Raw genomic sequence first — 58893 nt, 5'->3', positions numbered from 1 at the left:
GCTGGTAGGCAGCAGCAGGTCAGTGCTACTTATACCACAGCCTGGTCCGAACACTTCAGGGAACATCTGTGGCTGGAAGAGCTCCTGAAGGGAAGGGGCAGTCTCAGCGGCCAGGTCCACAGGGAAGACAGTTGGCGGTTGGCTTGGAGAGCCAGGCTCAGGGGTGTTGGTCTCCAGGAGCATGGTGTTGGTCACAGCAGGCTGAGGCTCCTCCGTGGTTGAACATGTTGCCCCAGAGTTCTCCAGGCCTAGATCCCCTAACTCTTTGAAAAAATAGTTTTTTAGAGAGACAGGGTCTTCATTAAGGAAGTCACTGCTCAGAGCTGGACCATCAAAGCAGCCTTTCAGTTGACCCTTCAGTTCTCTGCAGAAGTCAGAGTTGGTGCGCATGAGCCTGGGTGTCCCTGGTTCCTGGCTTTGTGTTGAGAAGGACAGGCCTCCAAACATCCCTCGGTTCATCAAGGGATACCTCTGGCAGTCTGGCTGGCCATCGAATAATACCGCCTCTTAGAAAGGCAGTGAAGGCCCAGTCAGATTTTTCTCTGGGGGTTGGTCCCCCTTGCTGTTCTCCATGTCTGCTGATCAAACTATGGAGACATTTGAAAATTCCTAGGCTTTATTAAGGGTGGTCGTGATCAGAACGCAACATTATTACCCATAACATTGTTACATCAACGTTGTGATCCACACTAAAACAAGGTAGTCATCATAACTGTGAACCGCGAAACACGTAATAATGTGTTTCACGGTTCTAAGACTTTTACCGTCATGGCGGGAATGGAGAACAGGAAAATAATGAATTATGTTTTCACCGCTGCAGAACACACACAACATAGCCTACCTGTTACCCAAATTGCCAGAATATATGTTAATATGGTAGTCTAGGCTATTTTCGTAGCTTCACATTATAATAGCATATAGTTGCACAACTAAATGCTACTTTGGAACAGGCCCATAGAAAGGTGGTTTTAGGCAAAATGCGGAGCTTTGGGTCTCTATTTATATGTAACCAAATTTACACCACATATTTTTTGTACAGTAAGTTTACACACAAAATGGATGGATCTTCCTACCTTTTCAAATTCACTAGTCGCTCGCACAATGACCACAGGCCCACCTGGAATGATGGGTAGTTTATATTTGAACCTAGGTTGTTTATATTTGAACTGTGCATAATAAAGATTTCAGTACATTGAGTTAAGAATACTGCAATATTATTTTAGTCTTTCTAACTTTAGATATTAGCCTATGTTGAACATTAGAAACGCCGTGGAACTAATTTACCAACATCAGTGAGTCAGCGCGCGGATTAATTGTATCGTTGTTGGACATCGGATATTATTCCTGCTGGAACCAGTCGAAAACCTAGACCCCAACTATTGTGAGCGGGGGCTGAAAAAGCCCACGTCCTTTCTGGAGATGAAAAGCGAGGACCAGAGTAGACAGACCAAGCATAATGTCCAGAATAAGTTCAAGAGGTGAGTTATGAAATATACATATACATTTATGTTTAGCTTATCCTTTTTTATGCATTGTAAACCTGTTAGCTCCAATTTGCATGCGACTCGGCTCGGACCAAGCATGCCCAGAACTGATTAAATAAAAGAGCAACACTTCCATTTCAGTTAAAGGTTGGGTATGAAATTAGAATTTAGAAAATGCCGAGTTTGTAGGAAATTGCAACCAACATTCATGTTTTAAGCACATCTGCTATTTAAGAAGACGTTTGGACACAGGCGCTCTGGATCCTCTGACGATATCTCATCAAACAGTGGATGCCTTGACACTAAAGAGTTTCTGTTTTAACTAAATTAGTTACGATTAAAGACCTTCACATTTAGGTATACTCTACACATGTATCTAAATCTATTTACTTTGTTTTAGTCCAAAAGTCACCAGACGACTGAAAAGGTGTCTTTGGCTTTTCCCACCTCTTGACCTGTGAGTAAATGTGAATTAATAGGCTACACGTGCCTGTACTGTACTGTTTTCTATATAAAAGGTAGACTCAGCGAAATGACGTTGCCACAAGCAGCACCACAGATATTGAGATGAGCCAGATGCAAGACTTTCCTCCCCATAGACATTAAAACCATTAGATCGCACCGACGTCATCCTCGTATCCCTATGGAAAAATCCCGATGGCTCATGAAGTCGGAAATATTTGAATTTGAAACGCCCCATATTGCTGAATGGGTCAAGACAAGATGGTATCCAGCTTTTGTCAAATTAACATCAAAAGTTGAATCTTTTTGGATTTTAGATAACTCTAACCATTTTCCTAACCTTACTTTAACCATATTATCCTAACCAGATATTAATTATCCTAACCTGCTTTGTAATTTTTCCTAACCTGCTACGAAGTCAAATCTGATGTTAATTTGTCAGAAGCTGGATCCCTTCTAGTCATGACCTGCCTATATGTAACCTTTATTTAACTAGGCAAGTCAGTTATGAACAAATTCTTATTTACAATGACGGCCTACCAGGGAACAGTGGGTTAACTGCCTTGTTCAGGGGCAGAAGGACATATTTTTACCTTGTCAACTCAGGGATTCAATCCAGCAACCTTTCAGTTACTGGCCCAACACTCTAACCACTAGGCTACCTGCCGCCCCATTGGGCTGAATGGCACCAACATTGCTAAGGATCATCGAGAAAGTGGCCAAAATCAGCAAAGGATAATGTTCGATGTAGTCATTTTCATCCTGCCTGAGAGACACGTGCAAAGAGCGTGCATGAGGGCGCACGCCTCTTCGTAGCCTGCCGGCCTGTGATTAGTCTGTGTCAGTGCATTGGTCTGGTCTGTGTCGGGCTCCCGATTGGTTCAGCGGTCTAATGCACTGCATTTCAGTGCTAGAGGCGTCACTACAGACACCCTGGTTTGAATCCAGGCTGTGTCACAACCGGCCGTGATTGGGAGTCCCATAGGGTGGCGCACAATTGGCACAGCGTTGTCCAGGTTTGGCTGGGGTAGGCCGTCATTGTAAATAAGAATTTGTTCTTTACTGACTTGCCTAGTTAAATATTGTTTATTTATTTAAACATGGTCATGTGTGAGGACTAGTAGTCAAAATGGATCCGTATTTAATTTCATATATCGATTTGTAGCGAATTTTAAAATAATTCACTGTGGGATCGAACTTGATCATAGTAAACACATTTTAGAGGCAAAACCAGCTGTTTAAAAAAAAAAAAAAAATGTTTGGCCATTCTAGCTATCATACTTTATATAGACTTTCTAAGTCAGACCAGGGGATTTGGCACCGCTAGGTTGCTATGCAGTAGCTGACCAGCAGAGCACTTGGCTTCACGCTCTCACACAGTCACACACAGTATCTGCACATGTGCACAGGTTTGCTTCACACTGTTACAGCGTGGTAGCCAGGGGGCCAAAACAGCAGAAGAAGTTGAGCCTTGCACTTCAACGCTTAGTTGTTGTAGAAATTGACGTACTATGCTGTTTACTTTCTGTATCTACATCATATCGCTGAGTCTACCTTTAACTCAGTTCTTGTAATACATGTCCTCTCTCAGGGAAGAGGACGCAGCTCCGGTCCCTGTGTCTGACTCCACCAGAGAACCACCAGAGACCAGGATGTCAAAGAAGAAGACGACTTTCCCCAGACCACCTGTCACACAGGATGCAGAGAAGTTTCATGATGGCCCAACTGACACCAGTAGGCAAGTCTCAAACATTCTAAATGCTCAGTTCTCATTTTTTGTTATAAAAAATCGAATTAACACACCTGACATGCATCTAAACCCATTTCCATTGTTTTAGCCCCAATACCATCCCAAAGAGAAGGTGCCTTTTCCCAACCCTGTGAGTAACAGAGTTACACGATTCAATTAAATGAACAATTCATGATTTGTGAGTGTGACTGCGCATTTGACCACCTCCTTCAGGATGTCTGAGCCAGACCCAGACCCTCTCTCTGAGCCAGAGCCAATCCCTCTCTCTGAGCCAGGCCCAGTACCTCTCTCTGAGCCAGCAGAGACCAGCGAGCCCCAGCAGAAGGCAGGAATCTTCAACCCACCTGCCACAACGCGACTGAAGAGGACCAGGTCAGGTTACACTTTAGTCATAGTTATTTCATACTATATTCACACCATTAGTTAGTTGAATCCCAATTTCTAATTCCACATTGTCAATATTGTTTTCTGTTCTAAGATTTTCTTTTGTGTCACTTCTACCTCAGAAAGTTGGAGCCAGCCCCAGGCCTCTCTGAGCCAGCCCCAGGCCTTCTCTCTGAGCCACCAGAGAGCATGAAGTCAGCGGAAATGGAGATCCCAGGTCCACCTGCCACAAAGAGACTGAAGAGGACCAGGTCACTCTCTAGTTCTCATATTATAGTCACACTATTATGTAGTCAGTTGAATCTCCATTTCTTATTTTCAGATTCTATTGTCCACATTGTTTTCTGTTCTAAGATTTCTGTTTAATTTGTGTCTGTTCTATCATGTTCTACTTCAGGAAGTTGGAGCCAGCCCCTCTCTCTGAACCTCCAGACACCAGGAAGTCAAAGAAGAAGAAAATAATCCCTGGCCCACCTGCCACTCAGCAAGTGAAGAGATCCAGATGTCCTCCCAGCCCCTGGACCCCTAACCTAGTGGAGATTAGACGTAGGCCACCTACAGCCACACCCCCTACCTGTGAGATAGGTGTAACTACATTTACCTTGAGATCTAAGGTAGCGACAAGCCCTACCTTGAAGTCAGGTGTAGCCACATCCCCATCTAGTGGTGAAGCCTTTTCCACATCCCCTGAGAGGAAGAAGATGAGGAAGAAGAACAGGAAGAGGGCCAGGTGCAGTGGTGCGGCCGTTCCCACCCCCCCTGAGAGGAAGATGAAGAAGAGGGCGAGGTGCTGCCCTGTCCCGCTGAACAACCCCTTGTCTGTCTGTCGGTCGCAGAGGGCCACCCAGGGCAGGAAGGCCTGTGTGTGGTGTAAACAGGAGAACGAGTGGATGAAGACCATCTGGCAGTGTGAGGCCTGTCAGGTGGCCCTCTGTCTCATACCCGGCAGAAACTGCTTCAGGGCCTGGCACAAGACTCACAAGTGGAACGATGAAGTCATGTTCAGTCTGTTTTCTTAAATGTTGTCAAATATGTGGGTCTGGAGCCTCAGCATGAGATGTTAGTGGTTTGTGGTCAAAAAATCCCACTTTCAGTTCCTAGTTCATATGGTTTTAGTAGAATTCAGGCATACATGCATTAAATAAGAAATATTTCCTTTCTGGGTGTTTTTGCAAAAAAAGGAAGTTGAAAGTTTGCTACATTTTCTTCAAAGCCCTTTTCATGTTGTTTAAGTTGACATATTAAATACATTGTTAAAAAGCAAATATGCCTCTTTCAAATGTGTGCACTTTGTACATTACTTTACAGTTCTTGTTCTTACAACTAACAGTGGTCCAAACAGTATCTTTCAATGCTACTTACAAAGACAGATGAACCAAAAAAACAACCATGCACAGTGCCTTAAGTATTCATACTCCTTGACTTATTCCACATTTTGTTGTTACAGCCTGAATTCAAAACGTATTAAATACATTTTTCTCACCCATCTACACACAATGCCTCATAATGAGGAAGTGAAAATGTTGTTCTTAACTGACTTGCCTGGTTAAATAAATGTATATAAGTATTCACACCCCTGAGTCAATACATGTTAGAATCACCTTTGGCAGTGATTACAGCTGTGAGACTTTCATGGTAAGTCTAAGAGCTTTGCACATGTGGATTGTACAATATTTGCACATTATTCTTTAAAAAGTTCTTCAAGCTCTGTTAGGTTGATTGTTGATCATTGCTAGACAGCCATTTCAATCTTGCCATAGATGTTCAAGCTGATTTAAGTTAAAACTAACTAGGCCACTCGGGATCATTCAATGTCGTCTTGGTAAGCAACTCCAGTGTATATTTGGCCTTGTGTTTAAAGTTATTGTCCTGCTGAAAGGTGAATTTGTCTCCCAGTGTCTGTTGGAAAGCAGACCGAACCAGGTTTTCCTCTATCATTTTGCATGTGCTTCGCTCTATTCAGTTTATTTTTATAAGTAAAAACTTGCTAGTTCTTCCTGATAAAAAGCATACCCATAACATGATGCAGCCACCACCATGCTTGAAAATATGATAAGTGGTACTCTGTGATGTGTTGGATTTTCCCCAAACATAAAGCTTTGTATTCAGGACAAAGTTAATTTTGTTGCCATTTTTACTTTAGTGCCTTATTGCAAACAGGATGCATGTTTTGGAATATTAGTATTCTGTACAGGCTTCCTTCTTTACACTCTGTAATTTAGGTTAGTATTGTGGAGTAACTACAATGTTGTTGATCAATCCCCAGTTCTCCTATCACAACAATTAAACTATGTAACTGTTTTAATGTCACCATTGGCCTCATGGTGAAATGCCTGAGCAGTTTCTTTCCTCTCTGGCAACTGAGTTAGGAAGGACACGTATCTTTGTAGTTACTGGGTGTATTGATACACCGTCCAAAGTGAAATTAATAACTTCATCATGCTCAAAGGGATATTCAATGTCTGCTTTTTTTTTTTTTTTTTACCCATCTACCTATTGGAAAACCTCCCTGGTCTTTGTGGTTGAATCTCTGCTCGACTGAGGGACCTTACAGATAATGAATTGTATGTGTGTGGTGCAGAGATGAGCTAGTCATTCAAAGGTCATGTTAAATTGCATAATTCTTTTTTATTGTTTAACTCCTGAACTTATTTAGGTCTGCCATAATAAAGGGGTTGAATACTTTTGGACATTTCCGCTTTTAATTTGTAATACATTTGTAAAAACATTATCCCACTTGGACATTATGGGATATTGTGTGTAGGCCAGTGACACATCTCAATTTAATATATTTAAAATTCAGGCTGTAACAACAAAATATGGAAAAAGTCAAGGGGTGTGAATATGTTCTGAAGACACGGTTACATCATAGATGCAATAAACCTTTGATAAATCATTTATTTTTATTTGAAATAATTCCAACTTTCCACTAATATATTAAACTAATATACAGCACTTTTGCAGTGCCTAAATAAAATATCCAGCTACTTAAACAAAAGTTCACCCTAAGTTAATGAACTAGAACACACAGTATTTTTGTTATTTTCTCTTATGAACAATACAAAGCTACACTAACGAATCCATATCCCAAAACACAGAAAAAGCAAAACACTACTAAGGTTTTCCTGAGTGCCTCCATCCCTGGTCACATAGGGCTGTGTGAACCAGACACAGTGCTGTAGCAGACCAGGCAGCCTGGTTGCATCAGGAGACTTATCCTGCAGAGGATGAGGCGGCTGTCCAGGAGCTGAAAGGCGGGATGGAGGTGGGGATCCTTCCCCCCTCTCCCTCTTCCCCCTTCTCCTACCTCTCCTCTCTTTCCCCTTACTCCTTCTCCTCCCATGGTGGCGGTGGAGAGACAGAAGGGGTTATTGATCCCACTCAGAGGAGTTCAGGCATTAGTTCCACCAGGGTGACTAGACTAGAGACAGACAGCGCTCTGTGAGCCACTAGTGGGGCCTACAAGGCAGGGCTGAGTGGAACTAGGATGTATCCTTCTGATTTTGATCTCCTCCACATCAGTTTTATTGACTGAAGCACTGTCCTGTGCTCCAGTTCCAATGGGAAAGGCAGTGGCCTTGCTGGAAGCCGGGGTGAGMACAGCCTAGTGTGTGTTATCCCAGCTGCTGTTCAACAACTTGTGGTGATGTGATGAGTTCTCCATGGTTGGCTGAGGTTGAGAGGTAATCACTCCCATCATCTCCTGGCATCTGAGATGAGATGGCCACTGACCACAGCTATCAGGCCCTGGGTTAGCATGGCACAGTGATGGGACTACCAGTGGCTTGTGATCATGGTGTGTGTGTGTGTGTGTGTGTGTGTGTGTGTGTGTGTGTGTGTGTGTGTGTGGACTGGAGTTCTCGAAGGACCAGCGATTTGTCCACTACACTGTCCTCAGGTAGTCTTCACTTCGACATCTATTTCTAATTCTCTCCCAAAAGGTCAAAACATAATCTCATTTCCCCATCATCTCTCCCTCAGTGTCTGAGAGCTGCAGTCTCGCTCATCTTTTCAAAATCATACATTTCAATGGAAACGCAAACTAATATTTAGATGGGTGAATTTCGCCTTGCAGGGCATCTCACACGCTCCTCAAACATAACCAGAAATTCTCAGCATTAGCGCACAGTCTAGTTGGTATCTGGGCTGTCACTGTTAGCAAGAAATGTCTCTAGGCTTCAATGAGTCTTACAGGCAGCGCTGATGGTTCATCATGTGGATGATTTTACAGAGCGTGTATGTTTGATACAGTGGTAGTTTGTGTGTGTGTTACAGTGGAAGTTTAGTTTGTCTCTGTGTATGTATGTATGTATGTGTGTGTGTGTGTAACAAAGGCAGTCTCTTCCTCAGTGCCCTGAGGGCATCTAGGCTCAGCGCAACTTGTGTTATCAATTCCAAACAGAACAGCGTGTCAAGTCTTTTAGTCCAGTTTGCCTTCACTTCAAGTTTGGCTGTTTTCCCTGGGGACTATTCCCCTGACCTAGGAGTGGCTGTATTCTCTGTTCTCAGCATGAGAGACTTAAAAAGGAGAAAAAAAATAAAAATGTTCCTTTTCATATTTTATTCTCCTTTTCATTCCTCTATCCTTGGGCTCATGACCTGCAGAGGGAACATAGTGGAGGACGGTGGTTAGAATTACAACTATTATTCATTGTCTCTGAGGATTCTAGAACTGTTGTGTGAACTGTCGTGAGCCGAAAATTATTAACACAACCTCGCACAGCTGTCTGTCTGTCTGTCTGTCAGAGCCGAACGTCCATAACCAGCTTTCTCAGGTTGGGTCTAGGAAGTATGACAACGTGAGACCAGGTAGTGTATATGGCTCTGATGCCTGTGGGCAAAGTTTGCCATCTAGTGGTTATTGGTGGCAGTACATAGCTATTCCAATTCATGACCACCAGTCAAGTCCATATCTATGACCCCCCCACCCCCTGTAGTGGTCAGCATGGCCCCAGTACATACCACATAACAGATAAGTACTTTAAGAAACCAGCTTACTAACACAGTATAACAGAACCAGAATGGAGAGAGCAATGAGGCTCACCTGTTTCGTCCCCAGCAGCCGGCCTGTTGTTCCTGTGCATCCAGCAGCAGTCTGCGACCCTCCTCGTAGTCATCCTGGTCCACACTGATCAGCAGCCGAACCCCCTCTCTCCCCGCCGCCCTCCGCAGAGAGTCTGTGATGAACACCCCCTTCAGGGCCTCTAGCAGCGCTCCACTCAGATAGTCCCCCCAGAAGGCCTCCAGGTTGTCCAGCTCTGAGAACTTGATGTCGCAGATGATGGAGCCCAGGTCGCGGGCGCGCAGCACGGAGGTGGCACGACTGAACAGCTCAAACTGCCGCTCCAGGGGCTGCTGCTTGTCCGAGGAGACGCCGCCGCGCAGAGCCGACTCATGCTCCCAGTATTCTGCTCGCACACGCAGACGAATGTCTGTAGGGAGGGGGAGGGTGAGGGTGAGGAGATGGATGGAGGTAGGGGAAGAGTGAAGGGAGGAAAGGGGACAGAGAGAGAGAAGAGGAATGGGTAGAAGAGGGAGGGAGAGTGGTGGAGGGGAAGGTGTAGGGGAGGAGAGAAGAGGGGTAGATGTAGAGGAGGGACAGGAGAGGTGATTTTAGGGTGCAAAGAGGTGAAACATATTCAAAAAGGGACAGAGGGAAATTGTAGAAGCAGGAGATTGAGCGGGGTGAGATATATCAAGTACACGTGAGAGTGAAAATCAAATATGAGAAGGAGGGTGGGATCATTGAGTCAGAACAAAGGGAAGAGAGAGATAGAGACAAAAACACAAAATAAAATGATAAGACAACTTTTCAAATAAAGCCGTAATCACAGAATATTATCCCAAAAATTGTCAAGAACAGGCTATGGGAGGGTTGATAGACAAGTGCCAAAGTAAAGAATATTTAAGGGGAGCATACTACATTCAACAGGACTGTATCTGACATTAAACTAGTGATTAGTGTAGGATAACACATAGAAATACTTACTGGTATTAGATTTTCTTAACTCTTCTTGAACTGCACTGTTGGTTACGGTTTTGTTAGTAAGCATTTCACGGTAAAGTCTACACTTGTTGTATTTGGTACATGTGACAAATAAACTTGGATTTGATTTGGTGTAGGACACTGCTGTGTCATTAACTACAGTTGATAACAAAAGTCTGTCTTTAAGAGTGATACAGGCAAGGCAGAACTGAAGACAGCTGTGGAGCACAGAGGTGAATGTAATACCAACCAGGCCGTCTACCATCACTAACCTGACAGTGGGAAGAAATATGACCTGGTCGGGTCAAGAAGAGCATCACTGAGGATTTACTGTATGACTAACCAGATCTATTTTTCACAACACCCACTACCAAGAGCTGTTGTTGTAGTAGTAGAGTGAAATCAGAGGATGGATAACAAGCATATTCATCAGGGAAAAACACCACCACACCACTCTGTGCAGTTCTAATAGTCCACCCCCCATCATTATTCGCCCAGGAGATTTCAGCCAGGCACTGTAATCTACACAAAACCTCTACGCACTGAAAGCTAGACCTATAACTATGTAAACCATTTCTCTGAGTAATTACAAAGCTTGTTACACTGTACTTACAGTAATAATGAGTTATAGGTGGCACAAAACAGGCATAAATAAAATGCTACTTGTTGTGAGGGTTGTAGGATTTTGTTAGGTCACTCTYTAACACTGTAAACAGCCCTTGGGATGGATAGCAACCTTTCAGTGACATGTKTTTGTTCTGTTTCAGAAACAGGAGAATTAGCGGTCATGCAGCAACAGCACAGTKAGAWGGGTCAGGAGATACATACTGTACTGAGCAAAGGCAAGCAGACCTCTGTCTCATCCTCCTCTACTGCCATTATTCACCAAGCGCCCAGCAGAACCAGCGGCCTTCCGACTTYGCTGCAACAAAAAATCCAAACCTTYCCAGTCCCACACTACCCCACCCCACCAGAGATGTGCATAGATTGGCAAACTTTGTTTGAGATACATTAGTTTCACGGCAACATGTTAGCACCAAGCTTTACAAGAAAAAATATTCAAATTAGAATATTCTTGTCAAAGAATGTTTGTYGCCAACATGGAGGATMRTTTGTCAAACTGTGTATCTGGATTTACCCCACCCACCTTGCCCTCCCCAACTTCATGTAACARAAAATGGAGGAACGATAAAGAGTAGAACTGGATTTTTTTTTAAGTGTGAGAGACAAGGAATATGGAACGGAAAGGGCAGAAAGGAAAGGATGGGGGGGGGGGGTAGTAGTACCATACACAAGGAACTGGGTACCTAAACATACCTTGGTCTCTGAAGACACTGAGCCAGGTTTGGGTAAAGGAGAAACTGACAAATAGTTGCTTCCTCTAACGAGGACACTAGAAATAGAATCAATTTAAACTGGAATGTTGTACCAAATGAACCAGGGACATGACTGTGCCTTAGAATATGTGATTAATTTGAGTTCTTTGTCTCCATCCACATTATTGTTCAGGGCCATGGGGGACAGCCTCTGGAGGGGGCAGCTTTGGAAAATGCCAACATTAGAAATGCAAATGTTGAATTGATTATGAATTTCTTAACATTTGTAAGAGAGAAAACCAAACACTGGATCCTTCTTTCTTTGCTTTATAAGGTTGTAATGAGGAGGCTATACAAACACATACGTGGACCATCGGGGAGGTTAGACGGCAGGTAGCCTAGTGGTTAGAGCGTTGGACTAGTTAACTGGAAGGTTGCAAGATTAAATCTCCGAGCTGACAAGGTAAAAATCTGTTGTTCTGCCCCTGAACAAGGCAGTTAACCCACTGTTCCTAGGCCGTCAATGGAAATAAGAATTTGTTCTTAACTGACTTGCCTAAAATTAAAAAGACATCCTCAGGTTAGACAGATCTCCTACATTTACTGCCAACATTGAAAGCATGCTCTGATGTACAACACAGTGTAACAAAAATGTATCTGAACTGCAAGTAGATTTGTAGATAGCTAAAATATGTCACATTAGGCCAAATATGATAATCATGATCATATTCCATGAAGTTCAACTGTTAGTTTGCACACAAAGAAATCGGATACAGAAGGTGTTTGGAATTTTTTTCTTTTTCTTCCAGGAGGCAAAGTTATGGTACAAGGAACATTTCTGTCTCTATTGATACAGCAGCTCTTAGGACATTTGTCAATGAGGTTGATAGAGAACAGTAAGACGCATACAGTYCCGAAAATAAGACTAAATGCACACAGCCCTATAATCTGACATGTTGTGAAAAATAGTTGACGGTTTGCCTTCCCTCATCACTACTCCAATGTCTCACCAACATCTCCCCATTGTTACTCTGGGGAGATGGTTCTGCATGTAAAATCATGGACCCTTTCAGGAAATACATTGTCAATTTGAGGGCATTTCGTATCAGAAAATACATGGTTTGTTCCTAAGGCAGTATTTCCAAACTCGATCCAGGGGACCCTAAGGGGTGCACGTTTTGGTTTTTGACCAAGCACTATACAGCTGATACAAATAATCAAAACTTGATGATTAGTTGATTATTTGAATCAGCTGTGTAGTGCTAGGGCAGATACCTAAATGTGCACCCAGGGGGGGCCCCAGGACCCAGTTTGGGAAGCCCTGCTTTAGGGGATACATTTATCTCTCCCTGCCAGCAGGGTGTCAAATCAGCTAAAACAGGATGTGCAGCTGACAAGGCACAGTACTGCTCTGAGAGGAAACTGAAAGTCAGCTTCAAACTAATAACATCTGAAAGTTACCAGGACTGCATAAWACCCCTGTCAATTGTCGATATGGTAAAACATKTCAGATAAATAATAAACTGAGTAAAAMTGTAACAATTGTGCACTTTTGCAATGTACAAGTCTAGCGACATGGGTCACATACTGTGTGGGAACTGTGACATCAACACCTACTACACAATGTCCCCATACTTCTAAATGACTGCTCCTTCCTACCTACTTGTGAAAAATGGACTTGCTGAGAGCACCAGGAAAGGAAGGCCCTTAAAAACAATGGGWACATARTGATTTTGTTAAGGTTACAGARTACTTTACGCTTCATCAGAGACAGATAGATCCATTTAGACAGAACATTAGGAGGSACAACTTTCATTTTCTCCCTTTAAAACAAGGAGTTGGTTAGATTCTCCATTCACCCCACAGAAAAGTACCCATTTACGAGGAGTCACTTGGTGCGAAGAGCTTCAACTCTTTATCGATCCGTTTTTCTGCTGAACGACAGACCAAGAGAGGGAGGGAGGGAGAGAGGTYGGGATAGAGAGAGACAGGTAGATAGACCTCTCTCTATTCCCCTTTGACCAAAGCTCTCTTTCTTTTTTTGGTTTGTGTGGTTTGAGCGTTTAGTGTTCGTTCTCTCCCTCTCAGTGTGTGTGAGAGGATGTTTTTTCCTGACACACGAGTCGGTCTGTTTTGAACTGCGAACATAGAGAAAGGAGAGAAAGAGAGAGAAAGAGACAAGCACAGTTGGATTGGATATCTGTCAATTTGGTTGTTTCTCAAGATCAAGCAGGCAAGCTTAACACTGGTTCAAAGGCAATCACTTGGAGTTTGAATTGTTTTTGATGCCTCCAAGTCCACTGTTTAACATTACGGCTTACGTGGACAGTTTTACGTCGCTTCTAATCGTAGGTTACAGTTTGGCATAAGAAATTGTAACCACAAATAAGTGAAATACTGTAACTGAAACGCTTGAACTGAGAAAAGGAACTGATTATGTGAAAACAAACTGACTGGTAAGATAGTAGAGGTAGTAATGGGTTTGGTCTGAATGCTGTGAGGCAGCATTGGACTGGACTGTCCCATCTATCTCTGCTCCCCACACTGGGAGCTCATTCAGGGGTCAGAGATGAGATACAGCATGCGGTTACACAGCCCTTAACACAACACTGTTGGGTCATTTTCCTCAGAACTGCTCGAGCAAAGGTTCCAGAGAAGCTGTCGGCGGCCATTTTATGTTCATATAAAAGGATAGAATTCGAGTTCAGACTGACAAGAGGACTGAGATCAATGGATCTCTGAGACCAGTTTGACATTTTTTAATTGAGATTCCAGAATGGGTTTGGTCTCTTTTTGTTTTAGTAAACCAGAAATCAATTGTTGTTTGAATTCTGAGAAACGTATTTGTGATCACTGACCAGAGGTATCTACTGAAGTTGATGCCACAAGAACCATTGGGACTCAGTTAAAAGGCTCCATTTTGATRGCTGCTTTAGAAGAGTAGTTTACCCAAAACTAAAGTTAATCAGATGTTTTCGTTATGCATGTAGTGGGATATACACCAGACTAGACAGTGTGGAATATGCACTCAGTTATCACTTTTGAGGAAAACATCTGTCAAACTTTGGCTTTGAAGTGAACTACCCCTTTAAGAAAAAATGTTCAGGTCAGTTTGAGCTTTGAGTTATTTGGAGAGTCAGAGCATGGTATTCAGAAGAGGGGTCAGGTTCAAGGTTGCATTACGGTGATTAAGAAACTTCTGGAATATTCTACGCATATTTCCGAGGACACTTTGGTCAGTTCTGTGAAACACTGAGGCCAACACCCCTCTTTAGAGTAATAGACACAAAAAAAAAATATCATGGAACATTCCAGAACACTTTGTGGAGAGCATACTGTTTTTTTCTGAATGGGGTAAGGAGGAACAGGATAGCTAGAATAATACACAGGCATTGAACACAGAGCATAGTGGCAGCCCCCCCTCGTTCTGAGGGGGAGGGCCTCTTTACCTTGGGCATCGGGCCAGACTGACGAGAGAGCGAGCGACTGAGGTGAGCACACACTGCAGATCGTACGGACAGAGTGAAAGGCCAGACCAGACTTTTTTTTTTGTCCAGCCTTTCTCTCCGCTCTCTAGGTCCGCTCTCTAGGTTACTCGATCTGAGTCACAATCCTGAGTCAACCTGGTGGGGATCAAATGCGGAGTCAAGACAGCAACATGTTCAGAGGCAAAGCAACAACACTGTGTATGGTACATGGCTGGGACTGTGAGGGCAAGGCTACTGCAGAGGGCAAGGGGCAGATATCCCTCGGTAGATTGTTTTGGGTTTGATCACAGGGCACTTAGTGCAGTTGATTTAGAGAAGGCTGTTCTGATCGACGGGGACAAAATGGCACATTTGAAAGGGTTGCAGTGTTATGTTTGAGCACTACGAAGCCAGTGTAAAATCATAAACATCTTTGTCTCCCTAAAGAAGAGACTTCATGGATTGCGAAAAGTTGTTMAAATCAAATCATGTTGATAAATAAGCAGTATCATTCATCAGTACGTGTCAGGCTGTGGGAGTGGCTGTGTCTGGGATAGCCACAGTACGAGGGGTTAGTTGGCTGTCAGGTAGGGTAGGTACAGCAACAGAACTGGAAGGGCCAAGGGCCTATTGATCTGGGCCCGGTTTCATGATAGCGATTGAACTTAGGCTTACTAGTGTTTTAACGATGCATCTTTCCTATAACGGCCAAAGATGTAACATGTGTTTCCCAAAACACCATGCAGAGAGAATGGTCGCTAAGCGCGTCGTTGAGGCTTGTGTCGATACTGATAGGATCGAAAGACAGGCAACACTGCTCTCGGATCAGCTTTCTCCATTCAAATCTTACCTTAACATCCAAATTATTCCACAATACTGAAGACGGATCAGCTCCTAGAAGCTTATCACCTATGGCTTCCAATATTTAGGAGGCTGATTCTAATCCTTACCCTGTAATAATGCACTAAATCAAGATATGGCACATTATTGCACACATTAGGCTGCACAGCATGAAATAAATACAGACAAATTACAGACTGTAGCCTACAAGTACAGTAGCAAAATAGAACTCAATAAATGATTCAAATAGCCATTTAGCCTACTGTTTTTATATTGTAATGTACACATCTGTTTTAATTTCAAGCATTTTTTATACGCTGCTTGTTTGTATCAATTGCGAAGACATTGCCAACTTGTATTTGTTGTCAACTTTTTTCTGAAGTTATCAGTGGTCACAGAGCCATGCGATTCTGTTTAGCGGAGCTCTTCTGTGTATAAAGTGACGCGGGAGGGCAAAAGAAAAGCATCTAACGAACCACTTAGCTGTTCTATGAGTGGTCTGAGACAGGCGTTAGATTACAAGTGTAACGTTAATAACGATGGTTTTGGGAAACAGGTCTGAGATTTAATAATGCCCACGAAGGTTCTAACAAACCTAGCTTTAAGATGCTTTTGGGAAACCGGACCCTGGTCTGGGAAGATGTCAGCAAGTGTGAGGCTATCAATTCAACTTATATGTTCAGTACACATTCAGAAATTCAGCGGGACTTTCTCTAAACTTTGTGTTAGGGATAGAAGAAGACAGACAGTACTACCAACATAAGAGACAGGAGACCTACCAGGCAGGGTTCTTAAGAACAGGAGCTGAAAAAAACTGGGTAAGAGAGAGAGAGGGAGATATGTCGGGGGAGATGAAAAGTGAGAGAAGGGAAAGAAAAATGGAGAAAGGGATAGGAATCTCTCTTTTTGGAACACCAGCAGTAGTTATGTAGCCTGGATACCAGTCTGTTTGAGATATCATTCCACTCCTTGTCATGCAAAATGAGTGACAAGGAGTGGCATGATCGCACAAGCAAATCTGGGACCAGGCTAGTAGTTATGCTATATGAAGAAGAAAGACAAGCTCGGCAGACAAGCGTATAGCAGACGTATAAAGTGAAAGACAGGTGGTTTACTGTCTTCTACACTAACTGTCCTTCCCCTGGGCCTCAGTCTGGACCACAGGCTAGTGATTACGAGGCAGCATTCCAACCATGTGTGGCAGCTATGGTATGTAGGTCTAAAGCATACATTTTTCCCACAAGTATTGTCACAAAAGAGCAAGGCAGCTTAACATTATTTTGGTCTGCACAGAACAGACTAAATTGYTCYGTTTAAYGAGCTTGTGGGTTGACGCCGAAATGTCCCATTGAAACATAACACGCTTGTGAGTTTAAGGTTGAATGCCACATTGAAATGCCATGTCCCACTACTACACTAAGCCTGCTGTGCTGTGTGGAGCTCAGACAGAAACGCTGACTCACACAGCTGTGCATTGGGTGTGTGAATTCCTCTCAGGGTGCATCTCAATAGCCTAAAGAGGCTTCCTTCTATTGTTTCCTCCCCTTTATCTGAATGGCCAGGATAGGTAAAAGGCAAGTAATAAGGCTGGATGCTTATTTAGTTTGAGACACTAGTGGGTAATGGTAAAGACAATGGCTGACATAGGCCTAGTATATTTGATAGATGGGAGTTGTAGGCGAGCCAACCCAATTCCACTCTGTGCTACGGTCATCACAAAACAACAGACCAGATTGATTTCATTTCATTCAGTTTCAGGTTGTTGTTTTTTGCTTGGGCGTGCAAGCAGACTATCCTTGTGTGGACGTCTACAGAATCCCTCCATTGTGAGGATGTTAGTGTGGCAGGGAGCACACAATCAAAGACCCCGGGAGTGTGTAAAATGCTGTCTGAAACCCTGGTGATGTTTGAGTGTGAGACAGTTTCACCACCACAGAGAGCATATGATGACCAGGTTGAGGGGTTAAGTCAGGTCAAACACAGCCAGTCAGTATGGGTTGTATTTACTGATGAGCGGTCACTCATTCACACATGCTCTGCTCTCACAGTATCGTTACAGCACAGCCCACTCAGTCCAACATGCCTGCAGGGTAGTATTGATCTCCCAGGAGGCCCATGCAAACCATTCTCAAACCAGCAAGGGTGGGACGGTCAGCTTATGGTCAGGGTATAGGCTGAGCAGAGGGAGCAAACTGAAGTCGTTATCTTATGTGAGGACATGAACACGGCACTGGCTGGATTTAAGGTTGCTTGATATGGACATTTTAAGTTTAAACTTACTGGTGAGACAAGGTGGTGCCTGGGACATTCTGATATGGCAGAGATTTTTAGTATCATCACTGTTATTAAGGGCTGTTGGGGTGATGGTGCTTACAGCTTCTCATTAGAAGTGAAATAGAAAATGGATGTAAGCCAGAGAGAGAGACTCAGACACATGTATAATGGCAAGAGAGGAACCAAGAGAGAGTGTGGTGAATGAGCAAGTGGGTTAAAGAGAGAGATGGAAAGAAAATAGAGAAAGAGAGATGGAAGGGAAACTAGAGAGAAAGAGAAAGGCATGGAGGCTGGTCTTACCGCAGGTCACTTTCTCAGGTATAGGTGGGGGAGGCGTTTCGGGGATGCCCGCTCTTCTCCTGTGGGCGGTGGGCTTGCTGGTCCAGCGGCGGCCTTTACCCCTCTTCTTCCGTAGGGGGGCGGGCGTTGGCCTGGCAGAGTCAACACCTATTGGACAGACACAAAAACCAGCCAATCAGCAATGTTTAACTGGTGCAAATCCAGACAATTTCAGAAACAGTTACTGACATTTCTAAGAGACAAGTTCAGGCATGCAGATTGTACCGGAGTGTAGCTTACCCCCCCTCCATTGCTGTGTGGYGTGTTCRTCATGTGATTCTGTCTGTGCACAGGGGTCAGTCARTCCAGATGTGCAAACCTGTCTTCTGTCCTCTGTCCCGTAGTCCACTCTGAAACGTTCTGGTGATACTGAGAGGCAGATTAAGGTCAGACACTGACACAGCAGAGTGTAGTCAGACAGGCAGAYAACACACTGGGAGAAGTAGGCCTACAGGTGATTATGACAACATTGTCTCCATTACTGCGTGTKKGCTTCCAGTTATGAACAGCACTCTGTTACAGTCCCTTACCTGTCCTCCTTTTYTTGCGGGACACCAAAGGCAGGAGGTCRTGYCGYGTCARGACTCGCAGCAGCTGCAACAGGGGCTCCAGGTTACCCTCACTGAGGTACCCACGTCTCTCCAGCTCCAGCAGCAGTTCTAGACCACTCTTGGGCTTGTGGCGGGCAGCAGTAGGGCAGGCCAAGGCAGGACCCTTKGGCTGTAACCGCCGCCAGGCCTCCAGGAGCACTGGGCTGGGGGAGACTCCTTTACTGGCCTCAGGGTCTTCCTCACCGGGCTCGCTGGTCCAGCCAGCTGGGTCCAAGGGGTGCCCTCCAGCCGGATAGGTCTCATCCAAGAGGAATGACAGCACCTCAACGTCTGTCTCTGTCAGTTGAGAACCGACAACTTCAAACATCTCGTGTAGAGAGAGCATCCCATAGTACGTCAGGCACTCAGTCTCATCCCAGTACAGAGAGTCTCGGAGAGAGTACCTTGGACGACGCATGGTTGCCATTGTTAACAAGCTATCTGGCTATCCTTTCCCAATGCACCTTGGCCAGACGTTTCTATGTGATAAGAATGAAGTGAATTAGACAATGTGGGCAGCAATGAAGTAACGACTCAAAATGTCAAACTAAACAACAGGACTGGCTAGGTTTATCAGGTTATGAAATAACAAGCCAGCCAGCAGCCACAACGCGAATGGACCATAAGATATTGGCATGCACTGTTACAGGCTTTAAAACGAAAGCAGCTGTCTAATAATAAGTGATGTGGAGATGAATAAGTGATGTGGAGATGTGAAATACAAAGCTACTTCGTTTTCCTTGTGACTACGTTGGAGAGCTCGAAATCTCGCCGAGCCACCATACCTTGCAAGTACAAACGGTGTTGACAGTGCAACAAATTACGTTACGTAACAGACGTTCCACTGCTGAAAAAAAAAAAAAAAAAATACGTTACGTAACAGACGTTCCACTGCTGAAAAAAAAAAAAAAAAAGCACTTTACATTTAGATTGACAGCCCTTGAAAACCGTCCCTCATACATTGCTACATTTGTCTCGATTTGATAGAAAGCTAGATGGAAACATCAAAATAATTAGTTGCAGCTGGAGGAACCATTTGGGTAGCTAGCTAGCTAGCTACGAAATTATCGCTAGCTAGCAACAACAACAGCTGACTATACCATGAAGATGAATCAAGACGTTCAAATACATGTAAAGACTAAAAAGGCGGAAATTCATTATCAATATAATATTGTTAATCGTTGCAACAAGCTAAATAATGTGTTATTTTGTGAAACTCGCCTTCGTTGTTCGACGATGGTCAGTGTTGTCAACACAGCTGGGGTGTATTCATTAGTCAGATTCGGTTCTAAAACGTTTTGTCTGTTGCAAAACGGAAACCGTTTACTCTAGGAACCAAACGGAAGCAAACAGAAAAAATGGAACAGAAACGGAACGAAGCGGGGAGGGACCTGACTAAATGTGTCCAATAGAAACTCTCGTTTTCGTTGCAAAACGTTCATCAACAGACAAAACGTTTTGCAACTGAATCAACTAATGAATACGCCTAGTCTCGCACGCAGAGCTGGCAGTAGAACAACAACAAGCAGTAACCAATCACTGCACTTACTTTTTTAGGACGTGTTGGCGAGGAGACTAAGATGATGCTGTAGTCAGGCCTAGTCATTTTATACATGAAGAACGTGAATGAGGCAGTATTGCAGATTCAAAACATTATAGTGACCTATCAGATCATTTTTCCCAGAATATCTAATAAATATCCTCTCATGTACATGTTGTTTTCACCTTGTACTATGAACAGCACCGCTATGCTATTGCCACAAGAAATCCAGCCCTATCGTGTATTAATGCTATTTTATTGGAGGATTTTAAGGCTACATATAAATGTGCTCTATGTATGTGTGTGTCTATATGGCAATGCTGACTATATGAGCGCTGGGCTCTCACAGATCCATCCGGACATGATGCTGCAGGTCTCTTCTACAGCTCCGAGAAGGGTTGGTCTCTCTGAGGGTGAAGGCACACACTGTCTCCCCTCACATTCACAGCACTGGGCTCTTTCTACCTGGGGGAGTCCAGAGATACATTGATTTTCTATACATCCAATGGCCATAATCTATGCGTATTATATCCTGTATTAATACCAGAGTAAAGATTGTCTTGGGGCCCAACCACCTTGCACTATAGATCTAACCCACCTCTGCGCATCTCCAACACAATGTCTCTCACCTGTTCCTCTGGAATGTCAATGACCACCAGGTCTCCGCCCTGTTGAACACAGTCGACCCGACCGCTGCTCCAGCTCCTCCTCTCAGTGGAGAAGAAGTAACACCTGGAGGATAAAATCTTCCAGCTCTTAAGACAAGGTGTGTGAGGCGAATATACACAAACACACACACACATAAGAACACATTCATGCACGTTGCACACACACATGCACAAACATACAGAAACACGCATACACACACAAACAAACACGCAGTATATAGTGCATATAGATGTAGAAGGACAGATAAATCAAAACACTGCTGACCTTGGGTGATCTGGTCTCTGAGTGGACAGTGTCGGTTCACAGGCAGGAAGTTGACCAGCTCTGTAGGCATCTTCTGAAGGGAATTTCTTTCCCTCACCGTGACAACAAAGTCTCTGTTCAAAATCGCCTCAGTTTCAAAGAGACTTATGAGATCTAACTGAAGTTGGTTTTTAGTCTCTGCGACCCTCACATGCTCTCACCTCAACTGGTCATAACTTCTTGATCACACCAACAGCGTCTTTGCGCAAAATGGTACGCAGCATCATCTGGATATGTTTGCAACAAAAGTTCAACATTTACCTTCTGCTACCATTTCTGTCGAGCAGTCTAGGCATACAGTTTGATAAATCAAACGTATGCACCACACAGAACGCACTGCAACTGCCTCTGCAATGCTGGAAGGCAAACGCAGCATTCCATTGGAAATGAATGTACTTCTGGTGTACCAAAATGCAATGACGCTGTCGGTGTGATCGAGGCGTTAAGCTGCACTGACGTTCAGGTGTTGTCTCTGTGACCGTTCCCTGGTTCATGTGAGATCTTTTATCTCTCTCTGTAGTTGGTTTTTAGATGCCGTCAGGTCTATGTAGTTTTTTTGCAATTGGTTGTTGGATGTCAGTAGGCCTTCATACTCTCTTTCTAATTGGTTATGAGAAGCAGCATGATCTCTGTGTTGCCTCTCTGACTGGTCCTTGGTTGCGACAAGTTACATGTAGTCTCTCTCAAGTTGGTCCTTAACCACAGCCACATAGCTGTTCATTTTCTGTAGCTCAGCTTGAGTTGAAGTCAAAGCATCATTTTGGATCCAGAGCTGGTTCTTGGCTGTGAGGACRRTGTCGTWGTTGTCCCTCAGAASCTGAAATTATGCCKYCAGTMAGGTGCAACTGAGAGAAGCTGTGTAATCTGGTGAGATGGACACAAAGTGTGAGTGTTAACAATTAGTGTAYAGYAKATTGTYTTAGTATATGCTGCSTTTAAGGTTATAGTGWGGCCCAGAGCCATGTATTTAGATATTCTAAATACATGGCTCTGGAGTGGCCAAGGCCCATAAGGATGTGATGAAGAATATGCCTATTGTGTACTCCTGTAATCATAGACCTGAGATGGTTAGGATTGATAAAAGCAGTATCCAGGGGCTTGAGGCGTCACTACAGACCCGGGTTCGATCGGGAATCCCATAGGGTGGCGCACAATTGCCCCAGTGTCGTCCGGGTCGGGAGAGAGTTTGGCCCGGGGGGGGCTTTACTTGCCTCATCCCACTCTAGCAACTCCTTGTGGCGGGCCGGGAGCCTATAGGCTGACTTCGGTCGTCAGTTGAACAGTGTTTCCTCCGACACATTGGTGCGGGTGGCTTCCTGGTTAAGCGGGCGGGTGTTAAAAAGCGCGGTTTGGCAGGTCATGTTTCGGAGGATGCATGACTCGACCTTCGCCTCTCCCGGGCCTGTTGGGGAGTTACAGCGATGAGACAAAATCGTAATTGGATCGCAATTGGATACCACGAAATTGGGGAGAAAAAGGGTGTACATTTAAATTTTCAAAAATGAATAATGCATTATCCAGGGGCAACACTGACCTATTCAAATAAGAATCATTATACAGGTGATTGATTGAAAAATCCAGGTAGCCTAGCTGTTAAGCGGGTTGTTCCAGTACCCCAAAAGGTTGTTGGTTTGAATCCTCGAGCCGGCAAGGTGGGAAAATCTGCTGTTCTGCCCTTGAGCAAGGCAATTAACCCCCAACAACTGCTCCCCCTTACAAAAAATGATTGCGGTTTTGAAAGTGTAGAAACTGCAGTTCACTATGGTATTTTGGTTGCAGAATAACTGAACTGTAGTTATACAGCATTCTAACTGCAATTACACTGCAACATTTCTGCTGTAAAAAAAAAATAAGCTGTTATTTTGGACGCAGTACTGCACACTGACTGCAATCTTTTTTCGTAAGTGCCGATGACTAGATGTCGATTAAGGCAGCCCCTCGCACCTCTCTGATTCAGAGGTTGGGTTAAATGGGGGAGACACATTTCGGTTCAATGCATTCAGATGTGCAACTGTATGGGGTCAATTTCACGCCACATGTATTGAGTTCAAAATAAAATAACTCGTGAACATGAAACATTTAAGTTGAGAATGTAAACATTATATTTTCGAGGACGGGTGAAATAATGGATGTTGAAATGAAAAACAAAACAATTGAAAGCAAAATGTATAGAATTGTAAACAAAGACATCAAAAGCAAAACCCCAAAACTTGTAAGCAAATAATTTTAAAGCGAGAGCAAAACTCTATGACAAATGATAAAAAATATATATATATTTGAAAACGAATGCAAAAATCGTTTTCGGTTAAACTTTCCCAGCAACCAATTATATTGAATACATTTTGCCTACGCTCTTGCCTGCATGTACTACCTTTTGGTTACGCTACTCGTATCTTTGTTTTCGATGTCTGTTTCTTTGCTTTCACTGCCAGTCTTTTCGATTGCGAGTTTTGGCATTATTATCCGTGAAGGGCGTAAACAATGAGTCTCCATTGGTCCGCTAGTTTTGGAGTGACGGTTCGTCTTAACCCAATAAATAACATGATAGACAGGCTTACCTGTTGCACAACGTTTGGCGCAGGTGTACAGCGAACTAGTTACCAACACCTGCGCCGAACGTTGTGCAACAGGTAATTCATATGTTTACCGAAGTAGTTAGATGGTTTGTTATTAAACGTATTATATAGACATGCTTCTAATATCCGTACATTATTGACCCGTGACTGACAATTTTGAAGTACGTTAACTAAAACCCTAAAACGAGGTGACGTCAGACCGTCTACCTAAATAGGCAATAGGGGAAAAAAGCCTGTCTATCGTGTTCATCGACTGGGTTAAGACGAACCGTCACTCCAACACTAGCAGACCAATGGAGACTCATTGTTTAAGCCTTCCTCTAAAACACGCCCTTCACGGAAAAATAATGCCAAAACTCGCAATCGAAAAGACTGGCAGTGAAAGCAAAGATACGAGTAGCGTAACCAAAAGGTAGTACATGCAGGCAAGAGCGTGTAATTGCAATGTGATATTGTACCCCCTAGCTCGATTGTCCATTATATATAATCTATATATACTTGTGTTCCCTTATGTACTTTCTGTATTGATTTGTTGTTAATAAAAATAAAATAATAATAAAATAAATAAATAAAAATATTTTTAAAAGAGCGTAGGCAAAATCTATTCAATTTAATTGGTTGCTGGGAAAGTTTAAAAGAAAACGATTTTTGCATTCGTTTTCAAATATATATATATTTTTTTCTCATTTGTCATAGAGTTTTGCTCTGCTTTAAAATGATTTGCTTACACGTTTTTGGGTTTTGCTTTTAATATCTGATTTTTGTTTACAATGCTATACATTTTGCTTTCAATTGTTTGGTTTTTGATTTCAACATCCATTATTTCACCCGGGGCCTGTTGCACAAAAGTAGAATTAAGACATCCGGGATAAATGACTCAGCTGAGCTCAATGAAGCCAAAACATGTGCGTCCAGGCTTAATTGGTTGCACAAAGACCAAGCCAGGATGAGCAGACACGGATTCATTAAGCCAGGTGAAACCAATCCTGGATAGGTGCGCGCTCACGGCTCACTCAAATAGACCCCGCCATAGATCACAGATTAACTGATTTACCATGGCAACTAGAGCCGCGTACTTTTCCCCGTCGGAAGCACAAATCCTCATGGAGGCATACGAGGAGGTAAAAACAATTAACAAGAAAGGAAACACCGCCACAGTGATAAAGCAAAGAAAAAAAGCGTGGCAAAGTATTGCAGACCGCCTGAATGCGTAAGTAGTGCACAATTACACACCACCGCTCCGCTAAACATCACAATTACAATTCAATATTTAATTCACATCTCCCAAAATGCCAAGTTTGTACTGTAATTATGAAACGGTTAAATTTTTAATTTAAATGCACTGCAGATATGAGTGAAATTGTGTAAAGTAACTCCATCACACTGTATAAAGCTATGATAAATTTTTTGATTTTTTACTGAAAACAAGACAAAAATACCAAGTAATTTTTTGCAGTGTGACTCCATTAAATGTGTGTGTGTGTGTGTGTGTGTGTGTGTGTGTGTGTGTGTGTGTAGATTAAACATGAACGGGCCAAAAACGACATGGCAGCAGGTCAAAATCAAATACAAGAACATTCTGCAGAATGGTATGGTCCCTGACTAATATTTAACAAAGCACAAGCATATATGTACCCAGAAGGTGCCTGCTCACACATTGTCTGTACTGTTTTAGCAGTGAAAAAGAAATACCACAGACAAGGCACGGGTGTGGGTCACCAAAGGCTGACCTTACCCCAGCAGAGGACATGGCCTTGGAGCTAAAAAAGGCAGGCCGTCTAGAGAGGACCCGGGGGAAAGAACAGCATAGGTTCCTCCCAAGATGCCACCCGTTCATTCAAGGTATGTCCTTCCATCTCTACATGGGATACAACCACATTCATATTGAATCAATTTGGACTGTCTGACTTTGGTTTACCTATTGCCTTGCAGTGTCTGCAGCACTGTGTTCCTGTTAGAGCCACCAGCACAAGCACCAGACGATGCTGATCCAGTGAGTACTCCATCAAAGGCATACTGTAGGCCTGGCATGTCTTGTCTACTAGCTTCAATATGAATCCGATTAAATGTGATAGGGTGAAGGCCCCAGTGCAGCAGCAACAGCACATGATGAGACGATGATGAGGAGGAGACCATCTCTCTGGATTCCAGAAGGCATGGGTATCATTAAGACTGTGAAAGTACTATTTACTCTACAATGTGAGGAGTCCTCATCAAAATCAAAAAATCTAATTTCTTTTACAGGACCCAGATGCTATACAGTGGGAAAACCAGCCTGGCAACATAGTGCGTATTAATAAAAGGACACCACATCCTGCCAAATTCCAGCTGCGCTAATTATTGTGTTCACAGAGCTCACAAGCTATCAGAAAGTTGTATGGCAACCACCTCCGGCGCCAAATAGAACTGGCAGACATAGACATTCAGTACAAGAAAGAAAAAGATGGAAAATCTTGCACTGGAGTCCGAAATAAAAAAGAGACAATTAGGAAACTGGACCTTGATAAAAAAACTGAGAGGAGGTGAGATATGCCTTCAATGTACACTGTATGCTAACTGTAACACAAATGTATTAATCATTATTTTCTTTTCCTCCCCAGCTCCAAGAAGATGACACAGCTCAAAATAAAAATTAGGTATATTCTCGTAAAGTCAAGTGAGCCATGACATATGAGCTCTTATTGTGAGCACACAGGACCGTGCATCTTTCTAAGGTTTTTTTATTTCCACAATCAGTACAACCAAGATCATCGTTATAAGGCATCGCCCTCTTTTGCCCACCCCCCCAGCACCAGGTGTGGCCACTACCTATATGAAGGCCCAAAATTGTGTGTCCTTTCTGCTCTGACAATGGCATGCCCATTCGTGCGAAATGTGGTGGATGAAGAAGCACTTGTGCTGAGGAGAGCCTTCAGGCAGAAAGGGTCTTCAGGACCGGTTGGACCCACGCCTTCCCTGATGACCATCTATATGAAAGATACAGGTTTTCTGCAGATGGCATCAGGTATCTATGCAGACTACTGGGTCCCAGGATTAAGACCGCACTGCACGGAGCCATGCACTGAGTGTGGAGCAAATGGTTTGTGTGTCCTTGCGCTTTTTTGCTAGTGGAGCCTTCCTGTACTCAGTGGGGGATGCAAACAGCCGAACAAGGCACAATTTGCCGCACAATAAGGAGTGTGGTCTGGCTATCAAAGCATTAGCAGATGTCTCATTCTCTTCCCTGCCACAGAAGACTCTGTGACATCAAAGAGATTCTATAGGATGCAGTAAGAGATCTACAAATTACAGGACAACTTTTAACACATGATAGGATACTCATTACTTTGTGTGACAGGTTTCCCCAATGTCATTGGTGCAGTGGACTGCACACACATAAGGATAAAAGCCCCCTCAGGTGCCCATGAGGCCGATTTTGTGAATAGGAAATCCTTTCACAGCATTAATGTTTAGTGAACATAACTTTTTGATATTGTCCATTGACGAACACTCTGCATTGCCAGTGACGTGCATTGATTGGTGTAATATCCTCATCTTATGATTTCAGATGGTCTGCAATGCTGACTGTGTGATCAGCAATGTTGTGGCAAAATGGCCTGGCTCAGTCCATGACTCCAGAATCTTTCGGGCCTCTGAAATCTATCAGTGCCTATCACAAGGTAAGCCACACAACCCCTATTATAACCATCATGGCTGTGTCAAGAATATCACTGTGTTTATGAGTATAATGATGAGATTTTGTGTTGACTGGTGAATTCTCGGTGTGTTGCTGGGAGACAGGGGGTATGGCTGCACCTTTCTCCTGACACCTTTCACAGACCCCCGGAAGCACAGCAGGCCTACAACCATGGCCATGCCAGGACCAGGGCAGAGTTGAAATGACCTTTGCCTCCTGAAGGCACGCTTTCACTGCCTTCACAAATTAAAGGTCAGCCCTGTTTGGGCATGTGATATTACTTGGCTTTTGCTGTCCTCACAATGTGGCTACCTGAGGAAGGAGAGGCCCCAGAGTGCCACCAGCCATGGACTGGGACAATCCGGCAATTTCCCGATGACGACAGTGGTCGGCTGCTGAGGACCAATATGTGTTGAATTTTTAGTTAGTATGTGTGCTTTCAATTTTGGTTAAATATGTCCTGCGGTGGCAGAGGAATTTGGGTTTTTTGGGTTCGTTTTTGACGAATTTGGCCTCTTATGATGTTTGTGCGGTATACTGTGTGTAATACAATGCAGGGGAGGCTACTGCATCCATTCATTTTCTGTTCAGTTGATGTGTATGGATTTGTCCTGCATTTATTTTAGTGTGCAGACATGCAGGGTGTTATATACAGACCTTGAATGTGTATTTCATTTTGTATAATATGCTTGGATTCGCTTTCCATCTTGTAGAGTCACTGTGACTTCAGTTTCGAAGAGGCTGATGGTTTACGCTTTGTTTTGTCCTTATTCAATAAAGGAACATAATGTTACACATTGTGTTTTATATTCATATGGAATGTATTTGTTTATATGACAGATACTAGGCCACACTGAAGAAAAAGGATAAAGTCATAAATTATGAGCTGGTTCTTTCTGCAGAAAAGCTACATATTGTTTTTACAGTTTTGATACTTATGACAATGTGATACTTAATATTCTGGCACATCAGCATGTCTTTGTTTTAGAAACCATACTGAAGTACAATTTCACGAAATGCCCCACATCTGTCATTTTAACAACTGTCCTCCTTTAAAACAACTGTTACAATATTATGACTTGTTTTTTTCCCTCTGTGGCCCTAATATTCTATCATTTTATATATAGCCTTATAGTCTATGGGAAACGTAAATTATCTAATGATAGCAACATCTAAAAATCATTTTTATCCAAATCATTGAATAATGATCACAAACGTTTAAATAATAACAGTGGGTCTAGTTATATGTGATAACAATGATAGTGAGCAGTGAAATAACTATTGTTTCATTTGTGTGACTGCTGACAATTAGTATGAAAAATTCTGGAATTTAGCCTGGTCTGGAGCAGGCTAGCTCCACAGAATAAATCTCCATGGTAATTTATACCATAACATATCCTCCTGCCCCCTATCCATCTTTAGTGCAACCGGATTACGGATCAATTGAGCCAGGATCACCAAGATATCCTGGCTTAATCCCTTATCCTAGTTTTGTGCAACAGGCCCCCGTCCTCGAAAATATAATGTTTACATTCTCAACTTTATTTTTCATGTTCACGATTTATTTTATTTTGAATTCAATACATATGGCGTGAAATTGACCCCATACAACTGACTGACTATGTTTCCCGTTCCAAGCTTTTTGGGCGAGAAAAAGGACAACAATTTGAAGCACCGAAGTCGCATTCCGTTCCAGCAGGTGGCGATAGTGAAAAATGTGTTTGCCGCCGTGCTCAAAGGAACGCCCTTCTTTGTTAACCGCATAGTGTCTACGCTATGTTGTTGTAAATGTTCCTGTGATTATCCGCTAGCAAGCTGATACAACTTTTGTCCTCTAAAAATGTCTAAAATAGAGTTATTGAGAATGTTTCTCAGCCAGAGATTGACAATGGCAGCTGAGGAGATATTCGGCGTCGTTGAAGAAACGATAGCAGAGTACCAGGAAGAGAACAGCCGTCTGCGTAGCATGCTGGATATCGTTATTAAACCAGATATACTATTACACAGAATAGGTGTGTGACTGAGGCAGATAGCTGTTATATTTTAAACGTTCTTTGCATATGTCAAGTGATCAATGTCATGATTTATCGACCAATGACAATGTAGCTAGCTAGCTATGTTAGTATCTATCTATCTAAATACCTAGATAACGTTAGCTGTCTAACTAGAATACTATTCATGTCAACATTTTAGATGTTTTATTTAATTCTCTATCCTTCCCTCCAGACATCCAACAGCCCACTCACCCTGTATCTGAAAAGGAGGTGTTCCCTGAGCAGCAACACTGTGAGCAGGAGTGGAGCCCCAGTCTGGGGCAGGAAGACCCACATTACATACAGATAAAAGAGGAACCGGAGGAACTAGAGTCATCTTTGAAAAATGACTCCAACCACCAGGACCTGACTCAGTCCTCACTTCTTTATGAAACCCAAAGTGAAGACTACGAAGAGACGTACTGTCTTCCCAGCACCTCGACTGCACAGAGGAACTACTCTCTACACAGCACCTCCACTGAACAGAACATGATACAGATCAAACCAGAACTTGATGCAGAAGACAATGGAGTATCAGAACCATCCCGTGAGTCTCAGCCCCTCTTTGCAGAAGATACAGAGTCTTCTGCAGCTCAGAGTAAAAACATGAAATGTGTCAAAGGGGTAGAGAGTAGACCTCTGTCAGGTTCAAAGCCACTTAAATCCAAGAGATCACCATCAAAGAGATCACAGACAGTAAGAAAACAAAGTGCCTATATCCACTGTAAATTTTGTGGAATGTATTTCTCCTACTTAGCTTCTTTAGTGAATCATGCAAGAAAGCATGCACAGGACAAAGAATGTCTATGTGGTGTGTGTGGAATACACTTAGAGTCCACAGAAAGCATGTTAGATCATATAGAAACCCACGTTGGAGCTAGAGTTTGTCATGTTTGTGGTACATTTTTCCCTGGGAGTGCTGAGCTGAATGATCATATGAAGGTTCATCCAGGGGAGAAATCGTTTTGCTGTCCTGATTGTGGCAAGTGTTTCAGAAAAAATCCAGATCTCACAGCGCACAAGAGGATTCATACAGGGGAGAGACCGTACCGCTGCCAGTTTTGTGGCAAAGGATTCAGTCAGAGTGGAAACCTGGCTGTGCATATGAAGAGCCACTCTGGGGAGAAACCGCATTGCTGCCCTGTTTGTGGGAAATGTTTCAGCAGTAAATCTTATATGAACACACACATGAAGATTCACACAGGGGAGAGGCCATTTTGCTGTCGTTTATGCGGAAAATGTTTCATAAGAAACCCTGATCTGACAATTCACATGAGGACTCATACAGGGGTGAAACCATATACGTGCCAATATTGTGGCCAAGGCTTCAAGCAGAATTATCACCGGAAACTACACATGAAGATCCACATGGGAAAAACCATATCATTGCCATCTTTGTGACATGTATTTCAGCACTAGCACCCAGTCAACCTGGCTTGAGATTTCACATGGAAGAGAAGGCGTCACTGCCATGACTGGCAGAGGCTTTGCATAGACTGGAAGTTTGGCACGGCATAATGACAATGCACAGAATACTTTAGTGTAGAAAATACTGACAGTGGACCTTGTTTGTGATACATGTTTCATTCAGCCGCTTTATTGAGGAAATATTTTTCTTGCAGTTCAACAATTTTGCAACGTTCCTATATGTGGTTGTTTTACCTGTTTTGAATACACTGACTGTAAGTTGCTCTGGGTAAGTGTGTCAACTAAATGACCAAAATGTAAATGCAAGAAGTCCAATTGACACAGGAGAGAAACCATACAATTGTTTTATGAAAAACATACATAATGCAATGATTGCTGCTAAATGCTTAAAATGGATGAACTCCCCTAGAAGATTCTTGTGAATCAACATTCACACGAGGGAGAAAACATAATGACAACCCGACAAAAWACCTCATGACAACATGACAGTTGTTCCATATAGGGAGAGTCTTTCAGACAATATGAGAAGGGCATTAAAACATCTCATTCCCTAAATCTACTGTCATTCTTTATTTCTAGGAAATATATCCCTCTTCTTTCTTTAATTAATTGCAGACATGAGAATGTTGAATTAGTGATAGCATTATGGTGTATTCTATTTTTAGCGTACTTTTGTGATCTAGGGAGGCATTGATTGATCTAAACTTCAGATTTGCACCAGCTGTGCAGTATACTACGTGTAGGTCTATTTGCTGGATTAGATTTGAAATGTACAGACACTGGAGGAACTCCAACAATAGATTGGGATATACTTATTCAATCTGATCAATGACGAGAGATTAATTAATTTTGCTCAGAAATCAGTGTCCTCTTCTCAAAGGCAGAATAGACTGGTGCAAACTGCAGGAGCTTCACGACCTGCGCCTTCCGCTCCAGCAGGGGACGACAGTGCAAAATGTATTATGTCGTGCACGCACAAAGACTATATAATGACGAGATGCTCATGTCTCCGCCCTAACAATGGGAAGGTAGGCGACGACCTTGGGTAAAAAAAATAAGCCCATGTAAACGCATTGGGCTTGTTTTGGACAGAGTTAGGGGAGAGTGAAACCTCTCGCTTCGCCTTAGCGCTCCTTATATTTTCGACTTGGTAGCTATCTAGCCAACTTTCCTTCTCTACAAATGTCTAAAATAGAGTTATTGAGAATGTTTCTAAACCAGAGATTAATAGCGGCAGCGGAGGAGATATTTGGTGTCGTTGAAGAAACGATAGCAGAGTACCAGGAAGAGGTTTCTCGCACAAGGGAGGAGAACAATCGTCTACGGCTCACGCTCGATATCCGTACTAAGCCAGATATCAAGTTACATAGACACGGTGTGTTATATTTTCAACATTCATTTCAAATGAGACACGATAAGCCATCAATTAAATAAAATGTTGACTGTAGATAGTTCCAATATCTGTAAGAAGATTACTCAATCTTAAACCCATCTAACTACCCGGCTAACAATTCTAGGGAGATTACTTTTTTTTTTATGTTACCCGTAATCGTCCCATGTTTGATTGTCCAGTTTTCCTTTAGTTATGGAAACATTCTATCTTTGTTAGCAAAAATATTCTGATTATTTTAGCATGTTTTGGTGTTAAAGTTAGAACATTCCCTTTAATGTCACACAGATCTTATCAAGAACGTGGCTACAATGTTATCAGACATCATTAATGTTCTAGACGTGCTTTATGGTACGTTGCAAAAACATTTATGTCCGGTTTTCTGAGGGTTTTAAAGCAACGTCCCACAAATTATACACAGGACATGGTTGCCAAGTTCTCAGAATGTAAGAGATTCGTGTTCTAGACATATTTCATGGGAACATTGCAATAACATTTCTGTGTATCAGTTGTCAGTATGTCGCCTGATTTGTCGGAAAGAAACGTTCTCCACCCAAAAACCATTACACCTTGTTACTGTTGCCAAACCCATTAAGACCCTGATTGGTAATCCATTCACAGCTCTTTGTCTGTTGGCAAGGTTAGGGTTACTCACACACCCACAGTGCTTTTAACACACTGTTTTCAACTACCACATTTGACATACATGATTACATTGTGCATGTTGATTTATACAGTAATTATTATGCAACATGTCCTCACCTGGGATTTGAACTCGCAACCTATTGGTTCACATCATTCAGATCTTCCTGCTACTCCACCATGTCTGTGTCAGTTATCAGTTAATTGGACTATTCTCTCATCATTGATTTGATTGACTTCAACAATTGAAGGGCTTTCTATATTATCTAATGTTTGTGTGACATATTAAACAGTTTTAATGATACTCCTCAATCACTAGGATCAATATGTTTGTCTTGAGTGTACTTTTAACAGAACTGAGAGTTACTTCAAAGTTCATTCACCCTCCTGCTTACACATATCAAGTTGTTTCAGGTCTACTCAAGTGTCTAGGGAGGAGGGTTAGGGTTTCTTCTTGACAGGGCCTAACTATTGGTGAGTGTTGGGTCAGTAACCAAAAGGTTGCTGGATCGAATCCCCGAGCTGACAAGGTAAAAATCTGTCTTTCTGCCCCTGAGCAAGGCAGATAACCCACTGTTCCCTGGGCGCCAAAGACGTGGATGTTGATTAAGGCAGCCCCCTGCACCTCTCTGATTCAGAGGGGTTGGGTTAAATGCGGAAGACACATTTCAGTTGAAGGCATTCAATTGTACAACTGACTAGGAATCCCCCTTTCCCCAATGATTTCATGCCCTAGAGCAGGGCTATCCAACTCTGTTCCTAGAGAGCTACCATCCTGTAGGTTTTCACTCCAACCCTAATCTAGCACACCGTATTATCCTAATTAGCTGGTGGATACACTGAATCAGGTTAGTTACAACTGGGGTTGGAATGAAAACCTACAGGAGGGTAGCTCTCCAGGAACAGGGTTGGAGAGCCCTGCCCTAGAAATAACCCTCATTGGGACAGTCGTTAGGTTGTTCGTCATTGGTGCTAGTGGCCTTGGTTTGAGACCCGCAGGAGAGTCGACCTACTCTCACATTCTTAGCAATATGTTAGTCATTATTTGGCAACAGTTACAACACAACAGTGTTTGAAGTAAATCTCTGTTAAAAGTACACCCAAGAAAATATTTTATTGATCATAGTGATTCAGAAGTATCATTAAAACAGGTTAATATGACCCATCAATATTAGGCAACTATAGAGAAATCCCTTAAATTGCTGGAATAAGAAAATAAAAAATAAATAAGAGAATAATCAGATGAACTGACAGCCTACTTTACACAGACATGATGGCGTAGCAGGAAGATTGGAGTACTGTGAATTAAGGGGTTGAGAGTTCAAATCCCAGGTGTGGACATGTTGAATAATAATTACTGATTAATTGAACATGCACAATGTAATTATGTAGGTCAAATATGGAAGTTGAAAACACAGTATTTTAAAAGCACTCCGTGTAATAGTTTCCCTAACCTTGCCAACAGACAAAGAGTTGTAAATGAATCAGTGGTTTACCAATCAGGGCCTTAATTGGCTTGGCAACAGTAACAAGACGTGATGTGTAAAACATTTTATATTGTGGACACAAATGTTTTTGCAACGTTCCTATTAAACATGTCTCGAACATTAATATCTCATGTTCTGAGAACATGACAACCATGTTCTGTGTATGTTTGGTGGGACATTGATGGAATATTCTCCTAACCAGCAGAAAACTGGAGACATGAATGTTCTTGCAACATTCCCATGAAACATGTCTAGAACATTAATATATTACGTTCTGAGAACATGGTAACCATGTTCTGGGTATGTTCTATTTGACATTAAGGGAATGGTCTCTTGGAAACATGCCTTGCACATCCCGGGAACATTCCTAAGAAAACGTTAGTTAATGACCGAATGAGACGCTTAAGGAAATATTCAAATAAAGTTGTGGGAACATTTTGTTGTTAGCTGGGTACATTAAGTCAGCTCTTGAATGTTCTATTTCATCCCTCTCTCCTCTCCAGATCTCCAGCAGCTAACTGTCACCGTGTCTGATGAGGTGGTGTCCCCTGAGCAGCAGGAGTGGAGCCCCAGTCTGGGGCAGAAGGACCCAGAACCCACACGGATGAAAGATGAACCAAGGACCAGTCAGGAGGATGAGAATCCTTTCAATGAGTTTATAAACTCTTACGGCTGTGTATCAAGTGACTATTATCAGGACCCAACTCAGTCCTCACTTGAAGAGAGRTACTCTCTACCCAGCACCTCAACTGAACAGATCAAAACAGAACCTTATGTAGAAGACTATGGTGTATCAGAACCAACCAGAGAGTCTCAGCCCTTCTCTGCAGTAGATAGAGAGTGTTCTGCATCTCAGAGTGAAAACAGAGGACATATTGACAGGATGGAGAGTGGAGGACCTCTGTCAGGTCTAACGTTAAAGCCACTCAAATCAAAGAGAACAAAGACGGTAAAAGGACAAAGTTCTCATAGTGTTCAGGACAGGAAATTGAACCATCTAAAATCACACTCGAGACCCAGTGTAAGCTGGGATGCTGCTCCTAGTTGTAAGGTATGTGGAAAGCAATTTGACTCCATGGCTTCTTTATTAAATCACGTGCAAACGCACACACAGGATAAAGAACATCTTTGTGGTGTGTGTGGAAAATTCTGTCAGTCCACAGAAAGTATGATAGATCACCTACAAACTCACATCGGAGCAAAGTGTTGTCATGTTTGTGGTAAATATTTTGCTTGGGATGCTTTCCTGAAAAGGCATTTGAGGAGTCATACAGGGGAGAAGCCGTTTCGCTGTCATCATTGTGGCAAAGGATTCAGTCAGAGTGGAAACCTGGCTGTGCATATGAAGAGCCACTCTGGGGAGAAACCACATCGCTGCCCTGTTTGTGGCAAATGTTTCAGCAGAAACCCTGATCTGACAGTTCACATGAGGACTCATACAGGGGTGAAACCATATAAGGGCAGTATTGTGGCCAAGGCTTCAAGCAGAATTATCACCGGAAACTACACATGAAGATCCACATGGGAAAAACCATATCATTGCCRTCTTTGTGACATGTATTTCAGCACTAGCACCCAGTCAACCTGGCTTGAGATTTCACATGGAAAAGAAGGCGTCACTGCCATGACTGGCAGAGGCTTTGCATAGACTGGAAGTTTGGCACGGCATAATGACAATGCACAGAATACTTTAGTGTAGAAAATACTGACAGTGGACCTTGTTTGTGATACATGTTTCACTCGGCCGCTTTATTGAGGAAATATTTTTCTTGCAGTGACTGTTGATATGTGGTTATTTTACCTGTTTGGAATGTACTAACTGTAAGTTGCTCTGGGTAAGACAGTGCAATTATGTTTCACTGTTAGTCTACACCTGTTCCTTACAAAGCGTGTCACAAAAAGAAAATGGATTTGATTGCTGCTAAATGCTTCAAATGGATGAAGTCCCCTAGAAGGTACGAGAACATTCACAAGAGGGAGAAAACATAATGACMACCTGATGAAAATCCTCCTGGAAACATGGCAGTTGTCCCGTGTAGGGAGAGTCTTTCAGACAATACAAGAAGTGCATTAAAACATGTCGTTCTCTGAATCGACTGGCTTTATTTCTATGAAATACAGTGCCTTCAGAAAGTATTCATACCCCTGGACTTATTCCACATTCTGTTGTGTTACAGCCTGTATTCAAAATTGATTCATATTTTCTCACCCATCTACACACAATACCCCATAATAACGAAGTGGAAATATGTTTTTAGAAATGTATTGAAAATGAATTACAGAAATATCTCATTGACGTATGCACACCCCTTAGCTCAGGTGCATCCAATTTCCTTTGATCATCCTTGAACTGTCTCTACAACTTGATTGGAGTCCCCCTGTGGCCAATTCAATTGTTCAGACATGATTTAGAAAGAAACACCTGTCTATATAAGGTAACACAGTTGACAGTGCATGTCAGAGAGGGCAGATAGGCAATCTAGGGCACTCAGGATGTGCGATGGTGCATTTAAAACTACACCGGTTGAGGCTTTGCAAGTAGATAATGGGGAAATGCCACTATCCCTTAGCGTTAAGTGTACCCTGGCATACTGGGCAAGACTGAAGGGTAGTACGGTAGTGTTAAAGGAATTTCATTCCTATATGTTCATCAACCAATTCAATTAAAACACTGCCCATTTCTAAGAATTTGTAAGATAGTTATTTGCATAAAATGGACAGAAACCAGTCTCAAAATCAATCAATCAATAGCGTTTATTCTCGAGAGTACTGCCCATAAAATCATGTACATTAGTTTATATACCTCATTATTTCGTCATAACTGTCTCTCCTCCTCTCGGATACAATGGCAATATAGTTCACAAGCCTTCCCACATTGTCTGCCACCTGTTAAACAATCTACTACTAGCCCAAGGTCTCTCCCCTCCCTGGGTAGAGACAGAATGTCCTGTAAGGAACACAGCATTCCAGCCGGTCTGACGATAGCTCCATTCGTTTCTAACATGGAACAGAAAGTCCTTGTTCTAATTCTTGACTAAAACTACACACATTATATTCAGTATTATGATTATAATAAGATTCATACATCCATACAGTAACATAGTAGTATTCTGTTTAGTTATAGTTCTAAGTTAAATGTATACATAATTTAGTCATTATTCATAAAAATCCCATAACAGGTAGATCATCCTACACTGACAGTATTGGAAGACTGCTGGTAATATGAAAGATATCAAAAGAGGGGATTTGACCCAGAGATTTGGAAAAGGGGTTTATAAAGATGGACTCAGGGAGCTTGTTATAGGGCCATCTGTGGCAATAGGAAATGTCATCGCCGCTCCCCATCTAACTTAACAGAGCTTGAGAAAATCCCCAAATCCAGATGTGCAAAGCTGATACAGACATACCCAAGACAACTCAAAGCTGTAATCACCTCCAAAGGTGCTTCTACAAAGTATTGACTCAGCGGTGTGAATACTTATATAAATGAGATATTTATGTATTTCTAAAAACATATTTTCACTTTGTCATTATGAGGTACTGTGTGTAGATGGGTGAGATTTTTTTTTTTTTTAAATACATTTTGAATTCAGACTAACAACAAAATGTGGAATAAGTCAAGGGTTATGAATACTTTTTGAAGGCACGGTACATCACTCCTCTTCTCTTTCTTTAATTAATTGCAGACATGAGAATGTTGGATTAGTGATAGCATTATGGTGTATTTTATTTTTTGTGTACTTTAGTGATCTAGGGAGGCATTGATTGATCTAAACTTCAGATTTGCACCAGTAGTGCTGTAGCAGCGCCACCAGCTGTGCAGTCTACTACATGTAGGTCTATGTGCTGGGCTTTAATAGAAATGCACACACTGGAGGACCTCCAAGAATAGATTGGGAAATACTTATTCAATCTGATCAATGATGAATAAATTTTGCCTATTAATCAGCCCTCTTCTCAAAAGCAGCACAGCTGGCGCCACCTGCAGGATCGCGACGACCTGTGCCTGCCGCTCCAGTAGGGGGCGACAGTGCAAAATGTATTATACCGTGCACGCACAAAGACTGGCAGCGCTCTTTGTCTTGTTGACTTTGTTTATGTTGGTAGCTAGCTGGCTAACTTGGCTAGCTAGACAGCTTTTCTTCAAAAAAAAATGTCTAAAATGGAGTACTTGAGAGTGTTTCTCAACCAGAAATTAATAGCTGCAGCCGAAGAGATATTTGGTGTCGTTGAAGAAACGATAGCAGAGTACCAGGAAGAGGTTTCTCACACAAAGGAGGAGAACAGCCGTCTACGGAGCATGCTGGATATTCGTTCTAAGCCACAGATCAAGTTACATAGACGAGCAGGTGTGTATTTCTTTTAATAACGTTAATTTCATATTAATTACGATTAGCTTTCAATTTAATTAATTTTTTACAGTATTTACAAAACCAAGGTCTGTAAAAAGATAATTATTGTAAGCCTAGCTACGTCTCAAGTCAGCTTTTGAGTTTTTTCCCCCCATTATCTCCAGACCTCCAGCAGCTCACTGTCACCGTGTCTGATGAGCAGCAGGATTGGAACCCCAGTCTGGGGCAGAAGGACCCAGATCCCACACGGATGAAAGATGAACAGAATGAACCAAGGACCAGTCAGGAGGATGAGAATCCTTTCAATGAGTTTATAAACTCTTACGGCTGTGTATCAAGTGACTATTATCAGGACCAATCAGTCCTCACTTGAAGAGAGATACTCTCTACCCAGCACCTCAACTGAACAGATCAAAACAGAACTTATGTAGAAGACTATGGTGTTCAGAACCAACCAGAGAGTCTCAGCCTTCTCTGCAGTAGATAGAGAGTGTTCTGCATCTCAGAGTGAAAACAGAGGACATATTGACAGATGGAGAGTGGAGGACCTCTGTCAGGTCTAACGTTAAAGCCACTCAAATCAAAGAGAACAAAGACGGTAAAGGACAAAGTTCTATAGTGTTCAGGACAGGAAATTGAACCATCTAAATCACACTCGAGACCAGTGTAAGCTGGGATGCTGCTCCTAGTTGTAAGGTATGTGGAAAGCAATTTGACTCCATGGCTTCTTTATTAAATCACGTGCAAACGCACACACAGGATAAAGAACATCTTTGTGGTGTGTGTGGAAAATTCTGTCAGTCCACAGAAAGTATGATAGATCACCTACAAACTCACATCGAAGCAAAGTGTTGTCATATTTGTGGTAAATATTTTGCTTGGGATACTTTCCTGAAAAGGCATTTGAGGAGTCATACAGGGGAGAAGCCGTTTCACTGTCATGATTGTGGCAAAGGATTTACTCAGCGCGGACACCTAAACTTACATATGAGAAGCCACACAGGGGAGAAACCACATCAATGCCAAGATTGTGGCAAATGTTTCAGCCAGAATACATCTCTGATAGTGCACATGAGGACTCACACAGGGGAGAAGCCATACATGTGTCCTGTGTGTAGGAAATGCTTTACCACATCAAGTATGTTAAAGAAGCATCAGACAGCTCACAAACATGTAGGTGTCGTGAATGTGGCCAATGCCACAATGGATTCAGACCATACCGAGCCACGTGAAGAGGGTTTACAAGGAGGAGAACACATGACTGATCCCTGTGTGGGGGGAGAGAATCAGACAGCAGACTGAGACACGTGAGAGGAGAATCAGGAGATAGCTCTCCTCAGGACACTGCTCTCTGATGAATATCACGTTCTTACAGAGAGCAGTTAGTGGGTTTCAGAGCAACAGGAGTCCCTGCTCATTAGTTATAGGATGACACAGAGGACATGATGTGATCCACTGTTCTCTGTCTGTATATAAACCTTGCATTGGTCTTGAGAGTAATATGTCTTGTTCATATATGGTAATATGTCACAATACATCTGCCCTGATGTTGCAAACAGCCTAGTATTCAGAATGTTTGTTCCCTTGTGTTTAATGTGGCAAGATCTTCCATACACCAAATGTCATACTTACCTCTGAGCCTAATGCCAAAATGCACCAAGGGAAAAAAATCGATTTCATTTCATGTGTATTTACATGTATAGAGAATTGGTATGATACAGTTACGCTATGTTCAATGGGAACTAAATATACCACCTGAAATGAGAGCTTCTTCTTTCAACCAACCCAGATATTGTACATTCCCAGACATGCATTAAGTACTACAGAATAAATGGCTGATAATGTGTTCATTGAAGTGTCTTTTTTTCAGCTTCTCTCTTCTCTGGCAGCGTTGTGGGATCATGTTGGGAACACCAACCATGCAACCATTATCTGATGAAATCAATACAAGTGTTAGGATCATCTTTAAATAAAAGCCCTCTGTAAAGGCAGTGGAAATATCTCTGAGCTGTCTATCAAATGGCTGCATCTACACACTAATCATTTAGTGAGTTATACTGGTGTGGACACAGACCCTGTTGCACGAAGAGTAGTTCCATGGGGTAGGGACGTCCCAAGAGGAGTTYGGTCAGCTAGAGGAGGAAGCGCTCGCTTGGAGGTTGTGTTGTGATGCACAAGATTTGAGATTTGTTTGAATGACTTCGTACCTGGAGAATTGTGTGGAGTCAGAACTGGGTGAATGAGTTGTTGATGCGTGAGAAGTTTGGAAGTCTGACAGCCGAAAAGGAGGCGAGTAGTGTGGACGAAATGGAGAAACGGTTGGAGAAGCAACAGCTGTGCTGGAATGTGAACAGAATGGGTGTCAGTTCTGATGGTCTGGAGTGGGAGGATGCGGGTCAAGGAATGGTCAGTAGTGGAAAGACGGGGAGAATAGAGCTGACACTGAAAGCAGTGGATTGTGTTTGATGAGACCACAGCGCCTCATTTACACCCTATCCAACTAACCAATGCAGTACAGAAAGAGATGGTTGAAGTCAGATTAGCCCAGTTCATTGGAAATGGTAGATTGTTCATATTTTGTTGTAGCCTGATGGAAATCTTAATGGGAAGAATATTAAAAGTAATGTCAGGGGTGCCAATACTTAGGTTGAGGGGAGTCATCACTGCGGTCCCAATATCTATGTTCATAGATGATATTACAGAAATGTGACAGGAAGCAGAGTGATTGAGGCCAAAAGGGTGATCAGTAGGAAAGAGGGTCAAAGAAGTGAAAGCTTATCAGTGCTGCTGAGGTTTGAGAAGGTTTTACCTAGACAAGTACAGAAAGGATTCATCAGTTTCAATGTCAGAGAATGTGTCCCATCCCCATTGCTGTGTTTTAAATGCAGAAGAATGGGACATGTAGCTGCTCAGTGTAAAGGACAGAAAATATGTCGGGAACATGGTTATACAGTGAATGTGATAGCAATGTGAAGGTAATTGTGGGGGGAGGGGGGGTGCATATAGTGCAGCATTTGGTGGATCCCAGGTGCAGAGAGAGGCTCAGAGCTATAGAATCAGTCATGATGTATTGTATGCAGAGGCTGTAAAACAGATTGGTGGAACTACAGTGTGGAATGATGGAGCTTCCATGGTTGAGCTTCCATGGTTGAGCTTACTGTACTAAGTGGACCTAATGTCAGGCTGGTGCTTCTACTGGACCTGGCATGGTTTCGAGACCTGTTCATAAATCTTGTGCTTATGAATGTGCTGTGTCAAAGGACACTTTGATAGTAAATAAAGTTAACTTCATAGCTTTCATTGGTAAGGTTATCAACACGACTCAGGTTGTGGAAAGCAGAAATGCCAAGTTGAAGGTTATTGTGGATGCGGCAAAAGTTGTTATTGGGAGTAACATATGTTACTGTTGAAATGGTTGTAGACACGCTGAACAATCTTAAGGGTGGATTGTTTTAGCATGATATAGATCAAGTTTAATGGGTTGTGGTGGCGTGGCAGTTTTTTTTTTGGGGGGGGGTAGAAGTTAGTTGGGATTTATTGTTTTATTTAATTAAATTTGCTTGGTAGTACAGAATTAGGCAGACCATGATTGATCGCATTCTCCAACACAGTAGGTGGCGACATGCACTTTAAACGTGTGTTTTCGCGGACCGCCATGATATCATAGAAGAAGACTGTCGCATTCCACTCCAGCAGAGGGCGATAGTCAATTAGTGATGCCCTACACAGAGGGGCATGCGCTTCTGTGTTTATATTCTGCAGAAGTGCATGCTAATTTTGCATGGAAGAAAATAAACAATAAAAACTGTCTAAAAGAGAGTTGTTGAGAGAATTTCTCAACCAGAAATTAACAGCGGCTGCTGAGGAGATATTTGGGGTCGTTGAAAAAAACGATAGCAGAGTACCAGGTAGACATGTTCCGTACGAAAGAGGAGAACGAACGTCTTCGTGGGCTGTTGATGTTGTACAAAGGAGGTATGTAGCTTCATACAGTCAATTGTTTGTAGCGTCTAACCACATACAAAATGGGAGGGGTAGCTACACGGGTGTCTATCTAATAACGTTAGCAAGCTTTCTACCCAGATCCAAAATGTTTGTCAATGGCGAATCTTCATTGAAGTGCCGGTTACAAAACCTACATTTATAGTGAAGTCCGGGGAACTGGCCTTATAGCTGAGATCCTCAAAGTGTGAAGCAGCTCCACTGCATTTATGCCGGTTTTGTTTTTGAAAAGGAGGAGGGAGACGAGCATCCAGCAACGCAACCTGGTATCAACGTTTCATATTATTCTGTACGTATTTCCGAAACATTCCATTTAGTATTTGTTACGTTTCATATGGTATGTATTAATTTGTGGATGTCCATGATCCATTTTGTGTATGTTACTAATTCCAATTTGTGTGATGTTATGAATTTGCTAAATGTACAATATGTTATGAATTTGCAAAACGTTGTTACGAATTCCAATTTGTTTTGGCTAAAGTAGCTAGGATAGGGATTAGGGTTAAGAGTTAGGTTAAAGGGTTAAGGTTAGGGGAGGGGTTAGCTAAGTAGTTGCAAAGTAGAAAAAAAGTAGTAAGTAGTTGAAAAGTTGCTAAAATGCTAAAGTTGCCCGTGATGAGATTAGAACACGCTACCTTTGGGTTACTAGACGTTTCCATTATACGCCCATCCATCCACCCTGACCAACCACCCTCCTTTCGTTTTTGCCTGAAGTAACCTTCTGTCTTATGTAACCATACCAAACTTAACATATCATACTTATTTGAACATCCAGGATTTACTTTTACTATGTTACGTCCAGTCTGAGACCAGGCTGAGCAAGGTAATAGAACAAAAATAGTAGTAGTTACACTGCTGTTCTATCACGCATGCAATGATGTCTGAGGGAATAAAATATTGTTTGTTGTTTGAAGTGACATCTTTGTTGTTGTAATATCTCAAACAGATGTGGCAGTTTTACCAAAACATTTTCCAACTTTAACAGATCTACATGTCCAACTGTTTCTCATTCCCTCCAGAGTCATCACTTTGGTGCAGGTTGCCCCTGAGCAGCAGCAGCCATGTACTCAAGTGTGGCGCCTCCGTCTAAGACGGGAGGACCCAGAGTCTGATTCCAAAGAATATCCAGACCAAGTATCCACTTCTGAAGGTGGGTTCACTGACAAGCTCTCAACACATACAGTGGGGCAAAAAAGTATTTAGTCAGCCACCAATTGTGCAAGTTCTCCCACTTAAAAAGATGAGAGAGGCCTGTAATTTTCATCATAGGTACACTTCAACTATGACAGACAAAATGATAAAAAAAATCCAGAAAATCACATTGTATGATTTTTTATGAATTTATTTGCAAATGATGGTGGAAAATAAGTATTTGGTCACCTACAAACAAGCAAGTTTTACTGGTTCTCAAACCTGTAAACTTCTTCTTTAAGAGGCTCCTCTGTCCTCCACTCGGTTACCCTGTATTAATGGCACCTGTTGAATTGTTATCAGTATAAGACACCTGTCCACAACCTCAAAACAGTCACACTCCAAACTCCACTATGGCCAAGAGCAAAGAGCTGTCAAAGAACCAGAAACAAAATTGTAACCCTGCACCAGGCCTGGGAAGACTGAAATCTGCAATAGTAAGCAGCCTTGGTTTGAAGAAATCAACTGTGGGAGCAATTATTAGGAAATGGAAGACATACAAGACCACTGATAATCTCCCTCGATCTTGGGGCTCACGCAAGATCTCACCCGTGGGGTCAAAATGATCACAAGAACGTGAGCAAAATCCCAGACACACACAGGGGGACCTAGTGATGACTGCAGAGAGTTGGGACCAAAGTAACAAGAGCTACCATCAGTAACACACTACGTCGCTAGGGATCAAATCCTGCAGTGCCAGACGTGTCCCCTGCTTAAGCCAGTACATGTCACAGCGCCGTCTGAAGTTTGCTAGAGAGCATTTGGATGATCAGAGAAGATTCGGAGAATGTCTATGGTCAGTATGAAACCAAAATAGAACTTTTTTGGTAAAAACTCAACTCGTCGTGTTTGGAGGACAAAGAATGCTGAGTTGCAGCCAAATAAACCATACTACTGTGAAGCATGGGGTGGAACATCATGCTTTGGGGCTGTTTTCTGCAAGGGCCAGGACGACTGATCCGTGTAAAGGAAGAATGAATGGGGCCATGTATCGTGAGATTTTGAGTGAAAACCTCTTCCATCAGCAAGGGCATTGAGATGAAACGTGGCTGGGTCTTTCAGCATGAAATGTCACAACACACCGCCGGGCAATGAAGAGTGGCTTCGTAAGAAGCATTTCAAGGTCCTGGAGTGGCCTAGCAGTCTCCAGATCTCAACCCCATAGAAATCTTTGGAGGGAGTTGAAATCCGTGTTGCCCCAAAACATCACTTCTTAGAGGAGATCTGCATGGAGGAATGGGCAAATACCAGCAACAGTGTGTGAAACCTGTAAGACTTACAGAAACGTTTGACCTCTGTCATTCCACAAAGGTATATAACAAAGTATTGAGAAACTTTTGTTATTGACCAAATACTTATTTTCCACCATAATTTGCAAAAATAATTAAAAATATCTACAAAGTGATTTTCTGGATATTTTTTTTTCTCATTTTGTCTGTATAGTTGAGGTCCCTATGATGAAAATTACAGGCTCTCATCTTTTTTGTGGGAGAACTTGCACAATTGTGGCTGACTAAATTCTTTTTTGCCCACTGTATCACCAAGCCATAACATTGGTCAGTGGGCATATAGCTATCCCTTTCAGCAAACAATTTATTATAACACAGTCGTGTGTTGTTGTTAGTTGTATTTTAGGTAATACTCTTTCAACAATCCAAGGCAGTTTATTAGTGGAAATGATATGGAAATCGTACAGTCTGTGGCTTTAGGCCCTGCTGACGCTGTGTCCTTTCTTTTCCTTCAGATTTCACATTCCAAATGGAGACAGAAGGGTCTGTAAATGAAGCCATCAAACTGAAAGTCATCCTCAATGACAACAGAATAGAGAAAGTGATTCTGCCCTCTCAACCTGACTCACTGAATGAGCTGATATCAACGCTCAAGGAGAAACTGCATCTGAAGTTTGATTTCAGTCTTCTTTATGAAGACCCTGATTTCAACAATGAGCTCTTCAACTTAGAGACCATTGAAGACTTGCCTTCTCCTAGGGCTACGGTGAAAGTTTTGCAAATACGACGTGATGCAGACCTCGGTTTAGTCGGAGTCTCAGCCACCGAGTTACAGGACGCTCACCAGAGCGGTTAGGCAGGTGACCTGAAGTATTTGTCATACCCACTTTATCGATGGAGGTTGAGTTTGCTCTGAGAGAGGGCAATTGTGCATATCTGAGACATGAAACGGTGCTGAAAATAACACGGACTCAAAAACACAACATTCTTGATCGGATGGCTTGGACAATCTTCAATTCCAAAGCGTACCCAAGTGACAGAGAAACTGGCTGGAGATGGTCCACGAGATGATGAAAGAAAACAGAGACCTGCCACTCATCAATCAACACATGCAGAAGACATTTGCTCTCCGACGCTAAGAAATAGTTAAATCCAGTCCCTCGGTAGAGCATCTCAGAACATGCTGGCCAGCACTCTTCCTTGAAGCCCAGGTTAAGCAGACTAAGAAAAGTTGTCTTTGTCAATTCATGTTCTCATAACAATCTACATTTCCATTGCAGTTCAGACCTTTTTGATGCATGTCACATGGGCTTCTGGTTGTACTCACAAATCATGGTTATCAGTAACAAAATTTTCAGGGCAGACTCAACTTGCCTGACTGCCATAAATTGGGATTTTCTGTGTGCTTTGTCTTTTGCTTAAGGTACATGCTGAGTTTCAGAGAATCACCAACCAGAGCCTGCGGCAGATGTTCTACGCTGCCTTAGACCACCACACACCCCGCCTGCTGACCCTGTTCAGGGAGAAGGGGGGGAAGTCCACCACCCATGGAGGGAATTCTCAAGCATCCTGAGAGTGTACAACGAGCAGGTCAGTGGGATTCACTTGATCAGGGATGGACAATCTTGGTGTGGCTGCAGACTCTTGTTTCAACCAAGCAGTGACACACCTGATTCAACTTGATCAACTAATCTTCAACCAAKACTTTGTTTACTGCTTGGTTGGAACAAAAGCCTGCAGCTACACCTGCTTTTTGTGCATAAGATTGGCCACCCATGCGCTACATGGACATGTGCTTCAACTATTATCTGTGACTGGAACCAGATTAGATCACTCCTATGTTGGGGTTGACGAGCTCAACTTACTGGATTATTTAAATGCTAAATGACATTGTGAAATGTGCTCTCTTTAGTTCACTTCACAGGGAGAAAAGAACATCACCGTGGCCCGTTCTGCAGTCCTGGCTGGTCTCCCTTTGTTGTTACGAGAGGATAGTTCTGATGTCTTCARAATCTGCRAGGTAGCCACCTGGTTTTACAGCCTGTACCATTATCAACGCATTCTTTCGTATTGTGTTTTTTAAACTTAGTTTTTTCCTCTGTCATTAAGGTGGGAGAACTCAGCAACMCTGGTATTCTGGATGGAGTTTCCATTCTCTCAGTGGTGGGCCAGCACAATGAGGTGGTGGGTGGTATACCCATCAGACCAGCCCATGTATCCATTGTCCTTGAGGATAAGATCGTCATGACTAACTCCTGCTCCTGGCCAGACGCTCTCATGGTTGTTTTTGGGCTACTCTACTCCCTCCATCTGAACTACCCCAAGGCCCTGGGCAGCACCTTTGAGTTCATGCAGAAAGTCTTCCTGAACCTCGACGATGGAAAGCTGAAGCCCAAGYTGCTAGCACTGAAAAATGAACTGTTGGCCTAATTCTGTAGTGATGAGATGGAATTTTACTTTCAGTGACCTCCTATATGCCGAGTGAGTGGTTTGAAAACAATGGTTRTTTTTGTTTGGTTTGCTTTTTATATTTTTGTACCTTTTTTGTGAAGGTAATGGATTTGATRTTGTATTTCAATTCACTTATAACCCTTTTATGTGCAAAGAAGACACAGGTCAGTCAACACATTAACTTATAACCCTTTTATGTGCAAAGAAGACACAGGTCAGTCAACACATTAACTTATAACCCTTTTATGCGCAAAGAAGACACAGGTCAGTCAACACATTAACTTATCAAATCAAGTTTATTTTATATAGCCCTTCGTACATCAGCTAATATCTCGAAGTGCTGTACAGAAACCCAGCCTAAAACCACAAACAGCAAGCAATGCAGGTGTAGAAGCACGGTGGCTAGGAAAAACTCTCTAGAAAGGCCAAAACCTAGGAAGAAACCTAGAGAGGAACCAGGCTATGAGGGGTGGCCAGTCCTCTTCTGGCTGTGCCGGGTGGAGATTATAACAGAACATGGCCAAGATGTTGAAATGTTCATAAATGACCAGCATGGTCACAACCTAGCACCACTAGGTTGATATCTTCAACCACCAACTTACAATCCTGAGACAAGGCCGAGTATAGCCCACAAAGATCTCCGCCACGGCACAATCCAAGGGGGGGCGCCAACCCAGACAGGAAGACCACGTCAGCGACTCAACCCACTCAAGTGACGCACCCCTCCTAGGGACGGCATGGAAGAGCACAAGTAAGCCAGTGACTCAGCCCCTGTAATAGGGTTAGAGGCAGAGAATCCCAGTGGAGAGAGGGGAACAAGGGCGGGTCGTGTGCAATCCAGTCCTTCCGTTCACATCTCAATCTCCTGGGCCAGACTACACTACCAATCATAGACTACTGAAAGATAGTCTTCATATAGTACTTAAAGGTTGAGACGGTCTGCTACTCCTCACATGAGGTAAGCAGCCATTCCATAAAAATGGCTCTATTGGAGAAAGCCTGCTCAGTTTTGCTTAGACATTCTAGGACACATTAGGACTGTCCGTTGACCGCTAGGTCTAGGTGGCACACAGAGCGCCGGGTAATGCTACTGTGAGATATGTACGCAGACCAACTCGGAAAGATAGTAGGAGCAAGCCCATGTAACGCTTATAGGTTACAGTAAAACCTTAAAATACCCCTGCCTTAACAGAAGCCAGTGTAGGAAGCTAGCACTGGAGTAATATGATCAAATATCTGGTTCTTAGTCAGTTCTAGCAGCCGTATTTAGCACAACTGAAGTTTATTTAGTGCTTTATCCGGGTAGCGGAAAGTAGGCATTGCAGTTGTCAACTAGAAGTAACAAAAGCAGTGATTATTTTTCTGCATCATTTTTGGACAGACAATTTCTGATTTTTGCAATGTTTACTTAGAGGAAAAAAGCTGTCTCTGAAACATCTTGATAATGTTCGTCAAAGAGAAGATCGGGTCCAGAGTACGTCAGAGTTACCACCTCACAAGTGCAGTCTCAGCTATGAGGGGTCTAAACCAGACGAACGATTCGATATACAGTTGTGTCTTCAGGAAGGCAGTGAGTTGCCTGCGCACAGCTTTTTCAAAATAATTGAGAGGATGAGATTCTGATATAGGCTGATATGTTTATATTTTCTGGGTCAAGATTGGCTTTTCAAGAGAGGCTTTATTACTGCACTATTTAGTGATTTTGTACCAATCGGTGGATAGAGAGCCTTGTATTAATGTCCAATAGGAGAGCAAGCACATGAGCAGCTCTTCAGTAGTTTAGTTGGATAGGATCCAGTACTGCAGCTTGAAGTTTAGAGCCATGATTATTTCATTATGTCAAAGAGATATAGTATAAACACTTAAGTGTTCTCTTGATCCTGAGTCCGCAGAGTTGTGCAGACTCAAGACAGTAACTTTGGAGAATACGCAGATTAAGAGGAGTCCGTAATTGCTTTCTAATATCATGATCTTTCCTCAAAGAAGTTCCATGAATGTATTGACTCTGAAGTGAAACCATCCTTGCACTTGGAATCTGGCTTTTAAACTATTGCAACAGATAAAAATAATTTAATTGTTCTTATTTTCCTCAATTAAGTTGGAAAGTAGCATACGAGCAGCAGATGAGCTCTTCGATACTGCACTTGTCTTCCAAGCTAGTCGGAAGACTTCCAGTTTGGTTGGGCCATTTCCGTTCCAATTTTCTGGAAGCTGCTTAGAGCTCGGTATTTTGTATAGCAGAGAGCTAGTTTCTTATGACAAATGTTTTTAGTGTTTAGGGGTGCAACTGATCTAGGGTATTTGCGCAAGGTATAATTGAGTTCCTCAGTTAGGTGGTAACTGATTTTTTCCTCTGACTCCTTGGGTAGGCAGAAGGAGTCTGAAAGGGCATCAAGGAACTTTGTGTGTCTGAGAATTTAAGCACGACTGTTTATGCGCCTTGGTGGTCTGAGCAAATTATTTTTGCGATTGCAAACGTAATAAAATGGTGTCCAATGTCCAGGATTATGTGGAAAACATTAAGATCTACAACATTTATTCCATGGACAATACTAGGTCCAAGTATGACTGTGGCAGTGAGTAGGTCCAAGAACATGTTGACAAACCCACTGAGTCGATGATGCTCCAAAGCCTTTTGGTGAGTCTGTGGACTTTTCCATATGAATGTTAAAATCACAAAAATCTTGAATATTATCTTATGACTACAGTCCGATAGGAATTCAGGAACTCAGTGAGGAACGCGTATATGGCCCAGGAGCCTGTAAACAAGCTATAAAATGATTGGAGTGGCTGCATAGATTTCATGACTAGAAGCTCAAAAGACGAAAACGTCATTTTTTTTTGAAATTGAAATTGCTATCGTAAATGATTTAACAACTCCGCCTTTGAATGCACGGGGATATGCGTCACTAGTGAACACAGTAAATTCATCAGTTAACCATATTTTCAGTCACGCCAATCACATCAAGCTTATGATCAGTGATTAGTTCATTGACCTATACTGCTTTTGAAGTGAGGATCTACCATTAAGTAGCCAATTTGAGATGTGAATGATCCAATCTCTTTCAAAATGCAGAATGGATTCTTATCCTAGTGAGATTGCTAAGGCGATCACCGCCATTTAGTTTTGCCCAACCTAGGTCGAGGCACAAAACAGTTCTCGAATGGGATAGCTGAGCTGACTACACTGACTATGCTAGTGCAGACTCCACTAAGCTGCAGCTGGCTAACAGCTGTGCTGGCCTGCCACCCTATTTCGTGTAGCTAGAGAGTTAGACCCTGTCTATGTTGTAGATAAAGATGAGCACCCCTCCAGCTAGGATGGAGTCCGTCACTCCTCAGCAGTCAGGCTTGTCCTGTTTGTGGGGAGTCCAGAAAGGGGCCAATTATCTACAATTCTATCTTTTGAGGCAGAAAACAGTTTCAACCAGCGATTGAGTTGTGAGACTCTGCTGTAGAGCCATCACTCCCCCTAACTGAGGGGGCCAGAGACAATTTCTCGATTGCCGACACATCTTTCTAGCTGATTTACACGCTGAAGCTATGTTGCGCTTGGTGACCTCTGACGTGTTCATCCTAACATCGTTGTGCCGACGTGATAACATATCTCTTATACTCTCTACACTCGCCAGTTTTAGCTTTAGCCAGCACCATCTTCAGATTAGCCTTAACGTCGGTAGCCCTGCCCCCTGGTAACAGTGTATGATCTGGGTGATTCGTTTTAATAATACTCGTTAATGAGTCGCCCAATGACTAGGGTTTTTCAATTGTCGAGCTAATGTGGAAGCTGCGCGTCTCTGACCCGAACGACAGTAGAGACAAAAGAACTCGCCTCAGACTCCGACCTCTACTTAATGGGGAAAACCGTGAAAGTTTCTGTCGGCTGAATGAAGACACCAGTGTAGATTCACAGCTTCTTCCCTCCAAAGCCATGAGAAAGTTGTCCGGCTGCGGGACTGGCGGGGATTTATACTACTTACTATCTGTACTTACTGTGGCACAGACCTGTTCATCCTTTCCTACACTGAAATTACACCTGCCTAACGATTGCGTCTGAGCTGGGCTTGTAACACAGCTATTCTCCCATAGAATCGTCTCTATCTAGTATTTAGTACAGCGGAACTGCACTTAAGCATCAGGTTAATGTTATAATTAGCTTCGGCTGTTAAGATCCTGAGAACATGTCCAGATAAAGCGTCCGGAGTGATAATGAATGAGGGAAAAAGTTGTGAGGAAAACTAAAAATAAGACGGTAAGTAAACAAGTAAAAAGCTAAGATTGTCAGCTGCAAAGTAAGGTTGGCAACAAAGCACAGCAACATCGTTTATAACCTTTTATGTGCAAAGATAACGCAGGTCCATAAACACCAACAATTTAAGTAAAAAAGTCAGTCCATCTTAGACCAGTTATTATGTGCAAGAAGACCGGTCAGCTCAACACATTAACTTATAACCCATTTATGTGCAAAGATACACAGTCGTCAACCAGTAACACTTATAACCATTTTTATGTCAAAAAGACACAGGTCAGTACACACTTAACTATAACCATTTTATGTGCAAAAAGAAGGTCATCAAACATTTAACTTAAACACTTTCTGTGTCAAGAGACCAGTCGTCAACACAATTAACTTATAACCCTTTTATGTGCAAAGAAACACAGGCACTCAACACATAACTTATACACCTTTTATGTGCAAAGAACACAGGTCTACACACTAACTTATAACCTTTTATGTGCAAAGAACACAGTCAGTCAACCATTAAACTTATAGCCTTTTATGTGCAAAGAAGAACAGTCAGTCAACACATAACTTATAACCCTTTATGTGCAAGAAACACAGGTCAGTCAACACATTAACTTTATAAACCTTTTATGGGCAAGAATACACATGTCAGTCAACACATTAACCATAACCTTCTTATGTGCAAAGAAGAACACAGTCAGTCAACACATTAACTTATAAACCCCCTCTTTATGTGAGAAAGTACACAGGTAGTCCACAAACTTATAACCTTTATTTGCAGAAGAAGACACAGTCAGTCAACACATCACAGGTCAGTCAACACATTAACTTATAACCCTTTTATGTGCAAAGAATACACAGGTCAGTCAACACATTAACTTATAACCCTTTTATGTGCAAATAAGACAGGTCAGTCAACACATTAACTTAACCCTTTTATGTGCAAAGAAGACACAGGTCAGTCAACACATTAACTTGCCACATACAGTAGATCTACGACACAGTTCTCTACCTTTGTTATACAGCTGCAAAACCCCAAAATGTATTCTAGAAGATTTCACCTTTGCAGACATTCCGACTGGCACAAAATAAATGTTGATAAAATGTTTATTAAAGTGTCTTTACCTGCTATTGTCTATCTTCTCTGGCAGTGTTGCGTGATCCTGGCCTTCTATCTGAATTCTAAATGCTCACCAAGACACAGGACTATGTCTTAACTGTTCTAAAAAACTGAATATACACTGAGTGTACAATATTGAGTTGCACCCCCTTTTGCACTCAGTACAGCCTCAATTCGTCAGGCATGGACTCTACAAGGTGTCAAAGCGTTTCACAGGGATGCTGGCCCATGTTGACTCCATTGTGTCCATCAGTTGTGTCAAGTTGGCGCGATGTCCTTTAGGTAGTGGACTGTTCAGAGATGACGTCTGTGTGTGTTCTGTCTGACTCCTGTCCAGCTGAGGTTTCTCCACACTGCCGGCACAGCTACATGTCAACTTGATGCAAACACTGGTATCTGTGAGGCGGTTTCTCTGTCAACACAGCTCACTGGTTTGTCTGTCTGTCGTTGGTCTGTCTGTCTCTGGTATGTGTGTCTGTCGCTAGTCTGGGAGGTAGTGTTGATCGCCTTCAGGGTTCTCTCAGACACAAAGGTCTCTGTGTGTGTGTTTTTGTGTGTGTGCAAGTGAGTCTGTGTTCTTAATTACATGGCGCAACATGACAGCATATTTCTCAGCTTGTGAATGGATGAGTGAGTTAATGAGTGAGGGTTTATATGTGTGTTTTCCTACGACTAAGGGAGTAGTTATTAGATTTCAGTGTCATGCAGCCTGAGCCCTCCTCCTTTGACTGACACTGAGAATACTTCACCAGATTGGCWAAAACAAGAAACATTGAAACGCCTGTGACTCCAATTAGTATATAATCAAGGCAGCCTGTCAGTCAGTCCATGGCTCTGTGATCACAGAAATAGTTCACTTACCGGTAGAACACACAGCACCATTGACAGAAAGTCTTGCCTGATTGAACGCCAAGGGAAGCCTGGTACATAAATGTCCATTTACTTAGAAATTACATGATAAAATGGTAATTACACTGTAATAATTTGTTTGGTGAAACTTCTGTGTATTACACAAGCTGCAATTATGGACAGGCCATGTAAAATTACATCTATTTATTCTATGCAACCTATTTCTACATCTTTGACATTGTCCTTCTCACTTGCCCTGGTGAAGGATGGCTCTAAGAATATCTCCCTGATGTCATCAGAATGGAATGTCAGGATCGTCCTGTAGATGCTACAATACGGAATGCTGCCGACATACTTATCTAAGGTGACTTTAAACGCCACACAACCAACTTACCATGGAATTTCTCAGCTCAACATGAGGGCAGGAGAAGGCTAATAGCACTTGCCAGTTAAACACTGTGACACTAATATACCTGTTTGCTTCTTTACTACTAATGAACTCTTGTTGAATGCATGTTATTCCTATGGTTAATACAGAGTACAGTAGCTTTTCTGAATGGTAACATGGYTGACTATACAGCACTATAAACAGAATATAAGGCAAAGACACACCCAGTCAGTTCCTATCTGTAAATAGAGGTCAAAGTAAAATAGTTTTATGTGAAWAGTCAGACCGTAGCATGCTAACATAGTACGGTCCAGCTGCATATGCAGTTACCATGTAMATATTGCATGGTTTTAACTTCACTTGGTATAAAGAGRGAATYGTAAGTCACACCATCACATGTACTGTATGAAGAGGATGAAGTTGCCTCTTWGTGGTTGAAACATTATTAATACAAACTATAAGAGCATTTATTCTAAACAGCACAGAGGCATTTGTCACATTTAGCCTAGAACACATTCAGCCCTGAGCTTCTAACAGCATCGGTAAATCATGACACTCCAACTCCTATTCAGTTTCCTTCTTTCTTTTACAGTGTGGTCTGGAATGTTGGCTGTACAGGGCTGGTGCTACACAACTTTCATGTCTCACACTCATCCCATACATATGTCTCCTATTAGCTACACTCACCCAGAGAGAGCGAGGAGGAAGGGAAGGAGAGGGGAGGGAAAGAGGAAGGAGGGAGGGAGAGAGGGGAGAGAGAAGAAGAGAGGGAGGGGGAGAAGGAGAGGAAGGGAGAAGAGGAGAGGCAGAGGGGGCGAGGGAAGGAAGATGAGAGGGAGAGCGGACGGATGACTAGTGGAAGGAGAGAGGGCGAGAAGGAGGAGGAGGGGGCGAGGGAAGGTAAGATGAGAGGGGGAGAGGGAGAGATGAGAGGGGAAGGAGAGAGGGCAAGGAGAGGGCGAGAAGGAGGGAAGGAGAGAGGAGAAGGGAAAGAAAGGTAGTGAGACAGTTGGCTGAGGGAGAAGAAAGGAATTCGATATACAGTACCAGTCAAAAGTTTGGACACCTACTCATTCAAGGGTTTTTCTTTATTTTTTAAATTTTCTACATTGTAGAATAATAGTGAAGACATAAACTATGAAATAACACATGGAATCACGTAGTAACATAAAAACTGTTAAACAAATCAAAACATATTTTAAATTTCTACAAAGCAGCCACTCTTTGCCTTGATGACAGCTTTGCACACTCTTGGCATTCTCTCAACCAGCTTCATCTGGAATGCTTTGCCAACAGTCTTGAAGGAGTTAACCACATATGCTGAGCAATTGTTGGCTGCTTTTCCTTCACTCTGCGGTCCAACTCATCCCTAACCATCTCAATGGGTTGAGGTTGGGTGATTGTGGAGGCCAGGTCATCTGATGCAGCACTCCGTCACTCTCCTTCTTGGTCAAATAGCTCTTACACAGCCTGGAGGTGTGTTTTGGGTCATTGTCCTGTTGAAAAACAAATGATAGTCCCACTAAGCGCAAACCAGATGGGATGATGTATTGCTGCAGAATGCTGTGGTAACCATGCTGGTTAAGTGTGCCTTGAATTCTAAATAAATCACCGACAGTGTCACCAGAAAAGCACCATCACACCTCCTCCTCCATGCTTCACGGTGGAAACCACACATGAGATCATCCGTTCACCTACTCTGCACCTCACAAGACACATCGGTTGGAACCAAAAATCTCAAATATGGACTCATGAGACCAAAGGACAGATTTCCTTTGGTCTAATGTCAATTGCTTGTGTTTCTTGGCCCAAGCACTTGTCACAACACAACTGATTGGCTCAAACGCATTAAGGAAAGAAATTCCACAAATTAACACCTGTTAATTGAAATGCATTCCAGTTGACTCACTCATGAAGCTGGTTGAGAGAATGCCATGAGTGTGCAAAGCTGTCATCAAGGCAAAGAGTGGCTACTTTGAAGAATCTCAAATATATATTTGATTTGTTTAACACTTTTTTGGTTACTACATGATTTCATGTGTTATTTCATAGTTTTGATGTCTTCATTATTATTCTACAATGTAGAAACTATTACAAATAAAGAAAAACCCTTGAATGAGTAGGTGTGTCCAAACTTTTGACTGTTACTGTATGCTTTATGTGTGTTTTATATAAAAACCAAGACAGAAATGCACGTGTCTGTGTGTAGAGAGAGAGAGAGAGAGAGGAGAGAACATACTGTACACAACCACAGAGACCCATATATTTTCCCCAAAAAATGATGTAGTTTATCTTTTTCCTTCATTTGCATCTCGTTTCACAATAAAAAACTAAAGAAACCGCCATACCATGAAAATGTAATAAAATAACAATACAAATAATATGTATATAGAATTATCAACAAACAGACAATAATAATAACAATACTATTAATCGTTAACATAATATGACACTTCTTAATCGCTGATCTCATGCATACTCATACACCACCCGTCCGTTAGGAAAGAGAGGGCGATTACTAAAAATAGAACCAGGAGTTCAACCAGTTCAGAATAAGGGCCTAGCTACATGCAATGACATAAAAGAGAGCCTCATGTACACATTCTTCCTGGCATAAGGTCATTTACACCAGACTGTACTGCATTATATTGCTGCTCCAACCTAGTATACTGTACAGGGCACAATACAAAACTGGAGTTGAACAACATACGCTGTGATGCGCCCAGAGTCTGGGGCTATGGTATAGTACAGACAACACAGACTGTGAGCAATGTTTTCACTCCTCTCATCCCTCTCTCCCTTTTTTCATCTGGTTTCTCAATCAGTTCATTTCTCCTCAGGTTCCTATGGTATGATGCTTCCTTCATTGTTTTAGTGCTTCCGTTTTGTTGTTTTCTTCTTCCTTTGCAGATATTTCTCTCCTTTCTTCCTCCTTTGGGTTTGTCATCCGTGGGCTTGTTCCCCCTCTTTTTCCTCCCTTACAGGGTCTTGTCGCTTTCCTTCTTTAAGTGGCTGAGGAAGAGAGAAGAGACTGTATGAGACAGGGTCAAGGATGATGGAGGGGGTGGAGGTGAGGTGTCCATTTACGGCACCCCCCCTCCCAGGCTCCTCCACCCCCCACCGCCCTCCAGAACCAGCGTTAGCCCCAGTGAGTCGCCTCCCTAACCCTCCCCGCCCCTCAGTCCCTCTCAACCCTCCCCCTTTCTCCCTGCTTCCTCCCTCCGCTACCCTTCCACCCTGCACCAGCCCCTCCACCCCCGGCCCCCGCAGCTGCACCTCTGCCCGCTCCTCCTCCACCCTCCTCCAACCCTGTTTCATCCCTCCATCACCCCGCACCGCACTCCTTTCCCAGCTCCCCCCCCATCTCACCCCCCACCTGCCCCGGTGACCGCCCCTCCTGAGACCTACCCCCCTCCCTACTCGCTCCCCACCACCTCTGAGAGAGAGAGGAGTGGAGAGAGGGAGAGAGAAAGAGAGCGAGACAGAGCGGGCTGCAGCCGGTGGAGAGAGGGGAGAGAGAGGGAGCGAGAGAGAGAAAAGAGAAGAGAAAGAGGGGGAAGCATGGAAGTGGTGGAAGTGGGAATGGAGGAGGAGGAACAGGAGGAGGAGAGATTCCGGGCGTCTTCAGATGTTGAACGTCACGCCTCATCATCACCAGCACTCACACATCCACTCCACCTGCACCTGCACCAGCAAGACACAGTACCCACTGCTGCTAACACTACCACAGTTGTGATCTTGTACTGTGATCTACACACTACTATTTAGTGCTCTTTGAGCTGGGCCTGAGAAAGCTCATCCTGTCTGTTACAGATGTTGATGTTAACGTGGTTGTTGATTCTGTGACTCTTATTAAATATCTCCTTGTGTTTCCTGTTACATCATTGGCCCCTAGCGGCGGGCGGGGTGCACCCCCTGATGGACCCGTTGGCGTCGGGGTCTCCCCTGGCCCGCCTGCCCTACCCAGGGGCAACGCTGGGCACCCCATCCTGGCACACCCCCTCACTGAAAGCGAGGTTGCTACGACAAACAGCTCTTCGGTGAGGAAAGGCTTGTTTTTCAGTCCTGTTGTTTTATTTTTCTGTCTGCCTGCTGTCTGTGTTGTATCATGAATATGATACCTAACTATCTTCTGTCACTTCTACCTCACCGTCTCTCCCTTCTCCACCCTGCCTCCTCACCTTCTCTCCACTCCTCCTCTCACCTTCCTCTCACTCCTCTCTCTCACCTGTCTCTCCTCTTCTCCACTCACCTCTCTCGCCTCTTCCCACACCTTCTCCTCTCACCTGTCTCTCCTCTTCTCCACTCTCCCCTCATCACTGTCTCTTCTCCACTCCTCTGATCAACCTGTCTCCACTCTCCAACTCCTCCTCTCACCTGTCTCTCCCTTCTCTCCTCACCCTCCCTCCTCACGCTTCCTCCCAGAGCA

At 42.8% G+C, this 58893-nt stretch overlaps 4 protein-coding genes across 7 annotated transcripts; 3 read left to right on the top strand and 1 right to left on the bottom strand.

Annotated features, from left to right (window-relative positions):
* The first annotated feature begins 1245 nt into the window (after positions 1-1245).
* On the top strand, positions 1246-5345 carry LOC112073404 (proteoglycan 4-like). 2 transcript variants are annotated; one of them, XM_024140702.1, is made up of 7 exons: positions 1246-1478; positions 1885-1941; positions 3538-3684; positions 3785-3826; positions 3910-4068; positions 4203-4331; positions 4478-5345. In XM_024140702.1, the coding sequence occupies exons 1-7, from the start codon at positions 1420-1422 to the stop codon at positions 5097-5099; spliced, it is 1215 nt and encodes a 404-aa protein (XP_023996470.1). In that variant the 5' UTR covers positions 1246-1419; the 3' UTR covers positions 5100-5345. The 2 variants fall into 2 exon arrangements, with proteins under 2 accessions (XP_023996470.1, XP_023996471.1); XM_024140703.1 differs by lacking the exon at positions 1885-1941.
* Positions 5346-6688: 1343 nt separating this feature from the next.
* dedd1 (death effector domain-containing 1) lies at positions 6689-23837 on the bottom strand. 2 transcript variants are annotated; one of them, XR_011476536.1, is made up of 11 exons: positions 23776-23837; positions 21366-22268; positions 21062-21164; positions 20114-20897; positions 19678-19739; positions 18833-19371; positions 18543-18671; positions 18264-18410; positions 9125-9512; positions 8795-8911; positions 6689-8679 (listed from the first exon to the last, which is right to left on the bottom strand). XR_011476536.1 is itself a non-coding variant. In XM_070440133.1 (10 exons), the coding sequence occupies exons 6-10, from the start codon at positions 19317-19319 to the stop codon at positions 8673-8675; spliced, it is 1158 nt and encodes a 385-aa protein (XP_070296234.1). In that variant the 5' UTR covers positions 19320-19371; positions 19678-19739; positions 20114-20897; positions 21062-21164; positions 21366-22268; positions 23776-23834; the 3' UTR covers positions 6689-8672. The 2 variants fall into 2 exon arrangements, 1 of the variants encoding a protein (XP_070296234.1); XM_070440133.1 differs by lacking the exon at positions 8795-8911 and having other exon boundaries at positions 23776-23834.
* Positions 23838-29386: 5549 nt separating this feature from the next.
* On the top strand, positions 29387-31672 carry LOC112073401 (zinc finger protein OZF). Its single transcript, XM_024140696.2, has 2 exons — positions 29387-29668; positions 29883-31672. Exons 1-2 carry the CDS (start codon positions 29497-29499, stop codon positions 31088-31090), a joined length of 1380 nt encoding a protein of 459 aa, XP_023996464.1. The 5' UTR covers positions 29387-29496; the 3' UTR covers positions 31091-31672.
* Positions 31673-32193: 521 nt separating this feature from the next.
* Positions 32194-40838, top strand: LOC112073402 (uncharacterized). 2 transcript variants are annotated; one of them, XR_011476535.1, is made up of 3 exons: positions 32194-32492; positions 35140-38985; positions 39153-40838. XR_011476535.1 is itself a non-coding variant. In XM_070440132.1 (2 exons), the coding sequence occupies exons 1-2, from the start codon at positions 38790-38792 to the stop codon at positions 39359-39361; spliced, it is 405 nt and encodes a 134-aa protein (XP_070296233.1). In that variant the 5' UTR covers positions 38194-38789; the 3' UTR covers positions 39362-40838. The 2 variants fall into 2 exon arrangements, 1 of the variants encoding a protein (XP_070296233.1); XM_070440132.1 differs by lacking the exon at positions 32194-32492 and having other exon boundaries at positions 38194-38985.
* The last annotated feature ends 18055 nt before the right edge of the window (positions 40839-58893 follow it).

The sequence above is a fragment of the Salvelinus sp. IW2-2015 genome, unplaced genomic scaffold, assembly GCF_002910315.2.
Source record: "Salvelinus sp. IW2-2015 unplaced genomic scaffold, ASM291031v2 Un_scaffold2251, whole genome shotgun sequence".
Classification (NCBI taxonomy): Eukaryota; Metazoa; Chordata; class Actinopteri; order Salmoniformes; family Salmonidae; genus Salvelinus; species Salvelinus sp. IW2-2015.
The sequence above is the reverse complement of the archived record's forward strand: the minus strand, read 5'-3'. Positions and strand labels throughout refer to the sequence as shown.

Coding starts and splice junctions, on each gene's coding strand:
- LOC112073401 (XM_024140696.2), top strand. CDS start 29,497: ATGTCTAAAATAGAGTTATTGAGAATGTTTCTCAGCCAGAGATTGACA. Junction 29,669..29,882: donor TATACTATTACACAGAATAG/GTGTGTGACTGA, acceptor CCTTCCCTCCAG/ACATCCAACAGCCCACTCAC.
- LOC112073404 (XM_024140702.1), top strand. CDS start 1,420: ATGAAAAGCGAGGACCAGAGTAGACAGACCAAGCATAATGTCCAGAAT. Junction 3,827..3,909: donor AGGTGCCTTTTCCCAACCCT/GTGAGTAACAGA, acceptor CACCTCCTTCAG/GATGTCTGAGCCAGACCCAG. Junction 4,332..4,477: donor AAGAGACTGAAGAGGACCAG/GTCACTCTCTAG, acceptor GTTCTACTTCAG/GAAGTTGGAGCCAGCCCCTC.
- LOC112073402 (XM_070440132.1), top strand. CDS start 38,790: ATGTCTAAAATGGAGTACTTGAGAGTGTTTCTCAACCAGAAATTAATA. Junction 38,986..39,152: donor CAAGTTACATAGACGAGCAG/GTGTGTATTTCT, acceptor CATTATCTCCAG/ACCTCCAGCAGCTCACTGTC.